Raw genomic sequence first — 72,089 nt, 5'->3', positions numbered from 1 at the left:
GATCTACATAGGGAATCATGATAAAAAATATCAAAATACCCCATTGAAATTGATTGAGATTGGATTTCTTTATCTTAGATAGATACATCCTAGCATAATATTATCTACTTAATTTATAAAATATTGAGAAATCTCTCATCAAGTAAGTTGGGTAAGAAAATAAGATGTTTATTTTTCTCTCTCTAAGAACCACATCATCATGAAGATCTAATTCTCTCATTGGTTGAAGATCCACATATTATTTATGCATATTGACTATCATCAACTACTAGTAGCTAGGAGATATCCGATTAAAAGAACAAACCTGTGTCACACTTTTACAAAGGAAGTGGCCAACACAAGTAAAACTATTTAACTTCGACCACATAAAAGTGACATTTGTAAATTGAATTTCAAAATTATGTAAATTGATGAAATGTAGAAATATTAATGAAATTTATGTATGTTATTTCTAAAAATAAATTTAACAAAGAAAGATATTTTTTTAATATTTTCAAAGGTGGATTTTTTATTGCTGAAAAATGTTGAAAATCAAGGATGCTAGTCCATGTCACCAAAAAAAATGAACTTTTTTTTTTTTTATTGATTTTAATTTTCCAAATATATGACACATATATTCAGTGCTAAAAAAAAAAGATTGAATTTTGATGTAATTTTCTTGTAATAAAATTTTAAAGTCCAACATAGTTGAATTTGGCATTTTTCATTCGGTATCACCTTTTGTCTATTAAGCTTATCATTATTAAGAAACAAATTATATCCTTTTGGAGAAGATTCTCTCATCTAGTGAAAATATATTTTGTAAAAATTTTTAATATCATTTAATATTTTTTTTTAATTTCAAATCAACCTCTTTTCGAATTTAACAAACCTACTTGGAATGTTTTAAAAATAAAATATATTAAAATTAATCAAAGCATTAAAAAAAAATTATATGTCCAGATTCTTGACTTCGAGCTCTACAAAGGGTATTTTTCAATTTTTGTAAAAAAATATTTTGCCTGAAGAAAAATACAGTAGAAGTGGAAAGTTTTTGAAATGCAGAGGAAATGGTGATTTGGCTGCCACATCATATGACACATAGATAGGTTAGGTCAAATTTATTGCTTTGAAAATAGGTTCGACCAAACTTATTATGTCATTTAGGTGCTATACGACCACCACATAGATTTGGCCGAACCTAGTTTCATTGAACTTAGTTTGGTTGAACTTATTTAGTAGGCCTCAATTTCAACACAACAGTGTTCTTTAGCCCATCCAAGTATAAGAAATGTGGAATATTCATGGGTATGTATATTTGGAAAGATGAAGAGCCCATCATGAAGCTGCAGACTTCGAGGGATTGATCAAGAAATAAACCAACCACAAGAGAATGTTACAAATAGAGTAAGAGCATGAACAATAGAGATCACAATGCAATGATTGAGATGAATTGGTATGATACAATGTAAAAATGAGCCTTTCTTATAAAGGCAAGGTGATGAGGTATAAATATAACTACCGGGTAACAAAATTAAATAACGAGTTGTGACTCGCCTCTATATCTAGAATGACACCTAAGATAACTAACATGAACAATATTAAATGGAAGTTACATGTGACATCTAAGCTATCTCGAGTAAACTTAATAATGTAAATAGGTACTGTTATGAACTAGTTAGGATATGACCTTATTCACACCAACACCCCCCCTTAAGAGAAACTTAGACAGTGAAATTATTATGCAAAGTATGAAAGGCTAATATGAACATGCAATATATGGGTGCCAACAACTAGGCCATGTTAGGTACCAATGTACAACTAATCATGCAACTAATCTCTCACAAATGGAGAAAAGAGAAAACCCAGTGGGACAAAACTCCTCTTCAAAAAAGAGATGCAAAATATGTAAAAGTGATAGATCATATGATGTGTGGAGGTCTCACATCAATACCCTCTAGAAACAATGTGAATAGGTACTAACTATGAAATAGTTAGGATATGACCTTATCCACACCAACATGAATAAAGTTCTACCTTGGGGTATGGTTCTCTATGGCTGGTATAGTTGGCCTTTTTATCTTATTTGAGGTAGTAGTACTTGTGTACTCTATGCATTTGGGAGATGCATCTTAATAGGTTCAAAAGGCATTAAGTGAACTATATGATGGTTGTGTAGTCAATTTTAAATTATGTATTGTTATTTTTCTTATAATCTTGTCTTGGGAAATGTATTGTAACTGATTTGTATGTTCATGTGTTTGGTGTACTTGAATTTGTGTGATGGTTTTTTGACCTTTTTCTTTTATGATGGTGTGTAAGATATTTATGGATGTGTAAGAAATTTATGGCTAACATGTCAAAGGAATGGACAAGTACATGAGATAATGAATATATTTATTGATAGATAAACCTCTCAAAGTTAATGGAAACAACTTGGAAAATAATTTATCTTTATATGTAATATATTTATTTATTTATACAACAAATTACAATATTCTATGTAAATATTTGGATCTCCTTACTATAATATGATTTCAATCATGGTACACCAAATCAAATAGGAAAATGGTTATATAATAAAATCGAAGGAAACCAACCTACATTATATAAGTTTTTATACAATTTAATGATGAACAATAGGCATTATGTCCATTTTATTTTTTACTCAAGACCATTTTTCTCTAGTAGTGTATCCAATGTGAAATTAGGGAAGATAATGGTAGGAATGGCATGCGGATCAATAGATGGTGTGTAAAATGGGTGAGGGATAATTGATAATTTCATGGAGATAGAAGGAGAAGTAACATTATAAGGTAAAGAGGTCATAAGGTGAGTAGGAGGAATGGTATGAGGACCATACATAAAAGGGATAACACTAATAATCACATGAATATTTGTATAAGTGGAAGGGTGGGAGGTAAATTGAACATTAATGGAGCAACAAGTGGTGATGCCACTAGAGGTCCAAGGGGAAAATAGGTAGGTGTTGTAGTAGGAGTGACAAAATGAGGGATAATTGTAAGAGATGGTAAGGAAAAAAGAGGCCAAAATATTTGTTTGACCCATAATGCAATCGTCCAACTATTAAACTACACACATGATGTCCCTGACACATAAGCCATAATACATTAGTGTTATGACATGACCATATTATTTAAAAAATGAGATTCATAAGAAAACTACATCATATAGGAGTGCATAATATAATAATAACATAAAATGAATTTCTTATAATGTTATTGTGTTTCTTAAATTTAAATTTGAATACATACTAACATTATTATCCCATCTAGACTCTTGAAATATTACTATTTTCATACCCCATATATATATAAATAAAATACTAAATTTTATAATGATAATATAAACACTTATTTATGAAAAGCAAAAAAAAAAAAAAGGAAAAAAACAAAAAACAAAAACAAAAAACAACAACAACAACAACTTGATAACGCGTGTAATGCTCTATTTTATTTAATTGATCATAAGTTTGACCCTTTAAAAAACTACTTAAGAGAATTGACATAAACATTTTTAAATTTACGTGTCGACATCTCGAACCATTCGTCAAACAGGAAAAGAAACATCAAGACGTATAAACATTAAGATAATACCTTCAAGCTCTAAGTGATAAGACGTAGCAAATATCAACGTATAAAGAAACATTAGAACAATATAGCAGCGTAAAACCCCAAAAGAGGTAGTCGGCAATCATGTATAGGATGATGGGCAAAGCCAGAGAACAACGACGTTGCTGGCTCAAAAACGCCATGACAGCAGGACGAAGACTTAACATGGTGACTACCATCACGAATAACATGGCACTGGGCAATCAAGGGTAAAATCAAAATCCCTGTTACGGTATTGGGCGATCGAGGCTAAAATCAGTACGTATTTTTCAACTGTTTGGTACTGTCCTACTTCATTCAATTGACTGTTTTATCAATTTCCAATTGCAGGTTTGAACCTCCTCCTATTTTCTTGGGCCACTCAGGAACCCAAAAGAATTTTACCGAGCAGCTCTGGGTCGATCTCCAAGACCAAAACCGACACGCTTTTATAGACACTCAGAGTCTCCCTCATGGAAAAGGTTTCTCTCACCATATTTACGAAGCGCTTGCAAAGTGCCAAGTAGGAGTTTTTGTTTTGTCAGAGGAATTCTTCAGTAAGTCAATCTGGCCGATGCACGAATTGCACTTCTTTTTGCAAATGAACTCAAGAGAGAATAGTTACCTTCTTCCCTTATTCTTTGGGATTTCTCCTGATAATTTGAAAGATCCAGAGAATGAACGTCGCTGGGTGAGAATATGGGAAGACTGGGCTATAAGAGATGGACGAGTAGATGAAGCTTTTGGAGATATGCTATTAGGGTTGTGAAGTCACATGCTGGTTTTGTCTTTCATCAGGTAATAAGAGAAGTAGAATACAGAAGAATGATTGTTCAAAGCATATGTGAAATTGTTCCTCCTTATTTTACAGCAGATTTATCCTATGTGCAGGGTGGTGAAAGAATCTGTCAGGTTAGTACCCATTTTGATTATGTTAAAAATGATGTATAAAATCTTTACAATTATACCTATATGGTATTCATAGAATTGCATTACTATCTTGCAGGAGTTGATGAATAAAAGCAATCGAATTTCCTGCAAAATAACCAGGTTGTCTTCAGGTACACAGATATTGCCTGTTTATAGCTGGACTGGAATGGGTAAGACTACTGTGTGCAAGGTAATGTGCAATTACTTTCAAAGAAGATTCAGGGTGTGCCACATAAAGGTGGGAGCTACTGGTCTTGACCACCTTAGTCTACAAAAGATTGTGTTAAGACAGCTGACTGGAGCCTCTGAAAGTTTATTGCAACATGTAACAGACACAAATGTGGTACGCTACTCTAGACACTAACAACTTTATTTATAAGAGTGTAATCAGGAAGAAAAATTCTTGTGCACATAAAGTTTGCTTCCTAGAATATAGCTTGCATGTAATTTGATTATCAATAATCTTAAGAAAACAAATTATCACATTTAAAAAGTGTAGAAATAGGCCACAAAAGAGAATGAACAAGTATATACACCTTAAGGAAGCCATCAAAACAAAAAATAAATAAATCTAGAGGAGTGAGCTCATACTCCTTGTGCGACTATCTTCAAATAAATATAAAACAAGTTCAAAAAGTTTCAAACACTTGCAAATAGTTTCTATATCATGGAAGCCTTGTAATTAGACATGAAAAATGTGAAGGTGGATTAAAATTACAACCCTTTTACAATGAGTTTTAGAGGATTTACAACGTCTTTCTCATCTCCATCCTCGGTACCAAAATGAAGGTCTGAATTTGGAAATGTGTAATTGAAAGACCACAGCCTTCATCTTCCATGAGTTATGTAGGCTGTATTGAAACTATTGCAAATTCTTGGTGTTGAATTTGAAACCACTACTAAAACCAAGCATCATTTTTTCAATTGTTGTGATAGTTGCAAGATTGATAGGGAGGTTGGAAGACTAATTAGGCAATTTTGAAACTGTAGGAGAAATTTTTGAAAAATCTTTTTTATTTTTATTTTTTATATGTCATAATTTTTCTTTTAATTGAATATTTGATTGACTTTATTTTTCTAACCTTCTTGTGATGCTTTTGATGATGAACACGAGGATGGAGAGCCAAATTAACAAAAACATTTTCCTTGTAGCAAAACATGAAAACAATATTAATTTTCAAAAGGTCTAAAAATGATATATAATATAATTACAAAATCTCTACACTTGAATTGAAAACACCAAGTATTAAAATTGTCAAAACTAGCCTTTATCTAAAGTTACTTTTGAGGTGAGATTCCATAATTTTTCTTTAGAGTTTTTAACAAACATTTTGTGGGTTGGTTAAAAGAAGTAGAGACTTAAAGATACTTCACATTACTAATTTTTATCGGAAATAAGACTTAGAAAAAATAATCTTACAAGTGGAATAAGGAGAAATGTTGTAGGACCGTCAAAAGTCATACATCTAAGATTAGGACCTATGGAAGGGGAATTATTTTTCATAAGGAACTCATCCTTTAAATTTAGAGTAATAGGTAGGTGAATTTTCTTTACATCACATTCTCTACATGCTCATTGTTATTTTCTATTATTTCCCTACTAGCAAGATCACCTGGTTAAATATTTTATTATGTTCTTTGGAAATTCCCTTGATTTTTTTATTTCTCAAGTGTGAATCCCTTTGAATTGGAATGTTTGGTTCCTAAAGAGATTTTAAGGAGTTAGATGACTATTTGTCCCCTAAATTTTCGTCACATTCATCTTCTTTACTTGTCTATGATGGTGGATTTATTTTTGAGGGATTATCTCATGTAAATCGACGTCGACAATCAATGTTTTAGAACATGCAAAAATAAAATCCTTTTTTATAATAAATCTACTTCCTAAGAACTGCTAGTTTGAACTTTGCTAATAGGTTTTATTGGTCCCTCCACTTTAATAGATACCTAAGGCCAAAGGCTGACTAGCTTCTTATAATACCTCTAATTATCCAAGATGTCCACCATTGTTAGGTCCCTCCACTTTGGCCTTTATTTTAGTCATGCCCACCATTCATGGGATCAATTTCATATTAAGGATACCTCTAGGAATATCCTCCTAGGTTTAGTTGATATCAAAGTGAAGGAGAGGACACCCACTCTTAGCATTTGGCATATAATCATTCAAAATATATTAATGAGGGCATGTCTAACCCTCCTGAAGACAAGTCATTTTCCTTTAGGAAAAGATTGGTCTCTGGTATTATGAAACTACAATTTTGGGATCCAAACACCACTCAATGTACCTCTGCCTCTTTTCATCAAGTTTATGTTCTTCTTCGCAACCCTGTTTTATCTCTTTTGCATACAGAACTATGGACTAAATAAATTCTCTTTTGTCCCTACGCGCAAGAGGTAAGAGCAATTACAGTGCATGTTAAGAGAAATTATTGCCTCAAGAATAACGCCACCCAAGTGTATGCTAAGACACACGGTTCAGTGTAAAACACAAAGAAAGATAAATAGCCTTCAATAATAGATCGGCTCAGATTTCATATAGACACTTTTCTTGTACAGAGAACCTTAAGAAATATGTTTAGATCGCACCGACTATAGATCGTTCTCACAATGGGTTCGATGGATTGACATAAGAAACTTGTCGAACACTAACGACATTAAAGTAGGATCTAACTTGTGAGAAATCTTACTAGAACCTGAACAATAATCATCTCCTATAGATGCCAGGTCAGTGAGTCGAGAAGATGCAGATTTTAAGAAGCATTCAAACTATTGACAAAATAGTTGAAATTTGGTCCCATGAAATCCCATGATCGTAGGGTATGCATAGAATAAGCGTGATAATGAAATCATTAGTAAAATTTTATGGAATACTTTGGAGGCGAGAACTACTGTGTATTATGGCGCTTGAACTTCAAGATTTTTGGATATCTCACTACGTATACCCATGTCTAAGGAGCAGTGGTGAAAGACTAGATTTCTCTTTTCCTTTCAGGCCTAAGAAAATAAAGTTATTCTAAGGTATGGACAGCCATATACACGAATTCCAAGGAGAGAAAGGGCATCGATCAGGTTTATGCTTATATAAAGAATTGATATGGTTGTTCTAATTGTTTCACTAAGCTATTGACTATAATCAGAAATCGGCACTTACCTGTGTACTGGATGTGAGAGCATCCAATCAAGTTTTTCATGAGTGCTGGAAGAATCAAGTTTTTCATGAGTGCTGGAAGAATCAAGTTTTTCATGAGTGTTGGAAGTGAAGTTCAACGAGCTTCTTTTACTTTGCCGCCAAAACCTTTGGCTCTTCGTTTTCTGTTGTAAAGCTCTTTAAGAGCTGTTTGAATATCATTATTGTGTGTATTCTGAAGCTGCTTGCAGCTGTGTATGTACAAACTAGAATTGGTCATCAATATAATTGATTCCCTTGCTTTAAGTGTGGACGTAGGCAATCTGCTGAAGCACGATAGATTGTGTGTCTCTTTTGTCTCTGTCTGTGAAATCATTGTTCATTTTTCTGCTCTTCTAATTTGCTTTAAATAATAACAATTGGTATCAGAGCGAGGTTAGATCGCTGTTAAGCTTTCGGTGGTTGAAATTCCGGAATCATGGAAGAAGCAAAGATAGAGAAGTTCTCCGGTCAGAACTTCGGAGAACTTTGGGTTATGGAAGGTGCAGATGGAGTCTTTGATGATAAAGCAAGACCTTTCACTTGCGCTTGAAGGGAAAGCAAAGAAACCAACTATGATGGCTGATGAAGAATGAGAAAAATTAGACAAGGCAAGAGTGACAATTTTTCTCTCACTGTCCAACAATGTTCTCTTCAATGTCACGGGTGAAGCAACAATGAAAGATGTATGGGATAAACTAAAAACCATGTATGAAATGGCGTCGACTACCAATAAAGTGTTTATCATGAAGCGGTTGTACAAGCTTAAGATGAAGGAAGGTTGTGCAATGGCAAATCACATCAATGAATTTAATACATGTATTAGTCATGCAACTTCGGTGGGGATGACACAAGATGATGAGAGCAAGGTTGTTCTTTTATTATACACTTTACCAAGCAGCTGGGATGACATTGTAACAACCATTAGCACATTGATCTCCGGTAAATATAAATTAGTTTTTAATGATGTAGCAACTACTTTTCTTAGTGAGGATTTGAGAAGGAAAAATGAAGACCCTTCATCCGGTGAAGCCTTAACGGTGGTAAGAACTGAAAATAGAGGTAGAAGCCATAAAAGAGGCATAAATAATTATCATAGATGTTCGAAATCAGAAAGGAGATCAAAGTCTAGAAACATAAATGGTGATTGTTGGTTTTGTGGCAAATCTGGTCATGTAAAGAAGGATTTTAGAAACTACAAAAGGGCACAAGAGAAGGTGCGAGACAACGAAGCAAATACAGTCTATGATAAAGATGATAGTGTACTAATCCTTTCAACAACTGACACTACTCCAAATTCATGGGTACTTGATTCCGGTGCCTCCCATCATGCTACCTCATGCCTTGAAGCATTCATTAACTACAAAGAAGGTCACTTTGGAAATGTTTTCTTAGGAGATAACAAATCTTGCGAAATTACAGGCAAGGGTGATGTGTTGCTACCATTATAAGGTGGTAAAACATGGCTGCTCAAAGATGTTTGACATGTCCCACAATTGAAGCGAAATTTGATATCCGTTGGACAACTCTTCGATCAAGGTCTTAATGTGAATTTTCTTCCGGAGACTTGGAAGGTAACTCATGGTACCATGCTAATTGCAAATGGCAATAAATTGGGTAGAGTCTACATATTTAAGACTCATGGTGAAGTGGGAGTTGCAATGGTGGTTGAGGAAAACAAAGAAGATCTTTGGCATCAAAGGCTTGGACATATTAGCAAGAAAGGGCTCCATGTTATGCACACAAGAAATCAACTTCCAAGTCTCAAACTTGTCGACTTAGCCTTTTGTGAACATTGTCTTTATGGCAAACAAAAGCGAGTCAGTTTTTTGAAAGGTGGGTGTGATACAAAGACAACACCGCTAGAGCTTGTATACTTGGATGTTTTTGGGCCTACCAAGGTAACCTCTATTGGAGGAGCTAACTATTTTGTCACCTTTCTTGATGATTGTACAACGAAAGTATGGATATACATGCTCTCTAAGAAATCTGAAGTTTTTTCAAAATTTAAATTTTCAAGGCTTTAGTTGAAAATTAGATTGGGCATAAGATTAAGTGTCCACAAATAGATAAGGTGGAGAATTTTGTTCACACAAATTTGATGGTTTTTGTGCTGATAATGGGATTAGAAGAATTAAGGTTGTCCCTTTCACTCCTCATGAAAACGATGCAGCCGAGAGGATGAACAGGACAATCCTTGAAAAGGCACGATGTATGTTATCAAATGCAGGTCTAGGTAAGGATTTTTGGGCAGAAGATTGCAACACAGCTATATATTTGATTAACCAAAGTTCCTCATCTAAATTAGACTTTGGTATTCTGGAAGAGGAATGGCAAGGGAAGAGGATTTCATGCTCGCATCTTCACGTGTTTGGATGTGAAGCCTTCTCACATATACCCAAGGAGAAACGAACCAAACTAGACCCCAAATCACATTTAAGTGTATTTTCGTTGGGTATGGCGTAGAGCAATTTGGTTTCAGGATGTGGTATCTGGTTCATAGAAAAATTATTTGCAGCAGGAATGTAATTTTTCATGAGACTTCTTTCCCTACGCTGCAAGGTTGAAATAAATTAGATAAAGAGTATGTTCCTTTGTCTCTTTTTCAAAATTATTCTTCATCTACCAGTGCTCTGCCTCATATCTCTCATCAAGTGGGAGTCCCTATGTCCTCCACCATGATTGAATTCAATTATTAGTCCTCTAACCAGACTGAGAATGACGAAGAAGAGAGTGTTTACAATGGCTACTCTCCATTTAATTCTGCAACAACATACTATGATCGAAATCAAATTATACAATGTGAACCTAGGGGTCTGCAAAATAGAGCACGTCCTCCCTCAGAGTCACCATGGGTTAGCACTCAGGTTGCAAAAGATGTCCTCACACTGGCTATATCACTTTCTACACAGGTGGAGGAACATCTACATGGTGTCACCCTCTCCAAGCACATTGGTTCACAGTCTAACTAGCACGATGGTCTATCTCCATAGCTACCTCGACAACAAGATAGGTGGTCACGTGAGGCTAGGTTCTCACCATAGCTCGCTTGGAAAACCACGTGGTTGCCCCCAATTGCTACCTCTGCGAGCTCACAATAGGTGGGTCTTCCTGTGCAGACCATGAAGGATCCATGTGTTTCTTGTGGACTTCATCCTCCCAACTTTATGCAAAATTCTAAGCATGATCGCCCTGCAGAAATTGGAATTCATCATGGGCATCAAAAATTAAATAAGAAAAAATATTGATATGCAGAAACAAAGATCGAATGATTTGAATAATATCAGTAGGGATCATCCCACTACTCCAACAGAGAGTCAATTGAGAAAATATGCTAGGTAGAGGAGACCTCTGGTTAGGTTCTCTGACTATGAATTATTATTCTGTGACGAAGCTGAGCCCACTTTGTTAATCTTTGATCAAACAAAGCCTGCAACTTATAAAGAAGCTTGTAAAACTGCAAATTGTGATAAATGGCACGTTGCAATGTGCAAAGAAATGGACGCATTTTTGCGAAATCAGACATGGGATTTGGTGCCACTTCCTCTTGACAAAAGGCACTACGTAATAAGTGGGTGTATAAATTGAAAGATGAACCTGGTGGTCAAAAATGATTTTGAGCAAGACTAGTTGTTAAGGGGTACACTCAGCAACAAGACCTTGATTTTAAAGAAATTCTTTCGCCAATAGTCAAAATGACTACCATCCGAGTGGTATTGGGATTGGTTGTAGCCTGGGATCTTGAGCTTGAACAGTTGGATGTGAAGATGACATTTCTACATGGCAACCTTAATGAGGAATTGTTTATGCATCAGCCTAAAGGTTTATTAAAAAGGGTCAGGAACATCTCTATTGCAGACTGAAACAAAATTTGTATGGGCCTAAGTAAGCCCCAAGATAGTGGTATCTCAAATTTTACAAGTTTATGATTGATCACAAGTTTACTCGCTGTGAATCTGATCCTTGTAGCTATTTTAAAAAGCTTCCCAATGGCGAATTCGTTAGAACTCTCCTTTATGTGGATGATATGCTAGTGGCCGACACAAGCATGAAAATTGTTCGTGAGCTTAAAACTCACTTAGCTAATGAGTTTTCCATGAAAGATTTAGGGGCAGCAAAGAAAATTATTGGGATGACCATTTTTCGAGATAGGAAAAAGAGAGAACTCAAACTATCTCAACAAGACTACATTAAAAAAGTATTGGACAGATTTGGTATAGCGGATGCTAAGTCTGTATGCATCCCCTTAGCCTCTCATTTTTAGTTGTCTTCTCAATTGTGTCCAAAAACACAAGAAGATAAGGAGTTTATGGACAAATTTCATACAAATATGCAGTTGGAAGTCTTATGTACGCTATGGTGTCTACTCATCCGGATATTGCTCATGCTGTGGGAGTGGTGAGTAGATCTATGGCTAATTTGGGCAAACCACATTGGGAGGTGGTCAAGTATATTTTGTGGTATCTCAAGGGTACTTCAAACCTTTGCTTATGGTTTGGGAAGGGAAAGGCACACTTGTAAAGGTTTACTGATTCTGATTTTGCTGAAGATTTAGACAAAAGGAAGTCTACTTCAGGTTATGCTTTCACATTTGCTGGGGCAGCGATTAGTTGGGCCTCTAAATTACAACATACAGTTGCTCAATCAATTGCCAAGGCTGAATACATAGCTCTTTTTGAGGGAGCAAAGGAGATGGTATGGCTGTAACTCTTGTTCAGCGAATTGGGTTTGAAGCAATCCGATTTTGCCTTGTTTTGTGATAATAGCAGTGCTATCTTTATAACTAAGCATCAGACATCTCAACCTTAGTCAAAACATGTTGATGTTCATAGTCATTATGTTCGTCACATGGTCAAAGAAGGCAAGTCTCACGTAGATAAAATTCACACTGAGGAGAACCCAATTGATGTGCTCACTAAAGTTGTTAAGTGGGAGAAGTTCGATTTCTGTTGAGCTTCTCTCGGTCTTTCCAATATCTGATAGCAGGATTGAGTGGGGGAATCTACTTGTTGTAGTAGTTTGTTGGCCTTCAAGTGGGAGATTGTTGGAAGTGAAGTCCAATGGACTCCTTCCACTTTGCCGCCAAAACCTTTGGCTCTTTGTCTTCTGTTGTAATACTCTTTAAGAGTTGTTTGAATATCATTATTGTGTGTATTCTGAAGCTGCTTGCAGCTATGTATGTACAAACCGGAATTGGTCATCAATATAATTGATTCCCCTTCTTTAAGTGTAAATGTAGGCAATCTACCAAACCACGATAAATTGCATGTCTCTGTCTGTGAATTCATTGTTCAGTTTTTTGCTCTTCTAATTCACTTTAAATCCTAACAATGAGGCCATTCAAATATTTGTTTTGAATATTTGTTCATGCTTTCATAAATGTCAGTCAATTTTAAGTGTTTAATACTTTTAAATCTAGATAAACTTAATATGTATAGTTAAACCGTTCCCTTTTCTTCCCATCGTCCAATCTCTTTTTTTTTTTTTCAATCACTCCTCTTTTGACTTGTTGGACTTGTGCGATCTTCCTCATAAATCTATGTAGATTTCCCATAAAAACTCTTCTCCATGTCTTTCACATATTATTGGGAAGTGTTGGCCCTTATGGGAGTTCCCTCCATTTCCTTTCTTCATCCTATTATATTTCTCCATTAGATGTGCATGCTAGACCCAAAGCAAAAATAGTATTGATCTCAACTAAAAATATGAATTTCCTTTTCCTAAATATTCACATGGCAAGCTGAGTTGCACATGAGAAGTGCTTTTCTCCTCCACTAAAATTATCCTCTTTATAAAGCCAAAGCAAACATTAACAACTTCACTTTATATTTTAATTTATGCACTTTGACTTCATAATGATTATTGTTAAAGAACATTCCAAAACTCATGTTCCCTAAAAAAAATTGGTTCACTTTAATTTGATTAAATATAAACATCACACATGTATTGTTTTAGCAATTTGATTGCATTTCACTATGGTAAAAAGCTAATTCCATTAATTACTTCCCTTAAGTTTAAGTTCAAGTTCTTAAAGCTTTTAATAGAAAAGACATTAATCTTATCTAAAAATTAGGTATTGCATCTTAGTGTGCAATGGGTACACTGAATAGTGTAGAAGTCAATTACAAAAAAAATCAATTTATATTTACATACATTTGTGAAATATATGAGGTAAATTAGTAAAGGCTATTTAGAAAATGATGTTGCTTATGCAATAATGGTCCCAACAAAGAAGTGATAGATTTCAAGCAATTGTGTTTTCATTTATAGGAAACCAAACAAAAGTGAAATAAAACCTTTGAATGAAGAAGACAATTGGACTCCATACCAAAAGGCTCATGTTATGTTTGCAATAGTGAGAGGGAGAGATATGGATAGATAAATAGAGTGAGACATGTCTAGAGATAGGGGAAGAGAAGAAGAGAGATGGATATGAAAATAGAGAGAGAGAGAGAGAGAGAGAGAGAGAGAGAGAGAGAGAGAGAGAGAGAGAGAGAGAGAGAGAGAGAGAGAGAGAGAGAGAGAGAGAGAGAGAGAGAGAGAGAGAGAGAGAGAGAGAGAGTTGGGTGAAATGGCCCTATTTATCAAGTGGTGTCAGACACTGAAATTGATGAGAAAGAGTTGGGTGAAATGGCCGTGGACTGGTGGGACCTTCAGGTGTCTGATGACCCAGATTATTGCCCCACGGAGGATGAGGGACCCCCCCAGAAGGCTACCCCTAGCACCAACAGTAGTAGAAAAAGTAAAACCTTCCCCAAACCTATTGCTAAAAAATTCAAGACCCCTCCCTCCAATCCCCAAGAGCTGGGCCCTAATAGTTCTAAAAAAAAAAGTGGGGAAAGCGGTGGAGACAAGAGGTAAAGGAAAAGATGGGATCAAATTAGATATTCCATGTAATGTGGACCAGGTGGACCCGGGAGATAACAAAAGTGAGGAGGTGAACATTGATGTGCTCCTGGCTAATTCAACCAATTGCGAGGAGAAGTGTTTCCACTGGGTTATTAGCAAAATCCTCTTTTTAAAACAAGGTATCAAATATATAATCAATACTTTCATAGGGAATCTAATGCCAGACAAAACCGACAAGCTCCTAAAGATGTCTCTAAAGTTAACCGATGATGCGAGGGTTATGAAAACTGAGCATGAGGCTAGAATTGCCAATTTGGAGAAGGGGATGGATAAATTGGAGAGCAAACTGAGGGAATTGGTGGAAATTAGTAAAGAGGCCATGAACAACAGTGCAACGGATCTCAAAAAGGTGAATGAAAAAATCTTTACTCAAAAAACCTAGTCATTTAGCAGTTTGCCGTCCTTAGTCGCCAAGTCAAAAAAGAAGAATCTGGACCTAAATCTATAGGGTGCGGATATGCATGTGTCAACTAGACCTTCCACCCAGACAAGAAGTAGGATCCAAGAGAAAGGCACCATGAGATTCATAATGGAGGAGCTTGAAGAAATAAATAAAAATATAATTCAGAAGAATTTCGAGCTCATGAATACTCTTGGCTAGTTTTGTGTTAGTTTTTGGGTTGTTTGTCTAGGTTTATCTATTTTTTCTTGTCGGGCTCTGTGGGGTATTTCCCTTGTTTCTGTTATATTTTGCTACTAGTTCGACCTTATTTTTTGGATTTGGGTTTCAGGTCTCTGTAAAACTCATTTTATCTTAATAAAAAACAACCATGTTTTAGGGGAGCAATTCATCAACCATTCTGGAACCACTTTATCAATTGGAATTTTTTTGAGTATCTTTGATAGAGCTATGAATTCAACCTTCTTAATGCTACCCATGGGATCACTACAAGCTAAACTAAAATGGGAAAAAAGTTTAAAATTGTGGAAAACACCTACCAACCTATATTATGAAGGTGATTAAATGTTTGATTGAACCTCAAATATAAAAATACAAATCACTCCCATTTAGTTTGACAAAGATATGCTCGTAGGGTTATATTTTAGGCATCATTCTTCTACAATTTTTAATTCCACAAAGTCACAAAATGGTTCAAAAATTTTGACAATAAATTTTAAGTGACTCTTCTAAAATTTGGACATAATTAATATAAGAAAATAAAAGCAATGAAATAATTTTAAGTTTGTTATATTTCTTATGTTATGCATTATGTAGTTTTATTGTTTGCATATTCCTTTAGGCTTAATCCATTCTTGTCCCATCTGTTGGAAGAGCTTTACAACATCATAACCACAACCGTGCATGGCATATCCTCAAATGATTTCTATCCATGACACCACATTTTTTAGGGGTAATTTGTCAAACACACTGTGTGCATCTTTGATACTTCCACATTTAGCATACATAGTGACAAGACCATTGCCCACAAGCGTATGTGATTCAAAAGCAATTCTCAAAATCCATGCATGTACTTGTTTACTGTAACCTAAAGCTGCAAGGCTGGCACATATGCTAAGAACACAGGCATACGTGAATTGGTCCAGTTGCGATAAATATTGTTGCATTTTGCAAAAGAGCTTCAAAGCACCCTTTGCATCCCCACGCTAAGCATATCTTAAAATCATTGCAATCCATGAGGCCACACTTCATTCAACCATATTGTCAAACAGATGGAACCATATTTTCCATGCCCATAAACCATTACATTCCAAGAAACTGTATTTCGTTCTGCCTTCTTCTCATACACCTAATGCGCGTCCTTTATACATCTACATTTAGCCTACATGTCATATAGTAGGGCCCTTTCTATAGCTACCATAGAAAGCCCGAAGTAGCAGACAACCTCAAGTAAAAATACTTACTGTTAAGCCGTATTAAACCTGACAAAAGCAAGCAAGACTCAAGTCATCAACTCATGGTTCATTTGGCCATTCCTAAGTTGGTAGTTCTTACCATCAAATTCAAATGCCAAAAAGGAATGGGAAACAATATGAAACAACCACACAGTTGTTTGAGAAACACTAAAATTAAAAAATAATGAACAAAACTGTCGTTCAAGATTAATAATATAAGTTTCACAGATGTATTTCTGGCAGAAAGAAATAATGCAATCGCTTTATAATCAAAAGCAAAAGGTTTAAGTTTTCATTAAAAAATGTGATGCTAGATATGATCTTTTGAAAGGTAACCGTTGCTATAATAAGGAATCTTAGATCAGGAAGACTTAATTTCATAACAAAAAAAAATTAAACAAGTACAGAATACAGACAATACATAATAGAGGAGAGGGATAGATTTCAACAATTTATTTATATTTTTCAAATTCTTATTTCGTTTTATATTATTTGTTTAATTTTCATTTAGTAATATGCAGCATATATAATGTAGTTTGGCTTTTAAAGTATGCATACCTTACCAAAAAAATATTTTAAGTAGTAATGTAGATGGCTCTATTATTTTGAAAATTTATATTTATTTATAAATAAATAAATTATTTTATTAAATTCATCTTTTAATTAAGATAAAATGTGAGTTGGCTACTATGCTAAATCATCATTTCTAAATCCAGTTATTATAATAGCAAACTAGCTATAAATGATTGCGTTGTTTCTAATCAATTATAAACCTACAATACAACATATTCAACAATGCTATAAAAATATTCTAGATTGATATGTATCCCTCCATCTCCCCAAGACTAATAGAAAGCAATTTGTAGGTGAATGATATTTAATAAGAAGTATACTTTCTTCATTACCCAAATAGGTTGGATCAAGATATTGATCAGAAGATATTAATTAGATCATGATTAAATCCAACTCTTTAAAAAAGAAATTATAACTAGTGCTTGCACCAAAGGAGGTGCAATGGTTACAACAAAAGTAATTTATATAATTTATTTATCTTTCTAATTTTTATATAGAATTTTCTCTTTGTTAATTAAAATTATTAACTAGAACTTTAAAATAACTAATATAAAGAAAAATACAAATATAATAGAGACTGTATGACATGGAGAAATACCTAAGACTTTTCAAAAGGAAATTATAGTAACTCCATGTCTCGCTTCTTGGAAATGGTTTATCATTAAATACCCACCCCATTTACAAATACCCATTTTTTTTTTTCTAATATTAAATAGATTTTTTTTCCCAAATATAATAAATTTAAGACTTAAAATACACAAAATATAAATATCAAAGTGCAAAATTTAATATATTTTAGTAAGTGAAGAGCCCAGTTTAAATAAAACGAAAAAATGTAAAATTTCAAAGAGAATTCAAGAAAAAAAAATATAATTCAATATTGTCTAAATTTTAATTGTTTTAAATACTTTTTAACAATAAATAATTATTAAGAAAAAAAAATAAAAATTTAAATGATAATTCTAATTATTCATTATTCATTATTGATTGTTTAGAATTATTCAAAAATAATTCATAATTTTGACATGTGAAATATTGGCAACATGATTTATAATTTTCTTAAAAATTTGATCATTTTGACAAATATTATAAAGTTGTAAAATAAACTGAAATAACCTAAGCTAGGATCGATCATATCCTTATAAAAATTCTAAAACATAGCACTTGTCTTTCTAATATCAAGCCTTCTAAAAATTCAAAAAATAATGTTTGATTCAACTATAAGGAAGTCTTACAAAACTTGAAAAAATATATTACAAGTTAACAATTATTTTTAATGATTATTAAATACTTAAAAGTCTTAACAATAATTAAGTTAATTCTTACTAATTTTAAAAATTAATATTATAAAATATAAATTATTTTTACTAAATATAAATGATTAATAGTTAATATTATAAAAATATTTAACATTACTTTTTAATTTTTAATTAAGAAATTATAATTTATAAATTATTCTTGATTTTTAAATAATAATTTAATATTATTTACAGTTAAAATTTTTGGTGTGATTAATTATTGTCTGCTTAAATATTTTTAAAACAATTAAAATTATTTCTTACTAAATATAAATTATAATTTATGAAATATTTTAATTTTTTAAAATCAACACTTTGTATGCAGTTCACGTGTCTTGCCTATGGTTGGACATTTATTTATTTTTTAATTGCATTCAAGTGTTCGAGCACATTTTCAAAAGAAAAAAAAAATGTTGAGAAATATAGTAAGTTTTTTTACAAAACTGGGTTATTTTCGAACCACTTCTAATGTCAACTATTAATCTTAGTGTTCTAAATTTACTACAAATCAGTGACAAACTATGTAAACTACCAATCTCATTGTGTGTGCTAATTACAAATAAACTAGTATACCTATATTCTAAAAAATATATACTTAGAGACAAGTGGCAATGATTCAATTTTATTGGCAATAATTATGTCGAGAGGCATCTACAATGACATCAAAATGTCCATAAACAAAAATTCATTTTTGAAAAAAATTGACATGCAAATGACAGGTAAATGCATGAAGTATGTCATCTTTTATTTTTTTGTGGAGATGCTATTTTATTACTCCAAATAAAATAGAACCCTTACATTCAAATGATAGTGGAAGAGAGCTAGAATATTTAAAAGGGAACAATCAATAAAATCAAGTAGAGTTGAGACATTATTGGAGGAGTGGGCTTGAAATTGTGAGTATTTGACAATTCTAAATTCTAGGTTCATGTTGTGTCTTAGATAATGCTATTATATACTTAAGTAACTCTATTATTATCTGTACTTTTGAAACTCTTGTATACTAATAATATTGTTGCAATTGTCAAATTCCCTTCTATTATAAGATATCTCTGACATATTTTAAATATATTTTATAAATATAGATATACTAGTAAAATAATACATATAGAGAAACTGTAATATGCATGCATTTAACTGTCATCTATATGTCAAATTTATTCACAATTATTTTTTTGTTTATGGATATTTGTATGTCATTGTAGATGCCTCTCCTTATAATAATTGTTACATATTTTTGACATTTATAATTATATAAATTACTATCGTCTTTATCCATTGTACCTCATCCAAGTGTGAGCACTAGTTTGATATCAGAACTGTAGGGAGGTCTTATAAGTACATATAAATTGGTGCAATTGTTTGTTGTTGTGCATTGATGTGAGAGAGAGATATGTTGTTGTTGAGGTATGGAAGGACAAAGACAAATTTTAGAAAATAAATGTATGTAAAGAGAATCAATGACAAGTTAGAGGAGAAATATGAGGGTTTGAATTGCCCCTATGAAGAGCCAATGAACATGTTTTGCTTATTGTTTTACAGTTGTCCAGACTGGATAATTGCCAAAAGAAAATTAGAATCATTCATTGAAATCAAAGATTTGTTGAACATGGGGGTGTAGAGGAATATGTCTTTTTACTACAGGGAGCATCTATGTAATATTTTGATGAACATGGGCAGAAATATTGAAATTTTTTACATTGCCACAAAGTTGTGATAGCTTACAAGGGAAATAAGGAAGGTGTAACCTAAATTTGGTTGTAAGTTTGTGAAGAATACAAACTAAACCCCATCATATGCTGAAGATTTTTGTTCATGTTTAACTCTTGCACAACCTTCACAATAGCACAACCAATTATGTGGTTATTTTTGAAGGTAAGTCCACTATTTTTTAAACTGTAAATATGAAGGGTTATAAAATATTTAAAAAAGTTGTTCTAGAGTGATCAAGGTACAAGAAGATGCCTTTTTTACCATTGACTGATTGGCAGGTTCTTAATGCTATAATTGTAATTTACATTTGTAATTGAATTTGCAAGAGAAAGTGTATGTTTGCACATTTGTAGGGATGTGTGACAAAAAGGAAGTAAGTTGAGGATTTTGATTCATATATATATATATATATATATATTTGGTGTGAAAGAGATATAAGATATTGGTTTGTTGTTATTAAGTTTTTGTGTGTGATAAGGATATTATTTAAAGATAGTCAAGGTTATGAACTTTGAAGACATTGTAGAAAAATGGAAGATTTAAAAGATAAATTGATTTAACAAAATCAAGCATGAACAAGGTGAGTTGAAATTGTTTGACAATTTAATTTGTGAGATAGATGTTTTAAAAGAAGAATTACTGGGAGTGAAAAAATACAATTTTGAAATGATAAAATTATCTCTACTAGGTCTTCCACTGGATATTTTCTACGAGTTGGTAGAAGGCTTAATATGGACCTTCCACTGCTCGTCTTGGACTTGGATTTGCCCCCGATGAACTCTGCTTCTCTCACAACGGGACGTGAAGCTACTGGCGATGCTACTAGATATGGATATGGGTCTGGATATGGAACTATACAGAGGTAAGCTATCTATAGGGTATGGGTCTTGATCGCCATTGGACCCCCTTGGTCGATGATGGTGGTTCTGCTTCCAGTTCCCGAGACGGAAAGGATGCCCGATCCTTCAACCTCTACGCCTGGGACTGGATCTTACTCATGAAGGCATCTCGATCTCTTACTAGATATGCAATAAGCTATGCTAATTATCAAAGAGAGGACAAAAGAAAAATAACAATTTTAAAGTGAAATTAATAATCTTTTGAGAGAATTAGAAAAGGTTAATGAGAAAAGTGAAAAGTTAGAACAAAGCATAAAATTATTTGATGAGGTCAAGGTAAAGTAAAATGATTTTGAAGAAAAGCTAAAGAGCTTAGAAAAGGAAAACAATTTACAGATGATCGAAATCTTAAAATTGAAAGAAGAGAATGAACAAGTAGAAGCATGCAATGAACATCTAAGGTCAAAACCATTGGTTTGTAATTTTTTATCCTTTTATCAATAGTAACATTTTTATTATGGTAAGGTTGAGATACCATTTTCCTAACAGACCAATATAAGAGAGAATAGGGTTGTATGAGCATGAAGGCCAAAAGCAAGGCATGAGAGTATGAAAAAAGTTATCCAAGATTAGAATTGGGTCAAACACCCCCATATTTAGGATTAGGGGCATTTCACAACACATTCAAAGGATGTGTTGGAAATTTAATATGATTGTTTGTAAACAAATCTCCACTCGAACTATTTATGGAGTTGTTTTACTTAGAGAATATGGCACTAAAACAATTGATGAGACTAGTTACAAAAGTGTTGTTGGAAGTTTGATGTTTATAACATAGATAGAATTAAATATTGTCTATTAAATTTCTAGATTATTTCAAGATGAACAATTGAACCATATGAAATTTATACAAAAGTAGCCAAGAAGATATTAAGACTTGTCAAAGGTACTATCAATTTTAGTATTCCTTATTGTCCTTTTAAAATGTTTGAACTTGTTAGCTTTAGTGATTTTGATTAGGGAGATAATTTGGATAAACAAAATTTAACATCTAATAATTATTTTTTACTTGATTTAGGTTTGGTTACATAGAATTTAAAAAGACAAAGTTTAGTTGCTCTTTTGTTTTGACAATAAAAATAGAGTGTATTGCAAACACATCTGCAGATACACAAACATTATGACTTCAAAAAGTTTCAGATGAATTGGAAAAAAACAAATTCTCAACTTATTGTGAAAACATGAATATTATCAAATTGTCAAGAATCAAGCCTATCATAGTATTTTGATTTGAAATATCATTTCATTTGATGTTTGATTTAAAAGGAAGAAGTGAAGTTGAAATACATCAATACTTAAGAATGAAAGTTCAGATTTTTTAAATTCCTCAAATTATCTTGAGTCCACTCAGCATCAAAGGGAATATGGTAAATAATTGATGATGATAACAGTTCACTGTGATCTATTTTAGCAAAATTTCTTCTAATTTTCTTGATGCTTGTGGATTAGATTGTGTACGAAATTTTTAACATCAACATTTTGAATCACACTCTGTGATTCATCATCAGGATAAGAAAAAAGTACATCTTTAATTTCTTTTGAACTCTTTTCTTATTCTGATGATGAATTATGGATTGTGATTCGAAATGTTGATGTTAAAAATTCGTATACAATCTAATTCATAAGCATCAAGAGAATTATAAGCATAGATTGTGGAAATCTGATAGCATTAAAATCACTTCTATTAATTCAAAAACCTAAATTTATAGGTTATGCAATTGCAGTGCTGTTTTTAGATGGTTTATTATTGCCGTTGACTCTGGGAGTTCATTTTTTTTGTTGTTGCATTTATGCACTGTTAACTAGGAAAATCTCGATTAACCACTCTCTCATTGATTGTTTATGAAAACGCACAGTTTTTTAATTTTCTGCCACTGCTGATCTCTCAATTTTGAGCGGTGCTGTATGAGAGATGTTCAGAATTAATTCAGATATTTTTTAATTGTTGGCTACCCAAATTAATTTCCAGATTGGTTGAAGCACAAAACCTTCACTATATGTATATATGCAAAAGCTGATAGGATCTAATGATGAATATTATTGATGGTTGGTGCAGGCACAAAACCTCTTGATCAGAAGAATCAACACCCAACAAGTTTTCCTGGCAATTGACGATGCGTGCATTGAAGAATCATCAGTTGGTATAATCCGTAGGTTTCTCTCTCTTCCATTTACTAAAGAGAGCTTAGTTATGATCACCGCATGCACTGGTGAAGACCTTCAAGAAGTGATTGGCTACAATAGATGTGGGAGTTGTTTTCATCTTCCAAATATAAATGAAAAGGAGGCCATACACATATTACTTGAAAGAGCCATACCCAATTGCAACTTTGAAACTCTATCAGATTCTGAGCAGCATATTGTCAGATATTACACTTCTCTTTGCCAGACCAGCTGTAGAATCCAAACTAATTCAAGGAATTGTGAAAGTTCCATGACAAATTACCATTATCATCCTTCTTCTCTACTTAAAATGGGTGCTCAGCTGGGCAGCGATTTGACCAAATGGAAACACAAATTTGAGGGCTTACAAATTTTTCCCAAAGCTGTATGAGCAGTTGATAAGTTTGCTCTACCAGCTTATATATTTTTCTAGTTTTTATATACTGATCAAGTTTAGCAATCTATGCAATCTATGTAGGAATTTAAGCCGAGCGTATTTAAGGGTGAGTTAATCTGATTAGTAGATGTGAGGTTGACAATATAAGAAGTTGTAATAGTGTTTTTTTAATTTGTTTAAATGGTTCTTCTGAAATCATATTTATAAATCGATTTTACTAAAACAATATATATGTTTTTTTTTTTTTATAAACCATCTAAGTGATTACTGTTTAAACCAGAATTCCGATACTGCTATTTTATCTGTGATAGCAGTGAATGCTCAGATCTACTGAGCAAGTTGTATAATCTTGAAATGTAAAATTTGTGCAGACATCTTGATAGTTTACTATGTAATGGACATATTTATAGATATTTCCAATAAGCATAATAACATAAAACAGGGTACAAAGTGTAATAAGAAAGGAGTGGAATTTCAAGAGCCGCATTACTTTCCTCCCCTTACTACTTGAAATTTAAATTTTGTTAGCCATTTAAGTTTGAATTCCTACCATCATTTGACATTGGGAGCACTTCACCTACCTCCAATGGTAGTAACGAGCTTGGAATTGATGAAGGTTTTAGATTTGATTTAAGAAGCTCAACATTAAATGTGGCAAACTTTTGTATGGGATTTCGGATGAGTATGAAGGAGATATTGGTCAGAGGAGGAGAGGAACAAGATAGGAAAGAATATAATTAATCATATTGTCATTAAAGTTTGCTGGTGTCCTATTTTTTTTTTCCAAATTCCATGATAGGAATTTTTTCTCAAACAACTGTTATAGTTCAATACTCCAATTTTAAGTATTGCTATTCTTTGGTTGAGGTAAAAGGGGAAAGAGAACGTTTGGAAGACATAGAATTAAAGTGATTTGTGGAGTGAATTTCAGTTTTACACAATGTGGTGAGGAAGATACACCAATGGCCAACTAACAAGATTTAGGTTTAGAACTAGTTATTGATATTGTTCAATTAGGTTATAAACTAGTTGTTGACAATGTTCAATCAAATGATGTACACTTGAGGGCTTCAAATGTCTCTAGGATTTATTGGTCTCTTTTTTACATTCAAAATACAATAGAAAATATTGAAAATAACCATATTTGGACATTAGGACTGCATCAAACAAATGGGGAATCTTGCCTCATAGTTTAAGGTGATGTCAAAATGGAGTTACCAACATCAAATGGAGGGAACCATGAACCACTTTATCTATGGAGGTGGAAGTCAAAATTGTCCAATGGTGCAAGGGCATGGCTGATTTTGGAAATGGCATTCAAAATTTTCTATGCAAATCTATTATGGCTCAAATAATTGAATGTAGACATAACCAATTTAAAGATGGGATGACTAGGAGGTCATGGTGGGTAAGTTTTTAAATTAGGCATCCAAATTTGACAATTTGAATTATAGAGAGGGTGGACATAGATCGGGAAATAATGTTAAGGCCTTGCATCATAAGATCATTTTATGAAAACTTGCAAAATTTATACACCAAGCACCAATACGGGTCTAATAGAATTTAAAACTATGATAAAATAGGTGTAAAAATTTGAAAAAACTATGGCATGTAGGTAATTACAAGAATGGGTTCTATATGTGTACCCCACTTAATCTCTAAAATTAGGCAATGGATCATAGTTTTAGCATGTGTGAGTGTCGTAGGATTCAATGTCCCTTGTTTCTATCTATTAAAATAAAAAAGGGCATATGAAGAACAATATTTCTAATTGTGAGTTGGGGCATGCATGGAAGCCCAAGAACATGCTTGGGTGACTAAATATTTATTTTTCAATTGGATTTCAAATATTTTTCTACATATATCCTAGGTGGGGTGTCACCCATAGATAGAGCTCTTCTTATTTTTGATGACCATGGTAGCCATGTGGCCTTTAAGATACTTGATGAAGCAATGCATATAAGCATTGAATTTATTACCCTCCCAACACATACAATCCAAAAGTTGTAAGACTTCAATGTGATTGTTTTCTCTCCATTGAAAAATTATTTCAAACAACAAAGTACTATATGGATGGAAAATTGTCCTCAACTTGAAATTGGAATGGAAGAGGTGGCAATTTTTTCTAGCAAGGCCTTGAAACATGCATATACACCATGCAATATTAGTAGTGGTTTTTGAAGGACAATAACTTGGTGTCTAAGTTACAATGCATACATGAGGCCAAGAAAGGGCATCATAGTTGAAGAGGAAGTAAACACAACTAGAGCTAAAAGTGATACCATGATAGTGGAAGATGACACATAGTTTATTTATAGCTGTAAAGCAGAAAATCGAACCCTAGGTGTTCCCCCACTCCAAGGAGAGAGAAAGGAGGTCACTAGGATTGACGGTTTTCACTTAGGAGAGACTTTACATTCAAAAGAGGGGTTGAAACTCATAAGATCCAATCCCACACAATGCAAGATTGAATTCTAAATGAGTTTCAAGGGTTGAGATAGCAAGGATACCCTCTTTTGTAAAGAATGTAGATAGAAGGATTGAACTAGGAGTGTATGTAAAAGTAAGAAAGATTCGCTTGTAGACGGGTATAGGGACACGAGATGAAGCTGCGGACCTGAAATTAGTAGTAAAATGTTGAGATGATGCTGTCCTGCAAGTTTGAGCGAAATTTGACGGGACGATGGCGCCCGGAGTGCACACGGTCCTCCGAAAAATCTGCGAAACGAAGGGGGATCTGTTCATCTTTGCACAAGGATTCCAGATCTTTAATTACAGCCGTGTACCTACAACCTACACACAAAAAAGAGAGGACGATTGGGGGGTTAGGGATTAGGGGTTTGCCTTCAGGTCAAACCCCAGTTTTGGAATTAACCAAGAAATGAGAATGCTGTAAATGTAAATGTTTGTAATGTAATCAAGTATTGATACCTTGTTGTAAGAATGTTTGTATTCTTACATGTGAAGGTGTAATGATGCTGTATGTTGTATGTTGTAGGTGATCTCCTCTTCAATGGTTGAATCCTTGTCTTGAATGCAACACCTAGCCTTGAATGGAGACCTAGAATGCTCAATTGCTTGAAGGAATGCTTGAATGCTTGAATGTTTGAATGTTTGCCTATCGCTTCCGCCTCTTGCACACATATGTTTCTCACCCCTCCCTTTTCCAAATGGGAGGGGAAATGTAGTTTATATACTTGTCAATTAGGGTTAGGAGACTGATTTTTCTGACCTTAGGCCGACCTAGGAACATTATTTTCCAAATTGCAAACTTGAAGACTCGATGCCCAACAAGAGACGGGGCCCAAAATAGGGCCAGGGACCAGGGCACTGGGCGCCATGGTCCCACCTCCCAGGACAACAGGGTGCAAGGAGGATCAGGCCAAGGTGCAGAAAGATGCAGTTTTTGATGTCGTAAACAGGTTTCGAGGTCTCCATTTAGGTTCAACGTTGTGCCGCCATCGTGAAGACCCAAATGCAGTCGAAATTGCAAGTGTCGCAATTTTACGACGCTACATTTAGCCCCCACTTTAGCGGGAGTATAAGTGTATGCCCATACTTCCGGTAAAGTACAAGGAAACAACATTGAAAGACTTTCACCACGTCAAGGAGGCAAGATACACCAAGCCCCCAGTGGACTAAGGATCTTACGACTTCGATTAACAAAGTAAAAGGGAAGATCACAAGGGAGAACCATGACTGTCAGTAGTAAGGTTCCCTCACTATGAGTCATGCAAGAAAAATACCAAAAATTTTCAAGGCAAAGCTAAGTTCGCCAAGAAATTTTCAAGAATCTTGAAGAGATATGAACAGAGTGTATGCCCCCTACATTAAAGCGATCGCACATGCCTCATTGGGGGTGATTGCTTTAAGGTAGTGATACACATAAGAAACGAGAAGGGAAATGAGCATGTTATCACAAAGATTTAGCCCCCCAAGTGTGAGATAAACCCAAGGATAATAGACACAAAACACAAATCACGAAGTGACTTCGCTTTCCTTGGGGTCAATATGCTGTATGATAATTCATGTATGTATGCATAATTGTTCTTCATTCCCCAATCAAGGAAGGTCACCTAGAAGAAGGGAACACATGTGTCTTTTGAGTCAACATGAGAGAGACCAAAAGAGATCTCAATGCTTTGCATCGTCCTCAAGTAGACAACACTAAGGACAACAAATAGAAGAATGGGAATAACACATAGAAGAAGTAACAAAAGAGATCAAGAGAGGAGGAGAGAATATGCTATGCTAATGAAACTAGTCTAGCACGTCATCCACCCCCCGATCTTGCTGATCAATATTTCAGGAAGGCAGGAAACACGCTAGAGGAGGAACATCCAACATAGCAGATGGAGCTATCACAAGATCCAAACAAGGGCTATGTTCATGTTCCAAGCCACGTTGTTCTTGTCTAGGAGCTAGGATAAGTGCTTTAGAAAATTCGTTAGATAAATGGTTATCAATATCAACATATTCATAATCACTATCAGAAGCAAGAGGAGTAACATTTTCATCATGAATAACATTTTCATCTATATCATCATCAAGATTTATAAAAATAGGATCTTTAACTCGCATAGGATCAAAACCATCATGCATCTTATGTTTAGGAGATTTTGACTCAATTTTCGGCTGAGGAGAAAATGGAATAATGCTAGTTGAAGGTGTCTTTGGGGATTGCAAAGTTTGAGAAGTAGGTGCACGAGCTCTAAGACGACGCTTTCGTCGGCGTTCACGCGCAGAATGATTTCGTCTAGTCTTAGTAGGAAGTTGAGAAGATTGAGGACGAGGAATGTTCTCATCCTTATCACTTGGGTGTTTAGGTTGTGGTCTCTTAGGTTGGACAATAGGAGAAGAGGAAGGTCTCTTCTCTCTATAAGAGGAAGGAGGAGGAACTACTCCATATAAAGGAGGAATATCTGGTTTAGGAAGGAGACCAAGTCCATCATGACGAGGAGGTATAGGTCTACCTTTAGAAAGTTTATTAGACATAGACATAGTCACATCCATAGGGATGGGTTGGGAATATTCTTGAGGAAAGACATTAGTTTTATCTTTCAAAGGAAGAACTTCCTTCTCAAGAATGATAGGAATATCAAGTTTGGGTGTTCTAGGTTCACTTAGAGATAGGATCATATCTTTTTTCCACTTTTGATAAGATTTGAAAAGATGATCACTTCGCGGTGGAAGAGATTGAAATTGTTTAGGCCAAAAATAATCAATAGGAATGCTAGAAGTTCTTTCAGCTGGTTTAAAGAGACTATGGTTGACAGTAACAACTTCACCATTATGGGGAAATTTCAAACACTTGTGAATAGGAGAAGCAATAGCTTTCATGGAAGATAGCCAAGGATAGCCTAGCTTCACACGAAATTGTTCGGATGATGGAATAATAGCAAAGCTCACATCAAGGGATTTGTTATGGACCTCAATAGGTAATGTAATAGAACCAATTGCAGGAGAAGAAAATGCATCAAATAGTTTCACAACCACATTTGTTTTGTCATAGATCACTTGATTCAATTGCAAAGTAAAAAGAAATTCTTCAGTAATGACATTAACCATGCAAGAAGGATCAATAAGCACTCCACGGCAAGGTGTATTCTTGACTTTTGCAACTATATATAAAGGACCATCAGGTGCCCTGATAGTTTCACTGGAATCAAACGTGATGGAAGGCTCTTTAGGGATTTTCTGCTGCTCTACAAAGTTAACCACATTCGGAGTCATAGACACAAGACCATCAGGTGAGAAAGAGGAATCTTTAGTCTCAATCACATTAGAGGTATGAGAAGGTAATGGATCAGTAAAAATCTTAAGATTTTGGTTAGGAAGAGCTACAGATGTGTTGCCTTTATCATTCACACCTGAAACAGAGATAGTATTATTATCAATCAAATCTTGAATTTTACCCTTTAAAGCAAAACATTTTTCAGTATCATGCCCAAGTTGACGATGAAATTGACAAAAAGATTTGTTATAAAAATAGGGTGAATTCATCTTTGCAGGATCTATTTGCTTTATAGGAGGGAGAGTAAGCACATTTCGTTCCAATAACTTATTCATAATACTATGCAATGATTCATTCAAAGGAGTAAACTCTCTTTCTTTCTTGAAAAACTTAGAAATAGGAGGCACACCTGATGCTGCATTCACATTGTTGTTGGTGATGTTTTCATTGAACTTAACGAACCCTCTGTTCGGTTTAAACTTCCAAAATGGTTGTTGACTACTATCACCCTTATCACTCGGAGCCATAGGATTTGCTTGTTCCATTTGACTCACAGTCAGTTGATAATTGTGAAGAGTTGCACACAACTATTGGAAAGAAGTAAACTCAGAAAACAAAAGTTTTTCTCTAATATCTTTTTGTAAATTAGAAATAAAGATTCTTTGAATATCATTGTCAGGTATTGGAAAAGAAATTTGAGCACACAAATGCTTATATCTACCAATGAAATCAGTCACTTTTTCTTTAACACCTTGTTTATAATGCATTAAATCAATCAAAGTAACTTTAGGACCTATATTGTTTTGAAATTGTTGAATAAAAGCATTTGCAAGTTGTTGGAAAGAAGTAATAGAATAGGAAGGAAACGAGCAATACCATTGTAGAGCCTTATCTCTTAATGTTCTAGTAAACAGTTTTGCAAGCAACCTTTGGTCATGAGCAAAATTGGTACATATTGTTTGAAAGGTCTTAACATGTGTTAGAGGATCACCTTTATCATTATAAAGCTCCAATTATGGGATTTCAACATGCTTAGGAGGGATAGCTCGAACAATGTCAAGAGAAAGTGGGCTTGCAACATCAAATGTGGGCACACTAAACTTAGATTGATTCATAGAGGCAATTTGTTGCTGTAAAGAAGAGACAGTTTGTGCAAGATTGTTAATGGTCGCTTCCGTCGAAGAGTTCATATTAGACATGTTAGATTGTGATGGAGGTATTATGTTATTGAAAGAAGGTATTGATTGAGAGTAAGGTGGCGGGACACTATGATGGTTAGTCATAGGAGATGATTGGAAAGAAGGAACACTACAAGGAGGAATGGAATGGTTAAATGAATTGCCCCTTTGTGTCATGTTCATTTGTGGAGATGTAATAGGGACACTCATTGAAGGAATGAATGAAGAAGTTGGATTGAATGAAGGAAGAGGGTTGATTGAAGAAGAAGGATTGCCCCCATGACTGGTGATCATAGGTGAAATGTTTTGTATTGAAGTAGTCATTATGTTTGATGTAAAAGTAGGTATACTAGCAATAGAAGTTGTCAAAGGAATAGAATGATTGACTTGAGTAGGAGGTTGTGTATAACCTAAAGTTTCGGCACAACTCTTCATAGGCATCACATTCGAATCCATGATGTGTGCAATACTACGCAAAATATCAATTCCATTCTTATCACTTTGAACCATACATTTTAGACCCTCAATTAATGGAAGAGCTTCACTATCGGGGTATTCTTGAGACATCCATTACTGAAAATCATCAAATTGGTTATCCAATTTTGAAAGTTGTTCTACAGAAACCTCATGGAGAGCTTCTTCATCATTAAGAGGATTAGAGGAATTACCCATGTCCTCATTAAAAAGGCCATTCAAATTAGGTTCCATCTCCTCGGTAATTAAACCTTGGAAAGACTTAATTCTAAGGCTTCGTCTAACGGGAATAGTGTAAGTAGGGCTTATTGTTGTAAAACTCATGCACTAGAGAGAGAGAGAAGATTTTGAATTTTGAAAATAAAGTTGGCAAAATTGAACAATGAGATAATGATTATCCAATTTGAACTTTGTGAAAGAAGAGGGAAACACAACTTCCAAGAAAGGTAGGCACAATTGAAAATTAGGGCCAAGGGGGTAGCACTTAATTTTAATTGTTATCTTGAAAATTGAAATCTTGAATTTTGAATTTATTTTTGAATTTAGAGGTAGCAAATTTCAATAAAATCAGCCAATCTCCTAGATTTAAGCTGTTAAATGCAATCATGACAATCTCCCGAAATTTCAGAAAAAATGTCGGGGACCGTGGCGAACGGAGTGCACACGGTCCTCACAACGTTTTTTGAAATTTTCAGGGATGAAAGTTATGATGATTTTAAAGCTAATCTGAAAAAATTGAGTGATTTTACGATCTGTAGATAGGCCAAATTAAAGTTGCAATCTCAAAATTGAACCCTACCAAGATTGTTGAAAAATGCAAAATTTGAATTTTGAAAAAGAGAGGGAAACTAAAATTTTGAATTTTATGATTTTAGAGGGAATACTAAAAGCAATGCAAGCTTTGAAATTTAAAAGTTGACTCAATTTCATGCAAAATTCAATTTTGAAAGCGGAAATCAAAGTTGTTGCAATTAAACACTTAATTTCAAAAGTCACAAATTGCAAAAATTTGAATAAAGCACTGAAACTTCAAATGAATGCCAACACACTTTTCAGATTTAGGACAGTAAGAAACACAATTTTAACACAAAATTTCAAATTCAACAATTTTTGAATGATTAGAAGCCTGAATCCAAGCAATTACTAGACCAACTTTGACTTTAATTTTGAAAGTGTTAGAATTGATGAAATCAGCCAAGATTCTAGATTCTAGCAGAAAAATACAGTAAGATCTAGCTCCCGAAATTTCAGAAAAAATGTTGGGGACGATGGCGCTCGGGGTGCACACGGTCCTCGCAACTTTTTTCAAAATTTTCAGGGATGAGAGATATTATGATTTTGTTGTGGAATCCAAAGTTACAGCCGATTTGGAGGTGTTTTGATCAGTGAAATCATCGGTCAAAGGTTGAATCAAGAGGGTTTTAAAAAATTAGGGTTTTGACACTTAACCACTTAATTTTCAGAATTAATGTACAAATATGAATTGACAATTTGCAATAGAAGGGTAGATCTGAAACAAGCATTAACAATTAAACATTTCACAAGCTCAATTACTAAAAAGAAAATTTAGGGTTTTTATGCAATTAACCTCTAAAATTTGCAAAAGATCAAACATGGAAATGTAATTAAGGAAGCAAAATTTTCAGATCTAACCATGAATAATCAGAATTAGGATGTTCACGTCGGGTTCACCAAAATGTAAAGCAGAAAATCGAACCCTAGGTGTTCCCCCACTCCAAGGAGAGAGAAAGGAGGTCACTAGGATTGACGGTTTTCACTTAGGAGAGACTTTACATTCAAAAGAGGGGTTGAAACTCACAAGATCCAATCCCACACAATGCAAGATTGAATTCTAAATGAGTTTCAAGGGCTGAGACAACAAGGATACCCTCTTTTGTACAGAATGTAGATAGAAGGATTGAACTAGGAGTGTATGTAAAAGTAAGAAAGATTCTCTTGTAGACGGAGATAGGGACACGGGATGAAGCTGTGGACCTGAAATTAGCAGTAAAATGTTGAGACGATGCTGTCCTGCAAGTTTGAGCGAAAGTTGACGGGATGATGGCGCCCAAAGTGCACACGGTCCTCCGAAAAATCCGCGAAACAAAGGGGGATCTGTTCGTCTCTGCACAAGGATTCCAGATCTTCAATTACAGCCGTGTACCTGCAACCTACACACAAAAAAGAGAGGATGATTGGGGGGTTAGGGATTAGGGGTTTGCCTTCAGGTCAAACCCCAGTTTTGGAATTAACCAAGAAATGAGAATGCTGTAAATGTAAGTGTTTGTAATGTAATCAAGTATTGATACCTTGTTGTAGAATGTTTGTATTCTTACATGCGAAGGTGTAATGATGCTGTATGTTGTATGTTTTAGGTGATCTCCTCTTCAATGGTTGAATCCTTGTCTTGAATGCAACACCTAGCCTTGAATGGAGACCTAGAATGCTCAATTGCTTGAAGGAATGCTTGAATGCTTGAATGCTTGAATGTTTGAATGTTTGCCTATCGCTTCCGCCTCTTGCACACATATGTTTCTCACCCCTCCCTTTTCCAAATGGGAGGGGAAATGTAGTTTATATACTTGTCAATTAGGGTTAGGAGACTGATTTTTCTGACATTAGGCCGACCTAGGAACATTATTTTCCAAATTGCAAACTTGAAGACCCGATGCCCAACAAGAGACCGGGCCCAAAATAGGGCCAGGGACCAGGGTGCTGGGCACCATGGTCCCACCTCCCAGGATAGTAGGGTGCAAGGAGGATCAGGCCAAGGTGCAGAAAGATGCAGTTTTTGATGTCGTAAACAGGTTTCGGGGTCTCCATTCAGGTTCAACATTGCGCCGCCATCGTGAAGACCCAAATGCAGTCGAAATTGCAAGTGTCACAATTTTACGACGTTACAATAGCTAAAACTTGCTTGTGTATAGCTAGATATAATAAAGATCAAATAGATGAATTAATCAAAATACACAATGATAATAATAAAATTTATGCAATAGATGATTAAGAAGGGGAACACACACTTTCTTGATATTGAAGTATAGGACACTAAAATCCCTATTGTTCAAAGTAGTTGCAATGAAGCTATGGATAGTGGAGAAGGCCTAAGTTTTCCCATACAAACAAACTAATCAAAGTGGTTGAAAGAAGCAAATAGAAACCTCATGGTGTAAATTAATTTAATTCAAGTGGATGTTGATATATCTATGCGATTAGTACCACAATATGACCTATTAAAGGTCATTCACTACTTTACAAATGCAAAAAATTGAGATGTAGTACATGTGGTAGAAAATGAAGATGAAAATGCTACAAGTAAACAAGATGTTAACCAACAAATAAGAAGGGAACTCGATAAATTTTCTAAGGCTTCCAATGTAAAGGGTTTAGTCAACATCATAGAGAAGTCAAACTAGTGTGCTTCATCTATGCAGGCAAACATAAATTTTAACATAAAATATATAGATTGGTATGCTTAATGAATTGTAATGGAAGAATTACAATAAAGTAAAAGCGAGAAAATGAGAGAGCAAGTTGGAATGAGAAGAAAACCAATTGGACAAGAAAAAAATAATATTGGAGAAGTATCTATGAAAATAGAAAATGGAAAAGAAGTATAAGCTATGACAAGAGGAGGTTCAATGGGACTGATTGTAGATTGCTTGACAACTAAATACAACTCACTGGTTAGTAGATCAAGCACATAAAGATAGATGTATGAGCTTGACACTATCTCCTCTACTACCCCAACATCCCACTGTTATTGACATGTTCAACATTTTAACCCTATCATTTGTAACTCTAAGCAATCTACAAGTTGCATCTACCCCTAGTTGCTCAGAATAATTGCAACTAAATTTAGATGAAAATCAGGTATTGCTCAACCATATAGCAAGCAACTATAAAATGTTTCACAAAAAATCACTTCAAATCTGATTCGAAATGACCTTGCCAATATACAAAAAAACAAATAACTCCTTTATATAGCCTTATGGAGAATTGATTAGAATGATAGATGATGTGTATGTGTTAGCAACAATCAGGCAGGAAGACTGAGAAGGCGGGGGGGGGGGGGGGGGGGGTGAATCAATCTTCACTGAATCAAAGCAAATTAAACTCCAAAATATAAACTGATAAACCATAGAAATAACAGATAAGAAAATTAACAACACAACACACAACACCAAGATTTTGATGTGGAAAACCTGGTTAAGGGAAAAACCATGGTGGGAACCTACCCACAATAAGATGATACTCTGCAGTTTTATGTGAAAATATTATAATGGGGAATGCACATGCATTCAGGCACACTGCGTAGAGCTCACTGCTCAAAAGATATATGCCTAGAAGGCTACAAACCTTAGGGAAGTCTCACTAACTTACAATATGATTCAGACTACAATCAACTAGAAGGAATGAACTACAATAATAGCATCTACAAATGCTTGATGACAGTTCTGGCTAAGCACAGTTGTCTGCTCTGTAACTCCAATCTCACCACAACACTTCATTGAATGATATATCCTTTGTTCACACATTTACCTCTCTCTAATAATGTAGACACAATACCGATGCCTAAACTACATAAGTATCTCACCTATATATACAAATCATTACCCTTGGTAACAAGGTCGCCTAAACTCTCAACCCTCAACTCATAATTACAAAAATTACATTACACGATAAAAGATCAACCACCAGACCAATGTTATGATTTACATTACATAGCACAAACCTAATTCAAATTCCCAAATGAGTACATCCACCGGAAATCCTGCCAACATCAACCGCAACATGCTACACCACTAGAAATACTACATAACACGCAAATTATCACCGATTCATAGAAATCACCAAAAAATTGCACAATGATAAATGCGGATCACCAAAAAAAAAAGGACACAACTATGAAACTCCATCAAGCACATTAGAATCATCCGGAATAGTTTCACCACCTCTTTTTAAATCTTCATCGATCAACATCTCAAAGCTCAAGAACACAACCAATCAACAACTCTCACAGGGAAAGATAAATTGCATAGCACCAAATCAAAAACCATCTAAAATGAAGAGACACAAGATCATCCAAAATCCTAGCACAAGATCTGATCACACCAGAATATACCGGAGGGAATACCGGATTCTGCAAAACAGTGATCAACAAAACCAAACTACAAAAATAGACCAAAAACCTTTTCCAAACTCACCAGAATAACTCATAGGAATATGTTGATGTCAATGACAACAACATACCCTAGCAGTAGCAATGAACAACCAAATCCAATGATATCCCCAATAATCCAACAATCTCCCCCTTTGGCATTGATGACAACATATGAATGTGAAAAATAGTCAATGCAAAGAAAGAAGATATCACCAACAAACTTCCCCTAAGATCAAGATAGATAAAATAGTTTTTCACATGATCTCTCTCCCCCTTTGACAACAATGCCAAAGATCACCAAAACAAAAAATCAAACTTTCTCCCAAAATATATAGTCATGAATCTCTCTCCCCCTGGGACACACAATCAAATCAACATACTGCTCCAACAGAGGAGCAACATCAACTCATCAATCCAGATAAAAGAATAAAGCTCTGAATTCCACCAAATCGATGCAAATAAATGCATCTATTTCTCATTAGGAGGGGTGGAGACCCCTAACTTGTCTCTCAGATAGACAAATGTATCTTAGGAAAAGGCTTAGTGAAAATATCAGCAATTTGTTCTTTTGTAGATACATATTCCAGCTTCACCTTCTGTTCACCGACTTTCTCTTTCAAGTAATTATATTTTATTGATATATGCTTAGTCTTTGAATGTGGCACTAGATTCTTAGACATGTTTGTAGCACTAGAATTATCATTGTATATAACAATAGGCTCATCATAAATAACTGATATCTTTCAACATTTGCTTCATCCTTACTATCTGAGTGCAATTACTAGCAACAACAATGTAATCAGCTTCAACAATAGATAAAGATACTAAATCCTATTTATTGCTGGCCCATGAAACCACCTTCTTACCTAAAAGGAATGCTCCACTAGTAGTAATCTTCTAGTCATCAACATCACTTGCCCAATATGCATCAGTGTAAGAACACAACATAAAATAATCATTCTTTGCATACCGTAAACCATAATATTCAATTCCCTTTAGATATCTGAATATTCTTTTAACAATAGTGACATGACTCTCCTTTGGGTCATCTTGATATCTAGCTACCATACACACATCATGCATAATGTCAGGCCTAGTCTGAGTAAGATATAATAGTCCACCAACCATAGATTTGTACAAACTCTGATTAGCTTTAAGAGATTCATCATTTTTAGATAATTTACAACCAGTCACCATAAGAGTTCCAAACAGTTTGGAATCATCTAATCCAAACTTCTTCAGTAGTTCTTTCACATACTTAGTTTGAGATATAAAGATACCTTTTCCTGTCTGTGCAATCTGCAAACCTAATTTTTTTTTTATCTCACCAATCATAGACATCTCAAATTCTTTTTGCATATCACTGGAAAATTTCATACTCATATCATCATCACAACCAAAGATAATGTCATCTACAAAGACTTCAACAATCAAAATGTTATCATTTTTAATCTTAAAATACATATTACTATCAGTAGCACCTTTGACAAACCCCAATTTTAACAAGTATTTGTCTAATTAATCATACCAGGCTCTAGGAGCTTATTTAAATCCATTAAGTGCTTTCTTCAACTTACATACCATGTCTCCATCATCTGACAGTGAAAATCCATCAGGTTGTTCAATGTAAACTTCTTCTTCTAGATCACCATTAAAAAATGTAGATTTGACATCCATTTGATATACCTTGAAATCTTTATAAGAAGCATAAGCAAGCAACAATCTACCAGCTTCAATTCTGGCAACCAGAGAAAAAGTTTCTTCATAATCAATCCCTTCTTGTTGTAAATATCCTTTGCAGACCAATTTGGCTTTATTTCTGACTACTTCACCGGCTTCATTCAATTTGTTCCTAAAAACCCAATTAGTACCAATAACATTTTTATCCTTAGGTCTAGGCACAAGTTCCCAAGTGTTGTTCTTTTCAATCTGATCTAACTCTTCTTCCATGGCTCTAATCTAGTTATCATCTTTATAGGCTTCAACAACATCTTTAGGTTCAACTTTAGAAATCAAACATATTTCTTCTGCAGCTAACCTTCTTTTAGTCATCACTCCTTTATTCTTATCACCAATAATCTGATTGTCAAAATTATTCAATCTTACATACCTTAGAGTCTTCTGATTGTTTTGATTCTCAGACTTGGGATCCTAAAGATCTTCACCAGAAGCAACAACAGTCTCTATCTCTAACAAATCATTCTGCTTAGGCTCTTTAGGCTGAATAGGAGCTAAAACAACATATTGACCTTCATCATAAGCTCTGATCTCCTTCCCAAGGTTTTCATCCACCTCCACACTTGCACTCTCAACTATCTTTCACAGTCTCTTGTTATAGCACCAATAGGCTTTGCTATTTGTAGAATATCCCAAAAAGACACCTTCATCACTTCTAGTATCAAACTTTCCAATATCCTCATCTCTCTTGATATAGCATTTTATACTAAAAACTTTGAAATATTTTACTATAGGAACATGACCAAACCAAAGCTCATAAGAGGTCTTACTGGTATCACCTTTGATATGAACTCTATTGAATGTATAGACTGCAATGCTAATATCTTCTCTCTAGTAGACCTTCAGAATGTTTCCTTCAATCAACATGGTTCTTGTAGCATCTAAAACAATATAGTTCTTCCTTTCAACAATCCCATTCTACTTTGGGGTCCTAGGAGCAAATATCTATCTTTTGATTCCATAAATCTCATAGAAAGAATTGAACTCACTAGAACATAATTCTCCACCTCTATTATATCTCAGACACTTCAACTTCAATCCGGACTCAGTTTCAACTTTAGCTTTGAATATCTTGAATTTCTCAAATGCTTTTGATTTCTCCTTAAAAAAGACAACCCATATCATTCTAGAATAATCATTAATTAGCAACATAAAAGTATCTATCACCCTGCACAGTTCTAACATTTGTGGGTCCACACAGATCAGTATTCACAAGATCTAACAATCCATCTGATGTGTACCATTTTCTCTTGAAAGAAATTCTTGTTTGCTTACCCAACTGGTATTCCTTACATACTAGATTAATAAGTTTAACAATCTCAGGTATATCCCTAACAACTTGTGTAGAACTGATCTTGGTCAATGAATCAAAGTTTACATGACACATTCTTCTATTCCACAACCAAATCTCATCTATCTTAGCAATCAAACAACTTTTCTCACTAGCATTCAAATGAAAAATGTTACCTTCAATCTTAGTTCCAGATGCAATCTCTATACTGGAGGTATTCAAGGTCTTACATTTACCATCTTTGAACTGTAGATCATAACCCTTATCAACCATTTGTCCAACAGTAAAAATATTATGCTTCAAACCTTCAACATACAAGACATCATTAGTGTTATGCTTACCATCAAAAGAAATAGAACCTCTCCCACGAATTACATAGGTTTTGTCATCTCAAAACCTAACTATCCACCATCATACCTTTCCATGCTTACAAATTTTCTTTTGTCATCAGTCATATGATGCGAACAACCACTATCAATCACCTATTCGCCTTTTTCTTCTACCTTAGCAGCCAAAGCTTTCTCCTCAACAGAGCAATAAGTGGAATCAATAGGCATAGGTCTATCTTCTTTAATGGCAATAAACACAACTTCATCTTCTTCTAATTCTTCTTCCATAACACCTTCATCTGCAACATAATAACAGTTCTTCTGGTTCCTAAACTTCCAGTTATACTTATAAGGATAATCATATGTACTTTTCATGCTACTCATATCTCTCATTTCTATCAAACTTAAATCATGTTTGTCATACTTAGCCATTCTCTTTGGACATCTAGAAGAAAAATGTCTTATCTTATTACAAGAAAAACATTTCAAGGGAAACTTTCCATCATACTTACTGGCACCTTTGGGAAATCTTGAGGCAATCAATGCTTCAAGATCATCAAGTTCTCTTTCTTTCTCTTCTATCTCTCTCCCTTCTCTTTCATATCTGGATATCTTGCACTCATCAGGATCATATTTCTGCTTACCAGACACAAATGCTGATGCTTTGAATGTTGTCTCAGACTTTCCATGTGATTCTCCAAATTCACTGAGCTCAAACGTAGCGAGTTTTCCAACCAATACATCTCTTTTTACTGTAGTTACACTCCAGATCTCATCAATAGCCTCAACCTTGTATTTATAAGCAAGAGGCAAGGATGATAACACCTTAGCAACAATCTCATCTTCTTCAATCTTTCCACAGGAAGATCTGATACCAAGGACAAACTCATTCACCTTAGCCATGTATGAATGTATGTTCTCATCATCTCCTATCTTCAATGTATCATACTTTCCTTTTAAACTCTGCAACTTAGCAACTTTCACTTGACTATCACCTTCATACATAATCTCAAGCTTCACCGAGATCTCATGTGCAGTCTGAAGTTCCATAACATTTTTCATTTTAGAATGAGTCAAGGCACTGAGTAATTCCCCCTTCGCTCTAATATTATATTTAGCTTTCTTAACCTCATCAGGAGTGGATGGTCCATTCTGAGGAACAACATAGGCATTCTTAGTAATCTTCTAATAATATTCTCCAAGAAATTTCAAATGCACCTCCATCTGTTTATTCCATACAGTGTACTTGCTTCCATCAAACCTCGAACTGTCCTTCTTGAAAAGAATACCTTGAGCTACCATCCTGGATCTCCTCAATTGATGAATCTTCTACCGGAGTATCTAGCTCTAATAGGTCAATTGTTAGCAGCAATCAGGCAGGAAGACTGAGTGTTGGCAATTGACACTCATTTTGGGCTGGATACTTATTTGGTACTCACCAATATTCTAGGATTGACATCCGACATTTAAGGAAACCAAAAAACTAGGAACTGGTATTTGGAGGTCGACATAGGAGATTGATATGGCAAAGGTTAAAGCAGAAACAGTCATAAAGATTAATGTTTATATTTTATTTTGGGCTGACATGAATTTATCTTATGTAATATGATTGTAAAACCGACATAAGGCATTCATTTTTATGTATGTAAGGGTATATAAGTCAATTCGGTTTGGTCATTTTGGGATATAGATGCGATAGAATTTATGCAATTGTGTGAGAGAGATATTGATCGACAAAATGCGAATGTAATGATCTGTAATCAGTCTTGGTTATTTGTGAAGGAGATTGGAAAGTGAATCAGGTTACCGGTAAGTAAGGAGATAGTGTTAACTGGTACAGTCACTGCTTAAACCAAGATTCATCAAGCATATCAGATGCATACTCAGAGTTCAGAATTTTGTTTGTAATTCATTATTTTATCTGTAGTTAGTGAGGCTCCTTTGTGATGAGCAGTGCTCTCTAGGTAGTGTTCCTTCCTACATGTTCATGCTCCCTTTTTATGTAATATTTATTCAACTAGCCAATGGATAGATATTGTGGGTCACAAATCCCATCGTGGTTTTTCCTCTTTGAGGTTTTCCATGTATAAATCTATGGTGTTATGGTGTTGATCTTTGTGGTTTCTTTGTTCTTCATTATATCTTGTTTATATTCTTACCAGTTGTTAATTCAAAAAGTATCTAAAGGAATTAAATTCTTAATTACTGGTAGAACACTGATTCACCCCCTTTCTCAGTGTTCTTGGATTTCAACAATTGCTATCAGAGCTTGGTGCCTCAGACTAAGTCTAATAGCTTCAGGAAGATTTTAAATTCAGAATCCATGGAGATGAGTTTGAGGAAAGAACTTGAAGTAGCACTTGAAGACTATGATTCTGAAATATTGAAGAACATGAAGCTGCAAGATGAGCTGAATTCTACTAAAGATGAGCCAAGATTTGAAAAATAATTCATCCTTACTCTGCAAGAGAGGTTGTCATCTGCACAAGCCAAAAGGAAAGAACTCTGTGATCAATTACAAAATCAGGATGATGGAGAGAAGAATGCTTTAAAGGAACTATGTAAGAAGCTGAGTTAGGAAAATGGTGTCATGAAGAATGAAATGCAAGCCTTAACCATGAGGATGTCCAAGGAGATTGAAGATCGGAAGAAGAATGAAGAAAATCTTGCCAAATCTCTGAAAGACAGATTTGAAGAATGCATTAGGTTGGCACATGAGAATGCTATATTGAGAACTGAATTAGTACAATCTCAGAACAATGATCAAGAGTTGGAAAGAATGATGAAAATCCTAAGAAGTGATTTGGATGCTGCAAATGAATACAAAGATAATTTCAAAGCTAGTTCTGCGAAGCTTGATGAGTTATTGAAGAATCAAAGGGACACTGGAGACACTAGAGGTCTTGGATTTGATCATGGAGAAAGCTCTGGTACTGCAAATCAGAAGAATCTACTAGACAACCCAATGCACATAAAATTAATGATAGATGCTTTGTTTGCAATAAGTTTGAATGCAGAAATAGAGTCAATCAAAATAATAATTCAGGTGCCAGTCAGTGTTTCAATTGTAAAAAGTATGGTCATAGGACAACATATAGTAGAATGAATGTGAAATGTCATGCATGTAGATAGTTTGGGAATGTGGCTAATCAATGTAGGTCAAGAAATGATCGAGGTTACAACAAGGTAATTCAGAAGAACAATTTCACCTATTATGCATGCAACAAAGTCGGACATATTGCTAAATTTTGCAGAAGTAAGAACCTACCGACAAGAAATGAGAAATCCAATGAGAAGGGAAAACAAAAGGTTGATGATATCCGGAAGGAGCATGAGAAGAAATGGATTAGAAAGTCTGAGGACCACTAGGCTAAAGCATATACCTCAGTTACTCAACTGGCAGAGTAGAATGTTCCTGCACCACCAAGAAACTCATCCAGTAACTAGGGCATTATCCTTAGGGGGAGGCAAATTGATGACAAATCTTGCATTACCCCCGGTAGTGGTCTGAAAGCATGTTTCAGACATTTAGAGCAAATTTTCAAAGGTTTTTTTATCAGCGAAGATTCTAAGGTATTTCTTGGTTTTAAAGCTATCTTTTTCGAAATTGCAATGGTTTTTGGATCTTCTCCTTCTTCGGTAGATGTTGTTGTTCCTATTGTGGTTGATATCAAGGATCATCCACACCTGGTATTTAAGAAATACCCTCAAATTGCGAAGGTTGATGATTCAGTCGGTACATTTTCTAGGGTTCCTGATGGCATTCTTTATGTTGAGGATGCCAGAGCATATATTGACTATTGTGCAATCATTTTTTCAAGTTTGTTTTGTCATATATACTTCTGTGCAATTTGTTTTTCGAAGTTTCTTGCATGCAGAAATGGATTTTAGGAATCGTTTCATGCAATATTAATTAGAATACTTATGATATTTATAGTGTTAAAGGAATGTCTTTTCAGAAGTGAGACCATGCCTAAGTTTATGCAATACTTGTTAGGAGACATAGTATACTCTTAAATTTGCATTCTATATATGTAGGAAAGAAATATTATTATACCAAAGGCATATTATACTCACATAACGGATGCAAAAATATTTATCAATAAAAACTAGAAGAATTTAATTTGACTGACACTTAAATACATGAAAACCAAAAAAACACTTAATTTGACTGACACTAACACTCACTTTGAGTTTACTTGATCAATCAATTATGTCTATCTCTATCATACAATTAGTTTACTTCGTAATTATCTCAATCTAATATAAAAGTTATATAATGATATGGTAATATAATAATAATGTATTCTTAAGATATTTTTTTCCTTGGTCAAGGGTTTAATAAAAAGACAATAATATCTTAATAATAATTTAATATTAATTATAGTATAATAATATCTTAATATTAATTACAATATAATAATATAATAATTTTTTAAGTGGAATAATGAACAAATATGATATCTTTTGGTGCACTTTATCTATATTCCTCTAAAGATAAGTATGCTAAAATTAAATGAAATAATTATCTTCATAAAATTGAAATTATCTTGAATCAAATTAAAATATTATTAGTTGATATTTAATTTTAAGTAATATATTAAAAATTTGAATTATCTTTATCAATATTTCAAAAAGTAAATATTAAAAAGAAAGAAATAAAATAATATTAATTAAGATTTTTATTTTCTATTTATTTTGAAAAAAAATTAAAAATTTTAAAATAGAATTAATAATTAAATAATAAAAATAAATATTAAGAAAATATTATAAATATAAGAGAAATAAAAAAAAATACCATGATATTGGTAAGGAAAATAAGAGAAACATGAAGGACAAGTCAAGGAAACCAAAATGAGATGAGAAAACGAAGAAAGCCTATTACACATTAGTGGCCTATCATAAAAAAATATTATAGATTATAAATATAAATAATTGAGTTATATATAATTGTAAATTAAGTGTTTGTTTTTTCAAATACAGTATTGTTTGCTAATTATTAGTTAAAAAGGATTTATTACCAAATTAAACTCATATATCTATTTTTAGAGTTGAAAGATATCATATATGCTTATTATTTTACTTAAATTTTTATAATATATTATGTTGTAATCAATATTAAATCATTATTATATTATAATATTATAATTAATATTAAAATATTATTAAGATATTATTATATGATTACGTTTTAATATATTCTTTTTATTATACTTCTATATTTTCAACTCTTTAGAAAAGCAAAAATGAAAATAATACCAAATTATTATTATTATCATTTTATATTTCTATTAAACTCTTGATAAAATCAAAATAATTATTACTACTTGTTGTAGGCAATATTATTGCATTCACTTAAGCCTAATTAATCAATTATTTTGATCAATCAAAAGTGATTATTATATTTGTTTTCAAAATAAACATCATTTTTATAAAGTTGAAATTTATATTTTTAAAGTAAAAATTATTTATCTACACTATGATTGGATGAAAAAAATTGATCTTATAGGAGAACATTTATAGGAATGATAGATTTTATAGGATTTTTTTAGATTTTTTTATATTTAAAAAATAAATTTCTATTTAAAATGGCTTTTTTCAATTTTTTTTTGATAATGTTGTAAATAAAGTGTTTTTTCTATTAAAAAAATAAACCCAATTATTGTATCTTTTATAATTATAATTTTGTATAATTTTTTTGAAATCACTATTTTTTAATACTTTTTGAAAATCATAATTTTCTTTTTAATCATTTTTTATATATACAATATAATTTTACAACATTTAAGAATAAATTTTAATATTTTTTATTTAGTCATTAGAATAATACCTATTTTCACTCTATGGTTTATATTATATAATTTTATGATTATTAATAGTCCCTACCCCAGCCCTTGCCATAATTCTTCCCTATATACCAAGTTAAACCATATTATTATTTTATACATGAAACTGTTTAAACTCAAACTATAGAAATGGACTATAAACAATAAGAAACTCAAATTTCCATTTCTTTTCAATGCTTCCTTACTACTTTCAAGGGTCCATTGACCCACTAGTCTTTTAGCTCAAAGCTTGCTTCTGGCTCTTCCTCCAACTTTGCCTTTCTCTTTTCTTTGGCATATGCACAATCCTTCTCTCGTAGGTAATGGACTAGAAAATCTGGATCGATATAAGATTCGGCCTTGCGCTCATCCTTGTTTGTCACCTTCACCAAAGGGACGAAGGGCATCAGTTGTTAAGGGGTCTCATCTATTCCCTCAGTCTCCTCCGTAGGTAATAACCCAACCCCTTCACTTGCCCTTTCCAACATAGATTTCAGCCCATCTATCCAATCGCTTTCCACAAAACCTTTTAGTACCCACTTAACATCCTCTTTTCGCAAAACTTATAACCCCCACACTAGCACCATTGATACAATATCAATGTTCACTCTGTACCTGTCCTTTGACTACAAGAATTCTTCACCAAGAAAAACTTTCATGATATGAATGAAAGTATCATCATCATATTTAAATAATTTTTTTCATATTTTTCGTAGAGATTTTGCCCCTAAAATCTAATTGTTGCCTTGGCATTATCAAGGAAAAGGTGGTCTCCATATTGCTAATTAGTCACCACCCATCCTCTGTTATGAGCACCAAGTGCTTTCACCATAGTTTTTATTACCATATGGGTGACTCATGTTACATCACTCTACTACCACTACTTTCCATTAATAGATTTTGATAACAGTGGCCTACAACTACTCCTCAAAGATCAAGCTTGAGATTGTGAAATCTTCCACTATACTGCTCGACATATCATCAAGTTGCATTTCCCATTTCGATAGCTTGTCTGCTACATCATTCCTTGATCTCCTCACATGCCCAATTTCAATCTCTTCAAAAGTTTCTACAAAATGCTTTGTAATAGATATGCATTTATTCAAATTCCATGCATGTATTTCACCAATTTTTAATGCATTGATAATAATCAATGAATCTCCTTAAAGATGAATTTTCAAAAGACCTAATTTTTTCCCCATTTTCAAAGCTTCAATAGCTGCTTGTGCCTTAGCTCCATTGTTCATTCCCTCCACCAGTTTTCACAGTCCAATTGCTACAATATTACCTTCCCAGTCTCGTGCCACAAATCCAGTTCCCAACAACCCTAGATTTCCCTTCAAAGCTCCATCAAAATTTATTTTAAACCATCCTCCCATTGGTTTGGACCACTCCACCACCTTTATTTTCTCAAATTCTAGATTAACCCGATTAGGCCCATTAATGAGACAGATTATATTCATATTTTTACTATAATGTTTATGTGATATATTATAATTCTTAAGATTATTTTATTAAAATGAGGTATAGTTAATATTACAAAAATATAATTTTAAATTAACAATAATTCAAAATTATAATTAAGAATCATAACAAATTATTTTATTACAATACTACGAAGGCAAGTACTCGCCACTATGTGGCACTTTTGTATTATCATATCCTTATATTTTTATTTTACATTCGTTCTTATCCTTATCCTTAGAAAAAAGTGGATTTTATGTAGGGACACTTTTAATGCCCCGCAATTAATAATATTATTTCTAATTAACTGAAGGCATATTATACTCATGCAAGAACTCTTGAATAAAATCTAGAAGCATTTAATTTAACATGTTTGAGACATTAAAATGCATGAAATAATTAAAAGATCAGTTTATTATTGTTTTTATTTTTTATATTATTTAATCTTCACTTCGGCCCCTCTCAACTTCCAGATCTCCACCATTGATTGATATGAAATAATCTATAACATATTAGTATAATAATATATTAGAAATACTATTCACAATAAAATAAGCCAATTTAACATGAACAATAACATGTGAAAGTAAAATGTATTTTGAAGCGAAAATGTACGAGTTTTGGTAGGGAAGGCATCGAGCAATTTTTTCATTTCCTCTAAGGAAATCGCCCGATCTTCTCCACCAACAATGGTTTTTCAATTGGACGAAGTATGTGCTCAATCATGGCATCCCGGGGATTAGGGCTCCCCTACCTCAGGAAAAATAGGAATGGCAAGTGGTGAAACCTAGGAAGGCTTGCAGAGCGGCCAGGTCAAACCCTCCAAGGACTGTGAATGGAAGTGAACTCCGCCAAGGTTATTTTAGGCCGACTTATTTCAATAGGTTCAATCAGTTGCAAAATCTTGAGGAAGGTTATTTAAAACCAGATCCCCGGGCTTGACGTTCTTAAAAAAATAATAGTAGAAACATAATTAAAAACCCTAGCAGGATGGTAGAATCTCAATCCACACTTAGAGCTACTTTAAATGGAAAGGCTACGATACTGCCTCCCAAACCTTCACCGATGGTATTAGGTCTAATTAGGGATCCCAACTCAGATATGGCTAATCTTTTAGAGATCAATGAGAATTTGTTTAAGCGAATTCAACAATCTTGTAAGGCCTTCGGATATTTTGCGAGATGGCAGGGACTCAGAATCACATAAGAGGTTCTTGCTGATTGGTTCTTGTCGAATTTCAATTAGATAGTAAGTATTGCTATCCTGTCCGAAGGTTTTCTATATATAGATTGTGGTAATTCAAAACACAAGGAGGAATTCTTAACAGGTAAATCTCCTAGTTTCAGAGCTTTTGATTTTTTTTTTTGATTGGATTCCAGATTTTAACCCTAATAACATGCAATCTCTTAAGATAAATAGATTGATATTGTTACATAACCTACCAGTCGAATTAATAAACATTGAAATTATTAGGAAAATTGGTAATCACATTGGCAAATTTGTAGAAACTTGTGATAAATATAGGAAGTATGTGAATTGTGTGATAATAATTAATATGGACATTAGTATTAAAACCTAAAACCTATTGAGATTAAATAAAGGGCATCTTCCTTCCTTATCTATCCAAAATTATTTAAAGGGATTCTCAACCTAGACCCTGCTTCGCCCCCAGTTCTGCCTTCTCAACTGAGTTCTAATAGGCTCCCTGGGGCCGTCATTAGTTTCAATCTAGAAAAGGGAGGGTTTGTGGTTGAGACAAACCCTTTGCCATCTAGGCATATTGATGAACCTGAGGATGTTGAGGATATTTAAGAAGGTGAATTTATCATTAACAAGGGACAGGAAGACTGGATGACCCCTTCCTCCCCTAGCCTCTAGGAAAAGCCCCTGATGGACTCTCCAAGAGATTCTGTTGAGCTGAGGACCCCCCGCATCTCAAAGGAAAATCCCCCACCTACATCTACTGAGCAGAAGGGTGGGGAATTAGATGATCTTCCTCTTCCCTCTGATCAGGCCATAAGAGTGGTGGATTGTAACAATCCCATAGGCTCTCCCTTTAGGAAATCTTTCTCTACTAACATGGAGAGGGTAGGCCAGTTGGTTCAGGATGAGGATCCTTCCCACAAAGAGGATGAAGTCAATTTCATTATTAACTATCTTTGTGACTCAGTCATCAAGGAGATCATGAATGAAATGTTGGATGAAATAATTGACAAAGATGAGCTGGATCTTCAAAAAAAACTATTAGGTAAATAAATTCTAGCCTCCTCACCTCCCCTGATGGCCTCGGATATAGAAGAACTTCTTGTAGATCTGAATAATAAGGAAAATGAAACTTTAGGTATCAAACTTTGGGCATTGGATAAATCTACCTCAGACTGTGCTAAGCTCTTCAAAAAGAGTGGTAGGAAATCCCTATTAGAGCTTCAAGCCAATGATGGCTCTGCGGAAGGTCAAGTTAAACTCATGGACATGTTTTATGCTGGGAAGGGGAAGGTCCTTCCCAAGGGCTCATGAAGATCATTTCATGGAATGTTAGGGGCTTAAATGCCCCTAACAAGCAGAGGTTAGTCAAACATTGTCTATCCTCTTTCAACCTTGAATTAGTCTTGCTTCAAGAGACTAAATTGGGAGATGTAGACTTAGCTTCCTTTGGCAAACGTTTAGGCTTTAGGCAGATTTTAGGAACCCCAGGTATTGGGGCCTCCAGAGGTCTAGCTATCATATGGGATCCTTGAAGTATCCTGCTTTCTCCTCTAGTATCTAATCTTAACTGGATGAGTGGGAGAGTAACTTGTCTCAAGTATAATTTAGACTTTATCATTGTAAATGTTTACGGGCCAATCCTTAATGATGATAAAAAAGGAGTTTGGGAGGAAATTGAGAATTTTACGAACTCCCTCAGTCAGGTATGTTTTATACAAGGGGATTTTAATGCAATTTTGCATCATCATGAGAAGCAGGGAGGCTTAGGCATTAATGTTAAGGCCTCTCTGGACTTTGTCTATTGGATCGATAGGAGTGGTATGTTAGAGATCAATATGGTCAAGGATGCCTTTACTTTGAATAACCGTAGGCTAGGAATTAGCAACATTGCAGAGAAACTAGATAGGTTCTTTGTTTTGGGAAGTCTTATAAACTTTCCCTTCATCCTGGAAGCCTCAATTTTACCTTTTTTAGGATCGGACCACTTCCCCATTTCACTAGATTTTCAAGGGGAATATAGCCCTAGGAGATGTCCTTTTAAGTTTGAAAATATGTGGCTTAAAGATGATCGTATCCTGGAGCTCCTTAAAGAATGGTGGAATGGGGCCATGATCTCTAGATCCGGGATTTTTAAGGTTGTTAAAAAACTTAAGATAATCAAGCAAAATATTATTCAATGGAATAGGGAGCGCTTTGGCAATATCTTAGATAACAAAGCTAAGGTGGAAGCTAAGCTGGAAGAAGTTAATGAGAAAGTGTTTAGATTTGGTATGGATGAGTCTTTGTTTCTCAAAGAGAAGAAACTTATGGTGGACCATGAATCTATTCTCGCCAAAAAAGAAGTCTTCTGGAAACAAAAGTCTAGAGAGTCCTGGTTGGAGGCAGGTGATAAGAATACCAAATTTTTTCACAATAGTGTAAGAATGAGAAGAGTCAGAAACCATATATCAAGAATTAAGGATAGTAATGGCTTTGAGGTGGTTAATCCTATTACCATTGCGAAAGAGGCTGTTGATTTCTTTACCCTTATCCTAACCTTGGATCAGAGTCCTCATAACAGCCCAAGATATGTTTATCAAGAGTATCCCTAGGCTTTTGAACAGGGAACATTCTGATGCTCTTAATGCCAAACTTCCTCTAGCAAAAGTTGAAGATGCTCTTAAGAAGATGAGCCCAGATAAATCCCCTGGGCCGGATGGCTTTCCTACTAGCTTCTTCCAAGTATGTTGGACCTTTCTCAGTGAGGAAGTTACGACAATTCTAGAAGGGATGAGAAACTCAAGCAACATCCTCAAGGAAATCAACAACACCTTTCTGGACCTTATCCCTAAAAATGACAAACTGGAATGTTTTGATGAATTTTGATCTATAGCCCTCTGCAATACGATTTACAAACTTTTCACCAAAACTTTAGCTAATAGGCTTCAGAAACTCCTCCCCTTGTTGATCAGTTTGGAACAAACAAGTTTTGTCCCTGGGAGATCCATTTATGATGGGGTCATTATAGCTCAGGAAGCTATCCACTCGGTTCAAAAAATGGGGTCCCTAGTATGCTCCTAAAATTAGATATCAGAAAAGCTTATGATAAGGTGAACTAGAGATTTCTATGTAGATGCTTAGAAGCCTTTGGCTTTCCAGCTTCATGGATCAACCTGATTTTTGAAAGTATATCTACGCCTAAAATCTCTATTTTGGTTAATGGTACCCCAGAAGGTTTTTTTAGCTCTTTTAGAGGTTTGAGGTAGGGTGATCCTCTCTCCCCTTTTCTCTTTATTATTATGGCTGAAGCATTGGGCATATCGATCTCCAGAGCTAGGGAGGCTACTTTGTTGTCGGGGATTAGAATTACTAGTAACCTAGATCCTATAATGCATCGGCAATTTGTAGATGATACTATGCTCTATGGATGTAGCAATCTTAGTAAGGCCCAGGATTTCAAGCTTATCTTGGATTCATACTCTAAGGCCCCTGGTTAGGAAATTAATCTAGCTAAATCTACAGTCTTCTTTTTTAATACTCAAGCTAGTGTTCAAACGAGCATATGCAGTATTCTAAATTTTAATCTAGGCAGCCTCCCTTGTAAATATCTTGGATTGCCCTTGGATAAGGATTCAAGGTCTTCTAATCTATGGTCTAGATTAGTTGACAAGATCAAAAGTAGGATAGTAACCTAGAAAGGCAGATGGTTATCCTGTGCGGGCAGAGCTACATTGGTTAAATCAGTTCTAGCAGCCATTCATGTTTTAGCATACCTCAGTCTATTAAGGAAGCGTTAACTAGACATCTTAGATCCTTCTTCTGGAAAGGGATGGAAGATAAGAATCGTATCTCCCTGTTGGCCTGGGATAATATATGTAGGCCCAAGTCTGCAGGGGGTTTGGGGCTTAAGGATATTAAAGTTCAAAGCAGGGTGTTAGGTGCTAAATTAGTATGGAAAATGTTTAAGTCTCCTCATCTAAAATGGGCTCAAATCCTCTTTTACAAGTATCTTCAAGGTAGAGGCCATTTAAGCCTCTTCAGAGATCCCTCTCCACAGAGAGGCTCCCGTATTTGGAACTTTATGATGGATTGCGGAATATCATCTCGGACAAACTAACTTGGAATCTGAGTAAGGGTGATAAATCCCTCTTCTGGTCAAACTCTTGGGGGAGTTTTCTAGTCCTTCAGCATCAGGCTAATTTGGAGTCTTCTAGAGCAATTCTTATATCTAGTTGGGGTAGGCATGTTAAGGACTATATTTCACTCTTAGAGGGTGACTTAGCTAAGGGCTGCTCTTGGAAATCCCTCAATCACGTTAATATCCCAGCTAATGAAAAAACTCTACTCCGGGATATTCTGGAGCATATGATGGTTGCTTTCAATTTAGGGCTTGATTCTTTGATTTGGGATGGTTCAAAATCGGGGGAATATTCCTCCAAAGATGGTTATAATACTAGGCACAATAATCTAAAAGGGGGCCGCTTCTTTCCATCGATCAATCCTTATCCCTTCCCTAATCTTTCTATACTAGAATGAATATTCGTGCTCCCTTCTCTCCTTGCGGTTGTGACTCTCCCAACCGGGTGGCTCGCATGGTAACTAGTGATGTTCTATCTAAGTTATACATTTGTGTGTGTTTCCACCCACACCTTGTTTGGCCAGTTTAAAGAGTACCCATATAATTTGAAGGGCCTTCCAGTTGTTAGGCCCCTTCAAATTATATGGGCATTCCATCCTTAATTCGATCCTTGGTTTCCCGAGGGATAGAACAACTACTATGGAAGGGCCTAGACTAATCTAGGGTAGAAGGAAGTAAATGAGTTAATAAGGAAAGCCCATAGCCCTACTATTCTCAAGGTAGAGCAATCGGTCGATCCACTGAGCATCAATATAGTTGTTTACTTAAGAAGCAACTTTCTTCGACCACCTCGATCCCTTCAGCATTGTGTTGGGATAAGATGTGTCTGCCTAAGCCTAGGGTCTTCTCTTGGCTGACCCTCCAGGGCAAGATTCTCACATCAGATAAGTTTAAAAAGATGGGCTACAAAGGTCCTAGTAGATGCCCTTTGTGTGAAGGGGCGGATGAAGATACAAATCACATCCTTCTCAATTGTAGCTATGCATCTAAATGATGGCTATGGTTGTGCAATAAATTAGGATGGTCCTCTCCCCTTCCTGACTCCATCTTAGGAATGTTTCAAGCATGGCCAATCCTTTTTAAGAACTCTCTCTATGGAGGGTTATGGATCTTAGCTCCTTCGATGGTTATCTAGGAACTATGGAAGGAACGCAATAGGAGGCTCTTTAAGGATAAGAAGATGAATTGGTCCCTCTTAGTAATCAAAATAGAAGCTGCAATAGTAGAGCTTTTAAATAGAAGAATCTCTAAATTCCCCAACACTCTCTCTGAAATGACCCACTAGGATGCAAAGATGAGAGAGAGATGGTTTGGCTTGAGGATCCCTCCCTTTGTTGGTATTGGCAGTTCCAAAAATCAAGAATTGAGGAATGCTTGTAAGTGGATAGCCCCTAAAAGAGATTGTTTTAAGTTAAACTTTGATGGAGCATCTCGTGGCAATCCAGGAAATGCAGGTATTGGGTGTTGTTTGCATGACGAAGAAGGCAAGGAATTGGCTAGGGCAGCTAAACCCATAGGGTTTGCATCTAACAATAGGGCTGAAATTTTAGCCCTCATTGAAGGTTTTCTTCTATGCCAAAATAGAGGCATCCACAAATTGTCTATTGAAGGAGACTCAGTCATAATTATTAATGGCCTTAGAAAAGGCTCCCTTACTGATTGTAAGCTTAATGCTCTCTTGGCTAGAGCTCTGGGTCTCCTAATTTTTTTTGAGAAATTGTCTTTCAACCACATCTATCATGAAGATAATTCTAGAGCGGATGCATTGGCTAATGCAGGAGTTGATGGTCAGTCTATAAGTTAATTATGGAACCCTTTCTTCGATCATTGCATCGTGCCTTATAAGATTTTAAGACTTGTAGTATGTAGTTGTATATAGGAATATGCATATGTATATAGACATGCATTCATATATATCATCACAACTGAACTATATATGCATGGATATATAGGAATTAATATTTATATAGATATTGTATACTACAAGGAATAAAATATTATGAGTCCCTCTAGAGTCTGCCTTTATCTTCTTTTTGAGCCTTTTTAGTCACATTACAGTCCATTTTATCTTCAGTTTAGCCTAATTTTAGAGGGAGTTGCTTTCCTTTTTCGAAAGTCCTTTGTCACCAACTGGACCTTGGCTCTTCCTTGTCGCTGATCCATGATGAGTTTTCATTGTGAAATTTTTCTTCACTATTTAGAGACAACCGGTGGATCTTTTATATCTGCCTGAACTTTATCTCATTCTTTACTACACGTGCTTTGTTGTTGATCCGTGACGATTAATGCTCGAGCATATTTTCATTGCAGTATAACGATGGTCATCGATCTTTCTCTGATTTTCCAGATCTTTAACTCACCTGGGCCACTCTTCCGCCGAGCCCACCATTTAGTCATTGGGTCGCGAGGAATAAATGTGGTTTAGCGAAAATCATTAGATCATCTTCAATTTGCACCATTTAGTCATTTGCCCGTGCATCCAGCTAGCCATCATTTGACTTGCCAACATGCCTTAGGCCGGACCCACCACTGGACCTTGCTCACCTTGTCGCTGAGTTGCGATGGGTAATTGACGAGCAGTTTCCTATTGCGGATTAGCGACCACCATTGGATCTTTTATATCTGCCCAAACTTTATCTCATTCTTTACTGCACGTGCTTTGTCGTTGATCTATGAGGATTAATGCTCGAGCATCTTTTCATTGCGATACAACGATGGTCGTCGATCTTTCTCTGACTTGCCAGCTCTTTAACTCACGTGGGCCACTCTTCCGTCGGCCCCACCATTCAGTCACTGGGTCGCGAGGAATAAATGTCGTGCAATCCATTATGGTTCAGCGACAACCATTGCATCATCTTCAATCTGCACGATCGTTAAATTGCCCTTTGTCTTTGCGCCCTGCCTCGTGTCAACCTCTGGTTCGCCCAGAATCCACCTGGGTGCCACCTAACCTACCACCTGCCTGCCACCTCAACACCATCGGACCCACTACCGGTCCTTGGCTCTTCTTTGTCATTGGGTCGTAATGGGTAATCGTCGAGCTAATTCCCATTGCGGATCAGCAACCACCGTTGATCTTCTTGTCAATTGCTCGATCTTTAGGGTCCTTGGTTTCTTAACCACCGCCTCTTCACCATCTTCACTATTTATGTGCTTTAACTTTTCGCCTTAACCGCCTGCTAGTGGTTTGTCGCTGGGCTGCAATGAATAAAAGTCGTGCACTTTCCCATTGTGGACCAACGACAATAGTTGGATCATTTCCAACTTGCTCGGCTATTAACTTGCCTATTGTCCACTGCCACGTGTCACTTCCTGAAGTGTCCGTGCATCCAGCTGGCCACCATTTGTCTTGCCACCTTATTCACCACTTCACTTGCCAACTTACCTTTGGTCGGTCCCACCATTGGACCTTGCTCGCCTTGTCGCTGAGTCGCGATAGGTAACTGACGAGAAGTTTCCCATTGTGGATTAGCGACCACTGTTGGATCTTCTGCGTGACTGTCAGATCTGCCTAACTTGCTTAGCCTTTAGCCCCCATCTTCGCCAGTATGGTTTCCTTGGGTTGTACGTGCGTAGGGCACTCTAGTAATGATGATGTGACACTCCTTATGCAATTGAAGGCAAAATTACTTTTTTCTTGTTTACATTAAGGCGACGATAATTATTACTTAGATCATTGAGATCACTCCTTGAGCCTCCCGACCCTCCGATACCGATCATCTACATGTATTCTGTATTCCTCTATGACAAGATGAGTTGTATCTCATGAAGCATTAATGCTCCTGGTCTATTTAGTTCGTATGATCGAAGTCCTAGCTCATCTTTCTTGTAGCTTAGATGGATACCCCGCTTAGACTTCTAGGGATCAAACGGCAAGTGGCCTTTGTAGGGGAAATCAAAGCAGAGAGATTGAGGGGCATTTTGGTTCATCTGAATCCCCTGGTTATTGGAGCTGTTATGAAAACCTTGGGGAGGGATTATATTTTAAATGAGGACCGGACTAGAGCTAATCCAGACATCGCAGTGATGTTCTTAGCAATAGCCATGCATCTTGAGAAAGACATAAATGTAGTGTTGAAACTCTGTAAAAAGGTCTTCAAGAAGGAAATATGGGGCGAGTTAGAGAGGGTGGTGGGAAACATTGATGAAGAGGTCACAGTTCCAAAGCCTCGGGGTTACGATATCCTTATTAGGATGAATAATCTGGTGCCACGATTTCCCATTTTGTCTATAGAGGATCCTCAGGCTTTTGAAGCCTATAGCCCAATTAGGAGCAAGATTTTCTCCTTTCTTTCGTGGCTCTTGCAAGTTAAAAAGCCTTCGTGTGACAAATGGTTTATTAAATATCTCAAAGTTGAGAACATTACAGTGATCTCGGATGAGGTGTCAATTCCTCCCTCTCCTGCCTCCCCCTCTTCAGTAAAGCCAGACAACTCAGGAACCATGGACCCTCATGGGCGGGGAAGGAAAGGATGAGGCTTCAACCGTAGGAGGGCCCTTTTCACGTTTATGGTTCCTTGTCTTTCTGAAAGCCGGATTGGTAGCTAAGTGTTTGTCTTGGATTTTTTTGTCTAACTTTCATCTTATTTTAGACTTATATTAAAGACTTATGGATGCTTAGCTAATATATGCTTAGTTAATAAGTGGAATCTTTTTTGTGTTTTAAAACTGGTGGACTGTTTAGAAGCTATTGTCTGATCAAGTCTTCTTCTAAGGGTCTCTTTGATTTTCATATCCACCAACATCTCTATAAGGAGTTAGGTGATTTTTAGATCCTCCTGGCGACAGATTGTGATAAAGATGTAGGCAGTACTTTGGATTTGAAGTTAGTTCTTTTCAATTCTATAAGCTAATGACCTTTAGCGATTGTTCTGGTATAAGCATGGCATCATGGATGGGGGTTTATTTATTGGCTAACATTTTTTGTAGTAATCTGTTGTATGGTAGAGTTGGAGGTTTCTTGCAGGTATTGTCATGACAAGATTAAGGGATCGATACCCTAGAGGGAAGTTGACATTAATAATCATAGGTGTAGTTATGTTTCAAGTTGTTGTCAAATTTTTAAAACATAATAATTTTAAACATTCTAATGACGATCTTGGTTGAAAGGCGTGATAAGGTTCTTATGCAGAACAATGGACTAGTCTGTTCCAAATCTGGCAAGACAAGAACTCAGGTTAGAGCTATGTTTGGATCATGATCGAGGACATCATTATCAGGGAAGGGTCGAATCACAGCGCATAGGAAATCTTGGACGATCTTTAAGTATTCGTTCATATAGATTAACCTGGATGTGAATTATCCAGGGATTCATGTATCATGTTCTTTATTATTAGCTTTCTGTAGCATTAGTTTTCTGATCCATTAATGGATTTGGGCTAGACCGGAGGTTTTCTTCCCTCCATTCTTTCCTACCGATGCCCACACTGAATGGAGGTGTAATTATCTTTTTTTTAATTAATAAAATTTCTCTGGCTTCGGCCTTTTACCGATCAAAAAATAAAAATAATAGACTAGAAATAAAATCCACTTTTTTCTCAACAATAAGGATAATAATGAATATGAAGTCTTAATAGATTTTTTTAGTTTACTAGGAATATAATAATATAACCATTTATTAAGTAGAATAATGAACAAATATGATTAGTATTCTTTACATATCTTCCTCTAAAGATAGGTATACTAGTTAATTAACATTTTAAAAGCTCAAAGAAAAAAATCTAAACTATTAATAGACAAATTTAAAATATAAAAATATAAATTATTAAAATTCATTAAGACTAATATGATTATAAAAATCATTATAAACAATTAAAATAATCTTTAATAATATTAAATAAAACCCATTGTAGGATGAAATAAACTCCAGTGATTAAAAATTATATCATACATTTTTTTTCCAAGTGAATATTGATCCAAAATATAATGTTGTTTATTGAAAACTTATAAACTAAACCAGAGCAAACTAGAGTAGGTTTAAATTATAGGGAAACAAATAAAAAAAATTGTATCCATACATACCCCTCAATTACGTAAGTTGAACGTTTCTCTAGTCGGCACGCCATTACAAAGGCCAATGTATATTATACTCATTCCATATTGTTTCGTTGAACTTATTGTATTCATTTTTTTTCAAATATTATATACAATTGTTGAATACAGAGAAAAAAACCAATAGAAAGAAAACAAATCGTTGAACTTATTGTATTCATATATTCTTCTCAAACTGAGACAAACAATAGGGAAAGATTTGCGTATATTTCTATCATTAAATAACAATTTAGTAACTTTCGTTCACGTGGTTGCATTCTGTCCTTAAATTCAACTGGCAAATCCTTTTGACTCTCATCGACATAAAATCGATTTGCTACAACCTATCAAAAGTTTCAATCAATGTTAAATAAATAATATATTTTATTTAAGATGTTCCCTTCTGTAAAATGTTTCCCTGGCAGGAGATTTCCTTGTTTCTAACAAGCAAACGGTGCCTACAATAACCAACAGCAGGCAGGGGGCGATCATGGGTAAACTCAGAGGAGATGTAAGCTTTTGGAGATATGCTATTAGGGTTTTTAAGTCACATAATGATGTTGTTCTTCATCAGAGAATGTTCAGAGCATATGTGAAATGGTTCCTGCTTATTTCACAGCAGATCCATCTTATGTGCAGGGTGGTGATCAAAGAATCTGTCAGGTTAGTACCCATTTTGATTATGTTGAAAATGATGTATAAAACCCTTACAATTATACCTATTGTAGCAATAATGGTACTGATAGAATTGCATTGCTACCTTGCAGGAGTTGATCAGTAAAATGAATAAACTTTCCTGCAAAGGAACCAGTTTGCCTTCAGGCACACAGACACTGCCTGTGGAATGGGTAAGACCATTCTGTGCAAGATAATGTGTAATTACTTTCAAAAATGATGCTTCTTAGTCAACAAAAGATTGTGTTATGACAGCTGACTGGAGCCTCTGGAAGCTTATTGCAACATGTAACAGACACAAATATGGTATGCTACTCTAGACAGATACAACTTTATTTATAATAGGGTTACCAGGAATGCTTTCCACTAAAAATTTTCCCAGACACATTGGACAAGGTTCTGGTGATCCAACCAAATTTGTCAAACTAGATCAATATATGAATGTTGTTTTTGTATTTTGATTTCATGAGTGTTTTCTACATCAACATTTTGGATCACATTCTAGATGATAGAGAATCTAAGGAGATTAAAATGAACAAAAGTAAAGGCAGGAAAACATTTCAATTTTGTTCAATAGTTTCAAATGTATCATCATTGACTTCAAAAAGCTTTAAAGAAAGAATATTGAAAGAAGAGATAAATGATACGCATCTCATTAGTACCTATCACAAAGAACATATAGAAGGATCATGAAAAAATCTCTTTTCTGTGGTCACAAACAAGACATTTATTTTCGCAAACTAGCCATATAAAAAAAGTACATTTAGATCAACAAAATTTATTCCAAACTTTTTAACATCAAGAAAAATTTCTATACTCATTTTTCTTGGTTTAAGATTTGATACTCATTTGAAAACAAATGCTTTATACTCCTTGTAGATCATATCCTAAGCAAGTGGATCATCTCCCTATAAGGAACACATGGTTGCTCATCTAGAATATAAGATAGAGTTGTCAAAGCATTTGAATCTTTTTCAGAAGTCAAGAAGAATGATAGTTTAATTATCAAAATGAAAAGTAGACAATTATAAAACCTTTTAAGATCCAAATTTATACTCTAAAGACCTCCAAATCTATAAATTTTGGAAAAACAAAACAAAACTACAATTTAGATTTCTAATATTTCTTAGACTTTTTTCTTTCCCTATCATCTAAATCACTTGAAATATTACGCAAGGTGAATTGTATATATCCTAATAGATTTAGATAAATGAAAACAAAGAAAATAACATCTATTTAATTATCCATATATATACTCTCAAATTCCATAAATTGAATGGAGATACATATATTAATATAAATATCACACACTCTAATTATTCCTTATTTTTAATAGTATATAGTTACCTTCGTTGAACATATTCTAATCATTTTATACAAATATTATATATATTTATTGAATACCAAAAGATACATACATGTACAAACTACTACTTCCTCAACACGTTTGGTGGTTGTCTTAATTTGATCTTTCCTAACTTAGTCAAGCAATAAGGACATATTTACATATATTTTTAATATTATGTAATAATTTAGCTGCTTCGTTCACATGGGTGCATTTTGTCTAATCTTCATACTTTTCAACCGTTTGAATGTGAAGAGCTTGAACCCAACTGGCACACCCACCGAAACAGACGGTGCCTTTGACTGTAACGTACTAGCTCTCAATATTAATCTATGCAAATAGTTGCAGAATAAAGCTCCAAATTATCTTAGTAGGATTATTTTTATAACCAGGTTTTTGGATAGGTGGTGTTTACTTTTGAATTTGGAAGGATAAAGAATGTAATTTATCTTTCATACAAGAAGTGTAAGTTCACGGAGGGGGAAAAAAAAATGATTCAACTAAATTTTGTTTAAAGGAAACCTTGAAAGGTAGATTGTAATTCATCATTTTAAAATTTGATGTTTTATTTTTTATATAAAGTTGGGTAATAAATGACATAATCATTAATTTGATCATTTGGATCTTTAGTATGTTTCAAGAAATAAGAAAGTAATTTTCAATCTCATGCTTACATAACAGTAATATAAGAAAGTATGTTTAACTTGTTTAAACAATAGATAAGAAGATGAGCTAATGACTAAAACCATTGAACAGTTAAATCTCTCAAAATTTTAATGGAAATAGTTTGCTTAAGACTTTATCTCCATATGTAATATTTAAATAAATGCAACAAAATAAAAGAAAAATGGCATGTAATGTACACAATTTTAAGTAACATAATTCTGATCACTAGACATTATATCCACCATCCTTTTACTTGACCAATCTTCTTTAGTAGTTTATCCTATGTGGAGGTAGGGGTAGTAATGATAGGAGTAGCATAATAAATATTAGAGGGCGTGTGAAATGGTTGAGAGATAATCAATAGAAAGAGAAGAAAAACTATAAGGAAAAGTGTTCATACACTGAGATGGAGTGATGATATGAGGATCACATATTAAAGGGATAACACTAGTAGGCACATTGACATTAGTTGAAGTGAAAAGGTGAGAGGTAAATAGAATATTAATGGAGCAACAAGTGATGGTGGCGCTGTTGGAATTTTATTGTCTCCATGTCTGTTGTTTGTTGGAAATCTTTTGGAATTTTCATCCCTATTTCCCTTTTACACACAATAGCAACAATTTATGTTGGTAGGTAAGTTTGAATTTAAAAAATGAAAGGAATTTTGGCAAAGATAACAACAAATAAAAACAAGGAATGTTGTGAACAATAGATAGAATGTGAATTTGAGAGCAATAGATACTTCATTGAAGACAACAGACGGAATGTTGCAAAAGTAACAAAGTTTGTGAATGAGAAGAACAGAGTGTGCAATGCAATAGTAGGTAACTGCAAACAAAGGAAGAAAACATCATATAGCTCCAAATGGATACAAGAACATGGAGTTCAGTGTAGCTCCATATAGTTTCAAAATTCAATTATTGGTTGCAACTCTAGATCATTATAGAAGATTTGTTTGTATCTTTTTGTAATCTAAGTTTGAAATCTTTGCAAATGATATTTTCAAATCGAATAGAAGATGCAGTTGTCAAAGCATTTGGATCTTTTCCAAAAGTCAAGAAGAAAGATTGTTTAATTATCAAAATGAAAAGTAGACAATTGTAAAACTTTTTAGAATCAATTATACTCTAAAAAATCCAAATTTATACTCTAAAGACCTCCAAATCTATAAATTTAAGGAAAAATAAAAAAACTATAATTTAGATTTCTAATATTTCCTAGACTTTTCTCTACCCCTACCCTTACCCTACCATCCCTACCTACCATCTAGATGACTTGAAATATTATTCAAGATGAGTTGTATATTCTAACAGATTTAGATAAATAAAAACAAAGAAAATAACATCTATTTAATAATCAATATATATAATCCCCAATTCCATAAATTGAATGCTTCTTCATTCAGCAATCATCATTACCAATGTAAATACATATACAAATATAAATATCAATTATACTAATCATTCCTTATTTTTAATAATATACAGTTACCTTCGTTGAACATATTCTAATCATTTTATACAAATATTATATATATTTGTTGAATACACAAAGATACATTTATGCACAAACTACTTCTCACTCAACACGTTTGGTGGTTGCCATTGTTTGATCTTTCCTAACATAGTCAAGCAATAAGGACATATTTGAATATACTTTTTGCATTATATAATAATTTAGCTGCTTCGTTCACATGGGTGCATTTGGTCCAATCTTTATACTTTTCTACCATTTTGGGAAGAGCTTGAATCCAACTGGTACTCCCACCGGAACAGACGGTGCCTTTGACTGTAACGCAATCTTCATACTTTTCTTAGTAGGATTATTTTTATTACCTTTTGGAAAGGTGGTGTTATTTTTGAATTTGGAAGCATAAGAACTTAAGTTTGCGAGGACCCATATTTAAAATCTTTATATGGAAGAAATTTATGTTTCATAGTTTTCACAGTTTGTAAGTTCATGGAGGAAAGAAATGATTCAACTAATTTTTTTTTTTTAATGGGGAAGGCAACTTTCAAAGATATATTTTTTAATTTGATGTTTTATTTTTCACGTAAAGAATGGTATAATTAATATGATCATTGAGATCTTAGTATGTTTGAAGACATGGGATTTAAGTTATTTTCAATCTCATGCTGATATATAAACACGGTGTAAGAAAATTATGATAAATTTGTAAAAAGAATGGATAAAGACATTAATAGAATAATTGAATAGCTAAATTTCTCATGATTAATGTAAAAAATTTGGATAAGACTTCATTTTCATATGTAATATTTAAATAAATGCAGTATTACAAGATTCTACCTAAATATTTGAATCTCTTTTACTATAATACAATTTGAATCATGATTTAACAAATCAAATAGAAAAAGGTTATATAACAAAATCAAAGGAAAGTGGCATATCAGGTTCAAAATTTAAAGTAATATAATGCTGATCACTAGACATTATATCCATTGTCTTTTTTACTTGACCAATCTTCTCTTCTAGTTTATGCTATGTGGAAGTAGGGGTAGTAATGGTAGGAGTAGCATAATAAATAATAGAGGGTGTGTGAAATGGTTGAGAGATAATCAATAATTTCATGATAATAGAAAGAGAAGCAAACTTAAAGGTAGTGTGGTCATAGAGTGAGATGGAGGAATGGTACAAGGATCACACATAAAAGAGATAACACTAGTAGGAACATTTATATTAGTAAAAGTGAAGGGGTGTGAGGTAAATGAAATATTAATGCAGCAACAAGTGATAGTGGCAATGTTGAAATTTTATTGTCTCCCAGTCTGTTATTGGAAATATTTTGGAATCTTCAACTCTTTTTCCTCTTGACACACAATAGAAACAATTTATTTTGATAGGTAAGTTTAGATTTCAAATATGAGAAGAATTTTGGCAAATACCACAAGAGACAAAAAAGACAGAATGTTGTGAACAATAGATAGAATGTGAGCTTGACAAAAACAAATAGTTCATTGAAGACAAAAAAAGGAATGTTTTGCACAAAAGCAAAAAAAGTTTGTGAATGAGAAGAATAGAGTGTGCAGGACAATAGTAGGTAACTTTAGGCAAAGGAAGAAAACAACATATAGCTCCAAATGGATAGAAGAATAGGGAGTTCAATGTAGCTCCATATAATTTCAAAAGTCAATTACTGGTTGCATCTCTAGATCAGTGTAGGTTATTTGTTTGTAATCTTTTTGTAATCTTCATAAATGATATTTTCAAATTTAGTAGAAAACTTAAGAACACTTTTGTCTCTAGCTATCTCTATGGTTTGTGTTTTGTTTGATGTATTGCCAACTATTTGGCAAATAGAGCATCAACTCTATGTAGGTGTTTTGGATTTTATTCCACCAACTTGGTATTAGAGCATTGGTCTCTCAAGATTTTATTGCATCAAACCCTAAAGCTAATAACACTATGAGAATGCGCTAGTTATTATCTTTATAATCATATAATTTTTTCTATAATTTTGAATAAACAAAGATACAATTTTTTATTTATATTTATTAATGTGTTTAAATGTAAAAGGTCGAATATTTTTATTTTTAACATATCATTCGATCCATACATTAGAATTTGGAAAAAAGAAATGATGTTATTTTTCAAGATGTGTCCTTTGATAATTAATTAAAAATGATAAAAAAGACTACTAAAAAATCATTAAACACTGATACAAACATATACTACATAATGATGCAAAAATATACTACCTATTACACGATCTTAACTGACCATTAAAAGATTTAAAAATACTTAATAAAACTAATTAATAGAATCTTAATGTGCTCATTTTTTAACCCCTTGAACTTCATTTAAAAATATTCATCACAAATTAAATAAAAATTGTTACAATTCTCATTCTTTTAAGCATTTTTAAATTTTGAATGTCATAATTGGTATATCATGGATAAGGGTCAATTACCCTTGGATTTGTCTCATCAGTTGGATCACTAAGTGGATCTTGACAGGGCTGTCTAATGCCTTGCTTTGTTATTCTTCTGCTTTGAATAAATTTTAACCCCTCCTTTATTTCAAATTGTGAATGTCGACATCTCAAACCATTGATCAAAATTTTTACCAATGAGAAAAATGAACTCTCCAACCACAGTTTCCTTCAAATGAAAATTTATAGGTTCATGCTACACAATTAAAACGAAAGGAAATAGAAACATCAAATATAATTTAAAAAGGTGATTCGATAGAGAAACATCGAGCTCTGAAACTCTTTATTCAAACACCGAGCTCTGAAACTTAACTCATTTCAAACATAACAAATCCAGTCACCAAAACCAGGCACTGGGCAATCATGTATAACAGAGTAAAACTCAGTTGGTGTCCCAAAAACACCACACTATCTAACAAACATACGATGACTACGATAACCAACACCAGGCAGTGGGTAATCATGGCTAAACTCAGAGTAGAACATCGTTTTTGCCACAAAAACGCCACAGTAGGACACAGGCTTCACAAAATTGCGACAACCGTAATGAATAACATGGCACTGGGTGATCAGGGGTAAAATCAAAGTTCTTTTTCAACTGTTGGTTACCGTCCTACTTTATTCAATTGACTGTTTTATCAATTTCCTACTGCAGGTTTGAACCTCCTATTTTCTTGTGCCATTCAGGAGCTCAAAAGAATTTTACCGAGCAGCTCTGGGTCGATCTCCAAGACCAAAACCGTCATGCTTTTATGGACATTCACAGTCTTCCTGATGGAGAGTGTTTCCAGAATTATATTTACGAAGCAGCTGCAAAGTGCCAAGTAGGAGTTTTTGTTCTATCAGAGGAATTCTTCAGTAAGTCAATCTGGCCAATGCATGAGCTCCAAACTTTTTTGCAAAAGAATTCAGGAGAGAATCATCGTCTTCTTCCCTTGTTCTTTGGGATTTCTCCTGATCACTTGAAAGATCCAGAGAATGAACGTCGCTGGGTGAGAATATGGGAAGACTGGGCTACAAAAGATGAAAGAGTAGACGTAAGCTTTTGGAGATATGCTCTCAGGGTTTTAAAGTCACATAATGGTGTTGTCTTTCAGCAGGGAATGAGAGAAGTAGAGTACAGAAGAATGATTGTTCAGTGCATATGTGAAATTGTTCCTCATTATTTCACAGCAGATTTATCCTATGTACAGGGTGGTGATAGAATCCGTCAGGTAGTACCCATTTTGATTATGTTAAAAATGATGTATAAAACCCTTATAATTATACCTATTGTAGTACTTATGGTATTGATAGAATTGCATTACTATCTTGCAGGAGTTGATGAATAAAATGAATCAACTTCCCTGCAAAGGAACCAGGTTGCCTTCAGGTACACAGATACTGCCTGTTTATGGCACAAGTGGAATGGGTAAGACTACTCTGTGTAAGATAATGTGTAATTACTTTCAAAGAAGATGCAGGGTGTGCCACATACAGGTTGGAGCTAATTGCCTTGACTACCTTAGCCAACAGAAGATTGTGCTAAGACAGCTGACTGGAGCCTCTGAAAGCTTATTACAAGACCTAACAGACACAGATGTGGTACGCTACTCTAGACAATTGCAACTTTATTTATAACAGTGTAATCAGGAAGGAAAACTATTGTGCGAATAAGTTTGCTCCCTGAAATACAACTTGTACACATAGAGTTTGCTCCCTGGAATACAACTTAAATGTAATATCATTATCAATAATCTAAAGAACTAAACGACAATATCGAGCAAGTTTTTAGCAGAGGATATATTTAATATGTGATCTCAATCTCAATCTTAATTTATAAAATTGATTATTGATAGATTTCTCTTATTGACATAAATAATTCAATTCTTTTTCACTGATTATGAGTCTCTATTATTTAAAACTGGAAACAATTTTTGATACCGCATCCGGGGAGAATGTTTTAAACCACAAAGAGACCGTTTTAACTTGCAAACCAAGTGATTCTTTCCTTTTACCTAAATTTCCTCTTCCAAGTCTTCATTCAAAAAAGTAGTTTTAACATCCATTTGCACAATCTCAAAATCATTAGAACAACAATGGATAAAAGCAATTTAATAGAGGATAATTTAGAAATAGGAGAGAAAATCTCACCAAAATCAACTCCTTCTCTCTAGGCATAGCCCGTAGCTACCAGTCTAGCTTTGTGCTCTTCCAATGAACCATTTGCTCCAGATTTTTGTTGTACACCCATTTACAATCAATGGCTTTTCTTCCTTTGGGCAAAAGAACAAGATCCCATGTATCACATGATTCTAATGCCATCATATTTTCTAGCATGTCTTGTTCCCAAGAATCACAATCATCTGCTGAAATAGCTTCCCTATAGGATCTAAGTTCATTGTTAGTACTGAATAAAGAAAATATGCAACAAAAATTCGGTAGGCTATACTTGCCAATTGGATTTCGTTGTCTTGTTGACTTTCTCAGAATAGGAGTATGAGACTTTTATTGTTCTTGATCTTGCTCAACCTCTTCATGTTCTTCAGTTTGACCAATAATTGTTTCCGAACCATCATCTTCTTTTTCCTCATCCTCATCCTCATGTCCATCTCTTTGTTCTTCTCAAGGTATACTTTCATGCTTAATTTCAAAATGCACTCTCTTTTCTTTATCTTTTTCTTTTGGTTGTTCAGGATAAAAAATAACATTAAGTTCCTTAAAAATCATGACTCTAGAAAAGATAATTTTCTTTGTTAGCGGATTCCATAACTTATATCCTTTTATATTATCACCATATCCAATGAAAATGCACTTTTCATCTTTGGGATCCAACTTAGTTCATTTTTCTTTAAGCACATGAACATAAGCTTCATGGCCAAATACCCTTAAATGTGAAATAGAAGGTTTCTTACATGTCCACACTTCATTAGGTGTTGTATCGAGAGCCTTACAAGAAGATCTATCTAACAAGTAACGAGCAATACTTATAGCTTCTTTCCAAAAGCATTGATCAAGTTGTGAACCACTTAACATACTTCTAGCCCTTTTCATTATTTTCTTATTTAGCCTTTTTGCCACTCCATTCTGTTGTGGAGTGTATGGAGTAGGTTTTGTCTTACAATTTTTCCATGCTTACAATATTCATCAAATTCCTTAAGAACAATTTTCTCCTCCATTATCAGTTCTTAAAACTTTGATTTTACAATCTATTTGATTTTCAACTAAGGCCCTAAATGATTTAAACAGTGAAAAATTCATATTTATGCCTTTTAAATATAACCAGGTATATATAGAGACATCATCAATGAAGGAGATAAAATATCTAGATCTTCCAATTGATTCAATAGCCACTAGACCAAATAGATCTGAGTGAATAATTTCCAATTTACTCTTTAGATTTATTACTTCTTGAAGAAAATGGCTTTCTATTTTGTTTTCCAACCACACAATGTTCACAAAATTCAAAACTCTCATCTGAATAAGAAAAAACATCTAACAATTTTTTTATTTAAAATGGTTTTTAAGCCATTCTCACTAATGTGGCCCAATCTATGATGCCACAACATACAATTATTTTCAGATTTAGTTACCTTAGAAGATTTAACAACTGTAGTGGCTTCAAGCTTAAAAAGAGTCCCCTTCCTTGTCCCTCTTGCCACCATCAAGTTTCCTCTTACTAATCTGCAACCATGCTTGTCAAATGGTACATGCAATCCTATATCATTCAAGATAGAAATTGAAATTAAATTTCTTTCTTAATCTAGGACATGCAAAACACCTGAAAGGGATCTTATTTTCCCATTACCGAAACACAACTAAATCTTATGACTTCCAACAATAGGAGTCATGTGGTATGAGAAACTTGAATCAATTAACCAATGTTCTTAAGTCATAACATGAAGAGAAGAAATCAAAGCATCATCACTTGAGTTTGAGGATTTCTCTATAGAGGAATCAAACTATTTCTTTGGATTCTTGCATTCCTTCTTGACATGTCCTCTCTTACCATGGTTCTAACACTTCACTCTATTCTTTTTACTGAGAGTTTTAGATCTTCCCTTAGACTCGTCCTTAGATCTATTCTTCGAGGATAACAACGATAGCAATAATGAAAATTTTCCATGAATCAGGTAAAGGAAAAAGAAGCATAATGGATTTATCATCCTATTCAAATAAAATATCAATAGAAACTGACTCAAAATTAAATTAAATGAATTCAATTGCTTGGCTATTGTATCAACTTCCTTCATCTTAAGAGAAAACAATTTGTGTTTCAAGTAAAATTTATTTACTAGAATTTTGGCTTAGTAGATCTCACTGATTTGATTTCATAAAGCATATGTCAACTTCTCTTTTGACACATTTAAAAGAATAGAATTTGAAAGACACCATCTAGTAGTACCTCATGTCATTTTATCCACCGTCTCCCAGTCTTCATCAGAAAGTCCAACTTCTCTTTATTTCTTATAGCCACCAATTTATCTTGATCTTCAAGGAGATCTTCCATTTTCAACTTTCACAACTCCTAACCCATTTCATTGAACTTATCTATGCCCAAATAAGATGAAGTTGTAGTCATGATATCAACACAAATCTGCAAAAAATAAATTAACCGAAACTCTCACAAATGCTCTAAAAACCTCCCTTCTACCACCCAAGATACATATCTAGACATGCTTTGATACCAAATATTAGAAAATAAGAGGTGGACAACAATAATATAAGGTTTAAATAAAAAATCAGATTCAATAGTGTTTATCATATGAAAGAAGCCCAGGTATAACATCAATAAGATAGCACCATATAAAATTGAACACAAAACATTAGGATTATGTGGAGAAACCCTTTTGGGAAAAAAATCCACCAAGAAAAGAGGAAAAATTTGTATTTCTATTCAAAGAGATTACAATACAAAAACATTTCCTCAATCTTGCTTCAATTTGGCAACATTTGTGTACTTGTAAAATAAGTTATATTGTCTCAACTCAACCCCTCTGTATATAGACCCTTAGGGGCTCAATTTACCAACATAAAATATTACCATGGGGCAAAAAAAGTTTTTGAAAAAAAATGGTAAAATTATATACGATCCCTACATGCCAAACATAGCCTCTTCAATAACATTACACCTTCTTACAAGTTGTCATAAGAATACCCCAATTATAGGAGATACTCTTACATATGTCATAGACTATTAATAACAATGTAAGGATTCTTTTACATGTGTCATAATAACTGGTTATCACGTCCAAAATAATTCACCCCATTTTTAACCATTATAATTGTTATAGAATCCATCATAACATCCCTAAAAATAGGCCTTACATGTTATACCACTTGATGGGCATCTTTTGACAACAAAAAACTTGATTTTAAGGCATCAACATGTGACAAAAGTGTCAACTAATTAAACCCTGTTGGATTTTGCCAAGATCAAGAAGTCATTGAAATGTACATGAAAGAGACATAATATGGGATAAGAATAGACTGTATTCTCATCAATAGAAAATGGTCAATAATCAACTGGATTATCTAGTTACATACAATGTAGATGAGCCTGCTTATATAGGCAAGGCTAGGGATATGTATGAGCACACAAATATGACATGTGGCTCAATAAGAAACAAGGGTAGGTAGGAAATAGGTGTGGGTAGGTAGGAGAAATAATATAATATTCCACATGAGGTGGATCACCCACCGAAGGTGGAATTATCACTCCACAATAAGTGGATATGATAGTGTAATAACAAGATCAACACCAAAAGAGGTGGAATTTCTCCTACACACACTATGCCAATGAGGCACAAACACCCAAGTGTCTCATATCCAAACTACTATGAAATGCATTATCCTAAGTAAACTTAAGTAAGTGTAATAATATCCATGATGAATAATTATTTACACCAACACCCCCTCTTAAGTGCAACTTAGGGGAATGCACTTAAGTCTACAATGCAACTAAGCAATGCAAGATGGGTCCCGGCTACGAGGCCATGTTAGGTACCCATGCACAAATGCAAATGCATGCAAACCAATGCAATGAAATCTCTCACAAAGTGGGGAAAGAGAGAAAAACCCAATGGGAAAAAACCCTCCCCCCAAAAAAGAGATGAAAGCTATACATGAGAACTCTCAAAGAAGTATGTGAGGAACAAAACCCCATGTGAGGAAAATGTCCCCCCCATACGAGAGAAGAAGAGAAGTCAAACTGTGATCATCCCTCAATGAAGAATCTGCACCAATGATAGAAGCTCGATGTATGAAGAAACTGCTCCACGAACGTCGAACAACATTCCTCCCCTTAGGAAGAAACAAAACCAAAGGTGTATCCATGAAGTCTCCCCAATCATGAAGGGAAGATGTATGAAGAAAACTCATGATGAAGGGAATCTCTGAAAACTGCTCAAATGTCCCCATGTCGATGCTGAAAGATACCCCTTCCAAAGGTGGTGAACTGCTCCACACTGCTGAAAAAGGAACTCCAACATCTAGTGAAGATGGATGTAGAACAATATCCAAAGACTCATGTGTCTCCTCAAAGCATAAAGAGACCTCCTCCAACTGCTGTACATAAGTATCCACAATCATGTCAACCTCGAAAGAATGATCATGTAGAGAATGAACAAGAGGGTCAGAGTGTGCCCTCGCAACAATCGAAGAAGGATCATCTTCATCAAAGAGAAGATGTATGTCATCAATGATGTCTCCCAAATCTGCAATGTAGGATTCCACAAACAAACCTGCAATATCTGTCATGTAATCATCCCATGAATCTGAAGCTGGAAGACAATGAATATCCTGCTGCACTGAATCACATGAAGGCAAAACCGTCGCACTATCTGCATCATCAGGTGCAATAGGTGATGTAATATCAATATGAGAAGATGAAATACAAGACTCAAGAACGGGTTCACATGTGAGAATCCCCAAATTCAAGTGTCCAAAGTTCTCCTCAAAATCTGAATCATCACAATAAGTGTGATCAACATGTGTAGAATCATCAAATGTGAAATCATCATCATCAACAAAATCTGAAAAGGAGTATAACCGAGATGCATGATCAACCACCCCAGTTGCAATGATAGCTCTAGTCTCCATGTCTCTAATAAAAACTGAGTCAGGTGTGAACTCCACAACTTTCTTAGTTGCGCCATGTGTGATTTGATAGATAGAAAGGAGATTGTTTGTCAAGTGGGGTACACACAACACATCATTGAAGGAGTTATCCCCAATGTCAATAGATCCTTTCCCAATCACATCCATGTATGTATGATTGCCCATCAAAATCTGTGGCATGGTGCAAGGCTCAAATGTAGAGAACATAGATTGTGAAGATGCCATATGATGAGAAGCCCCTGAATCTAGAAGCCATCTCTCTGAAGTATGATTTGTTGTAGCACATAGAGCTTGTCCTTTTCTTGTTCCAAAAGA

This window comes from Cryptomeria japonica, chromosome 7 (genome assembly GCF_030272615.1).
Source record: "Cryptomeria japonica chromosome 7, Sugi_1.0, whole genome shotgun sequence".
NCBI lineage: Eukaryota > Viridiplantae > Streptophyta > Pinopsida > Cupressales > Cupressaceae > Cryptomeria > Cryptomeria japonica.
The sequence above is the reverse complement of the archived record's forward strand: the minus strand, read 5'-3'. Positions refer to the sequence as shown.